At 45.3% G+C, this 61,404-nt stretch overlaps 2 protein-coding genes across 2 annotated transcripts; both read right to left on the bottom strand.

Moving 5' to 3' along the window:
* Positions 1 to 2,864: 2,864 nt before the first annotated feature.
* KCNN4 (potassium calcium-activated channel subfamily N member 4) lies at positions 2,865 to 37,306 on the bottom strand. Its single transcript, XM_063312063.1, has 8 exons — positions 36,966 to 37,306; positions 17,153 to 17,248; positions 13,061 to 13,470; positions 9,060 to 9,195; positions 8,181 to 8,291; positions 4,308 to 4,426; positions 3,612 to 3,675; positions 2,865 to 3,112 (listed from the first exon to the last, which is right to left on the bottom strand). The coding sequence occupies exons 1-8, from the start codon at positions 37,164 to 37,166 to the stop codon at positions 2,954 to 2,956; spliced, it is 1,296 nt and encodes a 431-aa protein (XP_063168133.1). The 5' UTR covers positions 37,167 to 37,306; the 3' UTR covers positions 2,865 to 2,953.
* Positions 37,307 to 54,760: 17,454 nt separating this feature from the next.
* On the bottom strand, positions 54,761 to 61,077 carry LOC134503375 (protein BTG3-like). Its single transcript, XM_063312164.1, has 4 exons — positions 60,840 to 61,077; positions 56,928 to 57,065; positions 56,140 to 56,332; positions 54,761 to 55,665 (listed from the first exon to the last, which is right to left on the bottom strand). The coding sequence occupies exons 1-4, from the start codon at positions 61,022 to 61,024 to the stop codon at positions 55,480 to 55,482; spliced, it is 702 nt and encodes a 233-aa protein (XP_063168234.1). The 5' UTR covers positions 61,025 to 61,077; the 3' UTR covers positions 54,761 to 55,479.
* Positions 61,078 to 61,404: the final 327 nt, after the last annotated feature.

The raw sequence follows: 61,404 nt of genomic DNA, 5'->3' as shown, positions 1-61,404 counted from the left end.
TGAAAGTGTGCTTATTTAACGCATGGATAGCCATTTTACAATGGTAAGTTACGCAGCACAAGAAAATGCAGCCTCTCAGAGCGCCCCTCTAGCTGCAACGCTCTTCCTTCCACGCTTTCTGGAGGAAGCCTGGCTCTTGGGCCAGGATACAAAATCCAGGAGTGAGATGTTCCTGCTTGGAGCAAGATGAGGATGCTTGGTGGCAGCTGCCTGTCTTCAGCGGGGGAATCTCATGCCATTGTGGGTCTCAGCTGAACCCTTTGTTCAGGCATTTTAACCTACTGTTTGAAAACTTTTGGAATGTGTTCAAAATGGCCTTATGCTGGCTTATGTTCACGCCACACTTTATCCTGGTTACTGAATGAGCCCATTTTCTAGTTCAAACAATACCCCTAATGATGACCTAATCAAACAGGCCAAGTTTGCACAACACTGTGATTCACAGAAGTGCCAACCAAGGTTAAAACTAACCAAGCCTGGCGTGTTGTAGAAATGCACTCAACGTGCCAAAGAAGCTTTTTCTCAGCCTGAGATTTTAAGCGAAGTTCAGCATGGAAGCTTAAGGAATTGTTTGTTCACAGAGCATCTGCCCTAACATGTCGCTGAAGATGGCTCTTGCCGTGTTCACATCATTGCTGTGTGCTTCTCCTTGCTGACATTTCTGTTCTGCTTAAGATACACTATACCAACCCAAGTAGCCAGTGTCAAGAAGAAACTCATATATTAGCATCTTTGGGTCACTTGCCTGTAATTGCATTAATAATTTAATGTTTAACAGAACCACTTACCAAGTTTTGGTGTTCCAACTGAGGCTGGGTACCCCTGTTGGAGATGCTTTAATTGAGATTCTTGCACTGAATGTGCAATTGGACTCAAAGCCCTCCTATCAGTTGTATGATTCTAAGTAGCATCAAGAATTTCACACAGATATACCAAAAATAAAAGTTAAACCCTCTCCCTGCCACACACAGGTGTCATCGCCTGTAGGCAGCTGTCCCTCAAGCTGAAAGACCAAGTCCACGGCGTCCAGTCAAGCCTAAACTGAAGAGGGTGGCGTCGTCTTCCACAATCTGAGAAGTTCTGTGCAGCAGGTTACCAACTGCTTCCTGCAGATCTGATTCTTGCCGTGTCTGGAAAGGTTTTTGCCAAAGAACGAAGGCAAAACCTTTGCATTCCACAGCTGTGAGCTTTTTCTTCCGTTCGAGCACGTTTCTGGCCATTTCCTATCCCGTAACTAGTTTTTTTTTTTTTTTCATGCTGGCCACATGACCCGGAAGTGTCCTATGGACAACGCCGGCTCTAAGGCTTAGAAACGGAGATGAGCACCGCCCCCTAGAGTCGGACACGACTGGACTTTACGTCAAGGGAAACCTTTACCTTTTTAACTAGTTTTCACCCCCTCTGCAGTTCAAACTCTTCTTCAGCAAAGAGAAGATACTAGGACGTGGCCTCCATCCAGAAGACCCCCCCCCTGCCAATGCCTACGTCTTTGCAGATACATTCAGAGGCACAATTGTTTTGCAGACCACTGCTTTTAGCCCTTTTCTGACCGGCCGATGTTAAAGGAGGACAAGTTATAAGGCTTGTAGTGGTTCATCTTCGCCACAAGGTGGAGACGTAGTGACATTTCCCCCCCATGTACTGCTTTAGCCTGTGGAATCCGTAGAAAAGCCCATTGGTGTTCTAAAAGTCCACATCTTGAGCCTTGGTGGGCAAATGAGATCCGAATCATCTCGCCACCTGAAATGAAAAGTCAAACCATGGGTGACATGCTAGTTCTGGGCTGGGGGACAACAGCTCCAATAAATGTCACCCTGTGTACCAATTTTATATACCCCGGCCAGTGGTCCTACCAAACTGAACCTAGGTATTATTTTAAAAAATCAAATAAAATCTTTATTACAGTAATAGACCAGCATAGGGAGGATGGGGTACGGCTGGTATTATAAAAAGTTTGCCTACATGCTGTGTGCATGCTTAAAGGAAAAAAGATTTCCAAGATTTGCAAACAATTGTGTGTCCCTGTCCCCTCCCCAAAGCCTAATTAAACAAGAAGACTTCACTTAGTCTTGCAGCTTCCTAGGGGCTGGGAACAGCACGTGACATTTTTTAGGAGGCTTGAGGCAACAAGAATAAGCGTATTGCACAGCTTGCTCTCCTTTTGTGTGGGTGTTTCTGGACTCGGAATAGCATAAAATCTTGTCCATTTTCAGGAATGGTGAACAGAGACTGCTTTGCTGGCCTAAAAATTGCTCAGGACAGACGTGGCCTGAGCGTGTAGATTACCTGAATCATCCCCCTCCGTTAATTTTGGATTTCTGAGGGCAGAACAGAGAGAGGGCTATTCTAGGTCAGCCAGAATTGCAATCCCTTCTAAGATACAGGTAGTCCTCAACTTACGACCATTTGTTTAGTGACCCTTTGAAGTTATGGTGCTGGAAAAAGTTACTTGTGACCAGTCCACGCACTTACGACCATCATAGTGTCCCTGGGGACATGTGATCAAAATTCAGGGGCTTGGCAATCGGCATGTATTTACAGCCGTTGTGGTGTCTTGGGGTCAGGTGATCACCATTTGTGACCTTCCCAGCCGGCTTCTGACAAGCAAAGTCAATGGGGGAAGCCCGATTCACTTAATGATCATGTGATTCGCTTAACAGACACTGATTCACTTAACGGCCATGGCAAAAAAGGTCATAAAATCGGGCGTTACTCAACCGCCTCGCTTAATGACGGAAGTTCCAGTCCCAATTGTTGTAAGTCAAGGACTGTCTGTATAGCATGGTGAAAGGTTTCACTCTTGGTCTTGGTCTTTCCTTGAACCCACATTGAACCTTCTCTGCTTTTATCTCTGCCTTCCGCACATTCACATTCTGCAAACAGAAAAGGCGGTGCAAAGAGACCACCAGCTCTAGTCCCCAGGGGCCCTGCCCTACCTGGCAGCTCTTGAGCATCAATGCACCTGCTGCTCCTCCTGCTGCTTGGACTCTACAAGGGCGGAGAGCAACCTGGTCACCTCGTCCAGCTTCCTGTCAAGGGACTCGATCCGTTTTTCCAACTCCCGGTGAGAGCTGCCAAGGCTGGAGCTGAGGTCACACATGATCATTTTCATCTGGAGGGAGGAAAGTAGGAGAAGACACGAGTCACGCTGCTGGGCCTGGCTCTGGCCTGGCTCTGGATGTCTCTTTCTCCTTGAAGCCAGGAAATAAGAAGTACATGTCTCCTCTAAGCTGAGCTCAACTCCTGGGGACTTTATGGACACATCCATCCAGCTTTCTTTGCAATGGCTTGTTGCTCCCTTTCTAGGATGGGCTTTTAGCTTTTCTTGCTAACCTACAGCTGTGGTGGTCCCCCATCCTGCTTAGCTTTGGACCCCAAACAAGGTCAGCCATCAAATACAACCTACAGCGGAAGAAACTATCCCATTTCAGCTGAAGATGGTGATGGGGAAGTTGCAGTTTTCTGGAGGTTGCCGATTCCCCAGATCCTCCATCCTTGATTGTTCTGGCTGGGGTGGCTGGAAGTTGTAGTTACCGCATGTAGAAGGGCAGGCTCCCTTTAACCTCGGGGCAAAGGCTTCCTCGCTCGCTTGGGCTGCCTAGAAAACCCACCTTGGAAATGTCCACCATGGTGTTATCTCGGATCTTCCGGTGTTTCATCCTCACATGCCGAAACCTGCACCAAGGAAAGAGTTAGCTCCTTGCCTGCAACTGTGTGGGAGAATAAGCATTAAAGCATCTGAAAGGGCCTGCCCCTTTTCCAGAACCCCAATTGCTAGCTGCATCAGCCACCCTTTATCTAGCAAAGAAGCCCAGCGCTGTGGAGACAAGACCACACTTTTAAAACAGTTTAAACTGGGGTGAACAATTTACTTTTTTGCCAGGGTAGGGGGAGCATGAGAGTGATAATGGGCTGCATTTTTTGCCCCACTCTTCTCTGGTAGGATGCAAAGGTGGGTTTTGTTGATGCATTTCTACACAGCTATTCCAAAGTTGCATGCATCACAAAAGACCAAAAAGCAACAACAGCCCCCCAACCCATCCCCAAACAAACAAACAAATGCCATGCCACTGAAAGTGGTCAATATGTTGCCAAAATTTAGTGGTACAATCCCAGGGGCACAAAAATGGAGTATCTAGTGGATTTGAATTCCCAGAACAAAGCAGCCTGCAGAAAATTCAAGAGCTGAGTCCACACATTGGGGAATGCCCAGGTGAAAAAACTGTGTGCTAACCAATAGATTCTACAGCATCCCAAGGTAGGAAAGAAAAATCGAATCCTCATCCTTGTTGGGGTTCCTCACTTACATGTGAATGGCTGCCAGCAGCCGCCGGTGGTGTTTGCGTGTTCTTAGTCCATCCTTCCTCTTGGTGTGCTTGTACAATAGCCAGGCTTCTTGTAGTACATTGGCAGCTGAGCATTTCATCTGGAAGCACACACAAGTTTGGTCAAGAGGAGATGATCTTTGGGACTATTTAACCTCTGTCTCCCAAATCCTGAGAAACGCCAAACTGAACGCCACAGACTGTAGCCTGTCGGATGTGCCAGGAAGCCAGTTTTGCAAGCCACCAATACCTGCAGCTGGAATCGGCTAAGTTTGCAAGACATAAGCTGCGTTACCCTCCATTAGGGTGAGTTAGCTAATCAGGACATCAGGGGTTGGCAATCTGTGGCCCTCAAGATGTTGCTGGACTCTGACTCCCAACACTCCCAACTAGCACAGCCAATGATAAAAGATGCTGGGAGTTATAGCTGAACATCTGGAGTGCCATAGATAGCTTGCTTCTGCCCCACAGCCTTTGGAAACAGCAGCTGTTTGTGGCTGATCTGTTGAGGTGAAGTTCTGCACGTGAAGTGAAATCAGGATGACAGAAGAGGAAGAAGAGGAGGAAGCAAGGGCAGTGGGATAATGGCATGAAACCCATCACGACTTCATGGTAAGACTTTGTCTTTGACGACGCCACCAGTGGCTCCAGAGCTACTAGTCCTAGGCATCCTCAGAAATGCAAAAGAAGAGTCCGTGTGTTCAGATGTTCACAGGCCACGGCCAAAAGATGGTCCCTATCTTCTCTCCTGATCTGCATTTGGGAGAAAATGGCTATGTTTCCTAATCGACTACATGTAGCAGTGATTAGCCTGGTACCAATAATGTCACTCACCCTCCCCAAAGCTGAGCAGGGAGCTTGCCAATACTTCTTCTTCTTCTTTTTTAAATCTTTTTTTTTCCTTCCAGGGTGTGGAGGAATGTGGTTTAATAATTGCAACACGGATGAAGAAAGTGACAAAACAGATCAGCCTTTGATGTGCTGATCAGAACATCGTCAAATGAATGGTGATGGCAAAAGGAAGGCAGAGAAGTTGGGAGGAAAAAAACACAATTTATCACAACTTGCACACATGTTTGAACACACCCTGTGCTACAAGGCAGGGTGCCCAGGAAAAGCAATGTTATTTATTGTTGAGCAAGGGCAGGGAACCATTTTACCATCAAAAAATGTATTCCCCTAGGGGTAATCTGCCAGAGATCACATCCAGTGGTGGGATGTGAAAAGAACGACGACATCTTTTCCCCTTCGCCTTCTCACACGCACATCTCTTTTTGCCAGGCTGTTCCTCCCCTCTACGTGGTTTCTGGATTCATAGCTGATTGTTCTAGTGACCCAACTTAATCACTTGCAAACAACTTCTGAAATGAGGCCAAGGGCCATGAGCTGCCCACCCATATCAGAGGGGTTCTTCACCACTCATCTGCAGATTATGATCTTGGCAAGAACAAGGACAATGGCAAAAGAGAAGGCTCAAGGCCCAGAAGTTCATTCCATGCTGAAGATGCCACTATGGGTGTTCTTCCAGATCCCATATTAAGATTTTAACTGATGGGCGTCCCACACAGCAAACGAACTGGAGCAGAACCTTCAAAAATGTATCCATGGAAGGACAAGTCTTCCCCCAAGGAGCTTGTGTCGGTTTGTCAGCAAGAAAATATGGTGGGTTTGTAACCAAAGATTTTTAATTAACAAGGGTAAAGAACCTCTTGTGTTCAGTGTTCACACACCATGCTCAGCAAGCTCAGTTGCAAATGTAGCACCTGGGTTTGTACAACATACTAAAACTTCTTAAGCTTCGTGGTTCAGTAAACCCGGTTAGTATATTTGTGGCTTAGTATGTTCTGTGAATCCATTTGAGTAGTTTATCATTCAGTCTATAGTCCAAATCCAGAAAAATGGGTTAATTTTGTTACCAGGTTAAGTGTGGTTAAGACTCTGGGGAAAACCATCTGCACAGCTGAGTTATGAACACTGAGTTGAGTTCATCAAGGTAGGCCACGCACACGGCCGTAAGTAGATAATTTTGGTGAAGAAGTGGAATAATCTGGAGAAATATGGATACCCAACCCATCCCAAATTTCAGATTTGGTAACTACCATCCTTGGGAGTGAGTAACAAAACAACAAATTCAACTTCCCTAAATGTCTGCCTTCCCAACATATTAGATCATGGCTCTATTGTGCAAATCCAGAGAAGGGATTAATTCCAGTTTCCGAGTTAAACATGTTGCATGAACTTTTCTGCCATATAAAGATAGGGTAGAATTGTTCAGAGTTGTTCCAGAAGACAGGTCAAGAAACAAAGGGTTTAAATTACAAAGAGATATATCTTGGCTGGACATCAGGAAAAATGTCCTAATGGTAATACTGTTCAACAATAGAATAGTCTGCTTTGGGAGTTTATGGCCTCTCCTTCACTGAAGGGGTTTAAATAGAGGTGGATGTCATCTGTCAGGGACACTGTAGCTGTGGCTTCTTGCGACGGAGAGAGTGTTGGACTAGATGATCTCTAAGGTGCCTATGACCACTCAAGCTGAAGAGACCTGCTAGTCATGTCATGTCAAGTCTAATCTGGTCATAGACCAGCATATGATACAATCAAGAAGAATTATAGTCATTTCAAAAATAAAGTAGCTTATGAGAGATTAAAAAATAACAAAAAACTAGGATTGTTAAAATAAGACTGTCTGCAGTCTTGCATGGAAATCAGAATATAAGATCCCTACAATGGAGGAATGGTTGGTGAAGAAGACAAAACTAGCAGAGATGGCAAAATTAACTTGCTTGCCTAGAGAAAGATCAACTACATTTGCTAGTGACTGGAAACGCCTTATAGACATTTTGCTGGGAAAAAAAAAAGAACCTGTGATTTACGGATTTGACGATTAGAAACGGTAGACTATGGAAAGAAAGAAATTATGATGTAACTTTAGAGAGAGAGGGTGAAATATAAACTCATTTATAACTGCTGTTAAAAAGATCAGAAGCCACATTTTTATAACTTCCTTTTTTTCTTTTTCTTTCTTTTCTACTTCTCTTTTTCTTTCTTCTTCACTTACTTACTATTTTTCTTTATTCTTCTTACTTTCAACTTAAAATTTCTATTGTTTTTATTCATTAAAAAAAAAGGAATCGGAGTATAAGAAATGCCCTATACTGAATCAATCTCTTAAAGTTGTCTGCATTGGGGGGGGGGGGGGCTACACAGCCCTACAGTCTTGCAGTTTCCACCGCCCCTCCCAAAATGGCATTGAACTGCAGCATTTCATCTAACAGAAGGAGGAAAGTAGAAAATATATGGGAAAGAATCCTGCCTAAGTTAACTGGTTTAATTTAAATCAAATGTAATGTTGCCACAGCCTACCCAACGTTTACATCAGCGGTCCTTAAACTCTTTGACCCAATTAACCCTTTTTATGGCCTTGAATAATACCACCACGCCTAGGGAGAAAAAAAAAAAAACCCAGCCTCTTTTTTCACACAAGCGTTTCAGCAGCAGCAGTCCCAAAACTGGACCCTCAATGCATAAACAAGTCATTACAAATTGCTACTTTATTCCCAGGATATGCTGAAATTGTCCGTTGGGGGTAACTGCCCCCAGTTTAAGAACCCTGGTTTAGATTGTGGCCTCTGGTCCATCACTCCAAAGTCACAGAGAGCTCTTTAGCCAGAAAAAAACGTGTATCCCTCATAAATGCAGAGTAGGAAACTTAACAGCCCTATTCCTCCCTTGGCCTTTTCAAAAATGAAACACCAGACAGTAGAATTAGCTCATCTGGTCGTGTTTCCTGTCTGGTCTACCTGGTAAGGCTGACATCCATCTGGAATTCCAACAAGCAAAGGGTTTTCCTACCTCTTTGGCACACTGGATATCCATCATGAAATTATGAACGTGTTTCTCTGCTCTGGTGAATTCCAGTTTATCGGCAGCAACGGCCACAAGGAGAGCTGTGCAACCTACTCCCTGAGAAGAAATACAAAGTAGAGGGTAAGATATTTCTTTTTAATGCATTTAAATATATGTACCCTGAAAGGATGGAGAAATGGCTGTCAGCACAAAGCTAGAGGGACCGATGGTTTGACTTAGTTTAAGACAGTTTAATCTGAGTTTGGAAGGACTGGTGTGGCTATTGTTCCAGCTGGCTAGACTGAAAAGCATCTACAAAAAATTTGGAATTGGAAGATTAAATATAGCATTAGGCTGAGCAGAAATACAGTTCCTCTCCAAAATGCCCAATGTTGACTCTCCAAACACTGTATATTTGGTACCCAGTGATACTAATTTCACCGTGGTGGATCCAGAATTAGCATACTTAGACCAATCTGAAATCAAGAAGAGAAGTTAGTCACCACTAACTTTGGTCTGAGTCTGAATAAAACCGGATTTAAACCTAATCACTGGTACCCAATGCCAGGGAATAATTCCAGTATTATGCTGATAGTTAATATAACCTATTATCTAATCTACAGGTAACTGAAAGATGGTGTAAAGCTGGTATTTAGCACTTCTCCTTTCACAGAACTCCTAAACAGAAACAGTGAGAGCAACAAACAAGTTGTGTAATTGCATCTGAGTTTAAGAGTGTCAAAGCTTAAGGCAACAATTCAGGTACAATATTAACTTTGGTTAAATTGGGGATTTGGGGGCAGGGGGTGATTTTAAATATGCGCTAGCATGTAATTTCAACTTTGCACCATGTCTCTCAACATAAGACGTTGCTGTGTTCCTTACCATAACACCAGTGAACAAACACACGACTTTCCCGCACACTGTTTCGGGCACCACATCACCATAGCCAATGGTGAGAAAAGTAATGGGAATCAACCAGAACGTCCCACCCAGGTATTTGTCCTCTTCCATATACTGCCTGGCGGGTGCAAATAAGAGAGAATCAATATGAAAATACATCCGTGCTGAGGTTTATCTAGGAAGGTATTAAGTTTGCAATATTAGACAATCACTGCTGCTATTTACAATAGCCTTAAAAGCTAAAATTTGATTCATTACTGAATTCATTACTAAATTACAGAGCCAGTTTGGTGTGCGGTTAAGGCACCAGGCTAGAAACCAGGAGACTGAGAGTTCTAGTTGCGCCTTAGGCATGGAAGCCGGCTGGGTGACCTTGGGCCAGTCCCTCTCTCTCAGCCCAAGAGCCAATCAGGCATGGTATGAGAGTTCTAGTCCCGCCTTAGGCATGGAAGCCGGCTGGGTGACCTTGGGCCAGTCCCTCTCTCTCAGCCCAAGAGCCAATCAGGCATGGTATGAGAGTTCTAGTCCCGCCTTAGGCATGGAAGCCGGCTGGGTGACCTTGGGCCAGTCCCTCTCTCTCAGCCCAAGAGCCAATCAGGCGTGGTATGAGAGTTCTAGTCCTGCCTTAGGCATGAAAGCCGGCTGGGTGACCTTGGGCCAGTCCCTCTCTCTCAGCCCAAGAGCCAATCAGGCATGGTATGAGAGTTCTAGTCCCGCCTTAGGCATGGAAGCCGGCTGGGTGACCTTGGGCCAGTCCCTCTCTCTCAGCCCAAGAGCCAATCAGGCATGGTATGAGAGTTCTAGTCCCGCCTTAGGCATGAAAGCCAGCTGGGTGACCTTGGGCCAGTCACTCTCTCTCAGCCCAACTCACCTCGCAGGGTTGTTGTTCTGGGGAAAATAGGAGGAGGAAGGAGTATTAGGTGTGTTCCCTGCCTTGAGATATTTATAAAAATAATAAAGGTGGGATAAAAAAAATCTAAGAAAAAGAGGTATTATATCCCAGCTAACCATTTTGCCATTCCTGGAGCAGCTTAGGACAGTATGAAAATCATAAAACAAAACATGAAAAGGCATAAATCCAAGTATATTGGTAAATGCAGGCTCGTAAAACCACAGCAGCTGAGGTTTTTTGTTTTTTAAAATTGGATCAACATTTTTAAAGAAAATAAAACAGTCTTTCTCTGGTGACCAAACACCTAATAATAATAATAAGCCTAACAGTAGGCAATATTGATGTTTGAATTGCAGGGTGGGGGTTTCTGGGTTCTCTCAGCAGGTGGTGGGCTACCCTTTGTCACTGTTCCTGTTGGCAACTGACAAGTTTTCTTAGTCGAGGTCACATACTGAAAGCAGCAACTTGGCGTTCCATAAATTTATCTCGTGCACACACAGGCTCCTGGCATCATGGACGGTGAAGCCTCTGCGTACACATAGAAGCATTCTGCAACCAGCTATGTACTTATAACTGGTTGCAGAATGACCATATTTTCTTGGGGAAAAAGGACAAACCTAAAAAAGGGGCAAATCTGAAAGAGCGTATAACTTGCTTTACAAAGGAAAATTCAAGAGCAAAACCAAGAAAATAAATGAATAAATAAATCTAAAGGACAGCTTTCTGAAATACAGGACTGTCTGTTATCATGAAGGACGTATGGTCATTATCATATACTTCACTGATGTCACAGTGTGTCTTAGAGAAGGTGTGTGTGTGTTGTGGGGTGCCTTCAAGTCAGTGTTGACTCCTGGTGACTGACTGGACAAGTCCCTGCATGTTCTTTGGCAAGATTTTAGAGGTGGTTGGCACTGCCTCCTTCCTAGGGCTGCTAACTGCTCTTCACATGTTGAGATCTTCATGTGAAGATAGCCTCAAGAGTTCTAGGGGTTATGAGGATCTTTTAGCAAACAGCCCCCTTTTTAGGATGTGTGGACCTTTGCAAATAACCTATAAACACACTCAATAGACATCAAGGGAACGTTCATGAAGGTCCCAGAATTTAGACATTCTCTTGTTCATGGGAAAGTAGACAGTCCTTCAGAAATAAGGTGGGAATCCACTAGGAACTTTAAGCCAAGCCAGTTTGGCAAGAATTCCTTTCCCATCAGGCTCTACAATAAGCAGACCAGCTAGGAAATTAGAACAGGCTGTTGATTTTAGCGTTGATCCACCTTTCAACTGTTTTGAAATCCGAGGGACTTTTTTTTTAATCCGTGTCACCAAAAGTGACAAAATGTTTATTTCCCCACCAGCAGAGTGGCTAACTCAGTTGCTAGCCTCATCAGGTGAACTGACTGTTGGCTGGCTGACAGACAGCAGACGGAACTGTCCTACAAAAACAAGGAACAGCTTTTCTGAAAATAAGGACAAGGACTCTTTCAACTTAGAAGGGGGTAGGATTCCTTTTGGGGAGAGGACACAGCTCAGCAGTTGGGCGCACATGCTTTGCGTGCAGAAGATCCCAAGGCGTGACCTACAGATCCCACGGAGCAGATTGGGGGAAGGTGGAGCCAATCTAATTCTGCAAAATGTGTAAAGTGGCTCTCAAGGACAATCTTACAACCAGGAGGCTTGGGCATTTCAAAATCGAACACACAAGTCCACTAGCTTTTGCGGAGCCAGGGAGATGCAGAAATTAAGGTCTTCCAGTGGGGATACCCAGATTCAAGTCCCCATTCAGTCACACAGCTCACTGGGTATTGGAGCATGATGCTACAAGAAAAAAGCACTGAAGATCGCATCTAAATAGTCATTCTTTTGGATCCTCTGGGGATTGGTGAACAAATACAATAGAGGATGGAACTCTTGATTGATGCACTAGTTCCTCAAGTGTAGTTTGTTCAGAAGGGCAGAGCATGTTTCTAAAATTCTTGAACAACTATTAATATAGAGGAAACGGGAGCTATGGTCTTTCTTTCCTGTCTGGACTTGTTCCTTAAATATGCAGCCTCCCAAGATAAAAACTTGGAAGTTTTGTTGCTTCTTGTTATGGGAGATGTTAGTTTAGATTTCCTTCTATGACTGCAATCCATCCAGAGATTAACCTGGTGGTGCTTGCATTTAAGTGCCACAAGGAACTGAATGCAGCCAAGGCTGGTGTCTAGGAAAGGAGGTGTAGAGGAATATGGAGATGGCCCTTGTAAACATCAGCTTAGCCTCGATAGACAGGAGGGGGTGAGGAAAAGAATTAAGATTGTCCTGCTTTGATTCTCTTCAGCATAAGAAGGGAGAGTCTGTCGGACTTTTGAGATAGCTGAAAGTAGGTCATGCGATACAGAGAATAAGGAAGATGACCTTGGCAGAGACAGGCCAGATCCACTACCCAAGTGATGAGGAGAGCAACATAGCTTAATTCCAAACAAGCAGAAAGCATGCGGAAGTGGCTGGGATAGATACCTCCCTAATTCACATGAGTATAAAAAGGGGGAGAGCCAGTTTGGTGTAGTGGTTAAGGCACCAGGCTAGAAACCAGGAGACCATGAGTTCTAGTCCCACCTTAGGCACAAAGCCAGCTGGGTGACCTTGGGCCAGTCACTCTTCCTCAGCCCTAGGAAGGAGGCAATGGCAAACCACTTCTGAAAAACCTGCCAAGAAAACTGCAGGCACTTGTCCAGGCAGTCTCCCAGAATCGGACATGATTGAATGGATAAATAAAATAAAAAGGGGAGGAGGCACAGCACAATCAGACTTGCAAAATTTTGTTACGGTAGCCTCTCTCAATAAAACTCATCTTAGCCTTCCTGTGGAGTTGATTCTCGGTCTGGTCTACCTAGGGGGAGTGGGAGGTGGGAGGGGGTTAAAATGCGGTGTCTGTTTTTATACCAGGTCAACTTTGAAGGGTGGACAGAAGGGGACTCCCAAAGAAGGACAGGAACTCTATTAAGCCAGGAAGGGCTCCTCTACCAACTCTGGGGAAGGGTGGGCTATTAAAAAAAAACAAAAAAACAGTACTGAGGGTCTATTTACGAACATACAACAGGATCCTCACCGTTCACAAACAGACAGTATCCAGAAGGCAATGAGCCAGAGTCCCATTGTGAAGATGAGCAGCACTCGGCCTGGCTGGCTGTTGACCATCACCCGTAACACAAACGGGTACTGGAAGTGGATCTTGTTGAGGGACCCGATGCTGCGGTAGGAGGCATCTCCCAGCACACTACTCCACAGTAGCACAGCTCGGGGTAGCAGGTAGAGGCGGAGGAACATGACCAGCGAGAGTAACATGTCAACGTCAGAGAGGAAGATGAAGGTCTGTCCTGGCTTGGGATCCAGGCAAAAGAAATCTCCCACTGGGAAAGGGTGGAGGGAGCAGACCAAAAGCTCCAGAGCAATGAGAGCCAGTTTCGGGCTGCTGACTGCAATCCGCCAGTCGGTGAGGGCATTATCCAGCATGAAGAGCTAAGAGGCAAAGGGAACATGAGAGCGTGAATGAGCTGGAGGCAAAGCCAGGGGTTCTCTCCACAAGGTTGTGCCTCCCGCTCAGCTGGGAACATGAGAAGCAAGAGGCTCACTTCTTCATGGAGGGACGGCCGTTAAATGGCCTGAGAACCATCAGGAATGGGCTTGTTCCAGATAGTCACAGGACTCACCATGCTGTGCAACCAGCCGTACAGCACACTGGCACAGACATTCGCCTCCCCCAAGATTGCACCAACAGCAGAGCAGAATACAAAAAGCACCTTTAAACCCAGTCAGTTTATCTGTTCATCTCTCCGAGCCCTTCCTAACAGCTTTTCTCCAGGGCTCACCACTAGAAATGGAGCATAAAAAATGGATCTTGCTGGTGTTGGAAGGCATATTTCTCTAACTTTGAGTACCCCAACCAAATGGAAACCTACTTATTCAAAATGCTCGGTTTCCCAAATTTTGCCATCCGGTCCACCAGCTGTTTCCGCCCACCTACACACTGACAGACGATATTATTAGCGTTATTATTACCAGCCGGAATCAATCCCCTGTGGGATTAAGTCCTATCTACCATTACTAGGCTGGTCCAATGCAGGTTAGTGGATAGATATATTTGTTTGCCTCCCAGTCTATGGCTGAGAGAGTAAGACTGGCCCTGAGTCACCCAGGGAGGTTCTATGGCTGTGGGGGGTCTCCCCACTCCTAGTCCAGCACCTTCACCACCACCCCACAGTGGCTCTTGGGATGAGAGGAAGGGACTGGCCCCAAATCCCCCAGGGAGCTTCTGTGGCTGGGGATGGATATGAACCTATTTCAAGGTATGTGTCAGAGAGGCTTGCGGTAGTCCACAAACTTCTGACAGCTCCCTGCATCTCCGATCAAGCTTCTGTGATTCAAGACAACCGGCAGGTAACCCTTGAGGAATTTCCCCCTCCAGATCAGTAAAAACCCTCCATTGTTAAGAGCATTATGGTACCGCAACATAAGGAATGGAACTGAATGCCAAGTGGTTTCTACGAAGCCCATGCAGATTATGCTGTTGACATATTGCTTTCTGGGAGCGCAAAAGCTTATTTCTAGATTAAAATCAGTTTGTATGCTGCTGATGGCTTGGTCCCCACCCACCACTAGTTTGAATCCCACCCCCCTGATGACTCCTAAGAGAGTAAGGCTGTCAAAGGGACACAAGGTTGCCCATCCAGCCATCTCAACAGATAAGCTCAGCCTTTCTCAATCTTTTTACCCCGGAGGAACCTGAAATATTTTCCAGGCCTCGGGGAACCCCGGCAGATTCAGGCTCAAAGATAGGCCAGAAGTTTTACAACATTATATTCGTTTCATGGGTAGGCCCTGTATGTATGCATGAACAGTGTTCTTAAACTAAGAATAAAGAATGAAACTTACCTCTTTCATGTGAAGTTGCCCGAATTTGAAATAATTTTTTAAATAAAACTTGATCTCCCAGGGAACCCCTCGTGACCTCTCGCGGAACCCGAGGGTACCACGGAACCCGGTGGAGAAACCCTGGTCTAGCTGCTGATGCATGCTTCATTTTAGATTTATACTAGACGCATTTCAGCTGCATCAGTCAACGGGTGCTTGATATTCCTTTGACAGCCCAGCGTTTATTGCAAAACTTTTTTGCTTTTGTTGCACGTTTCTGATGCGTAGTTTTTAATCCTTTTATTGCAGAGAGTTTGGGGAGCTGCTCCGAGTCTTTGTTAATTCAAGTGGCAGAGAAGCCCTAGTAAGCCTACCAGCGAACAAAATACCCCTATCTAAGGGTCTAAAATGCTCTTTTGGAAAATGCCCATCCAGGGAACTGCACCAGGATCACCAATTTAATCCTTCAGCTGTCCCAAGTAACTCCCACCCTCCGCAGCTTGGCAGTCACTGGGTGAAACCCGCTGTGACTCAGCCAGGAAATGGTTCGCTCCAATCAGCAGCAGAGATCAAACAGTCCACAGGAAAGAAAGAAAAATTCTTCTGAGGTATATTTTCCAAGTGTCGCTGGCTCGCCCACCACAAACCAAGACACGCTGAGCTCTACCGAGGTGGAAGATTAAAAGTCTGGGCTGGCCTGCCAGCCTTGAGAGAACAAGTCTCAACTTCAGCCTGATCTGTTCAGCATTCTCCGGCCATGCACAGTAGTTATAAATTAATTTATTAAGAAGAACCCTGCCTGTGGTCAGTGCAGATCCTCCTTCTTACTTTGACTGCTAAAACTAAGGCAGGCTGACAGGAACTGTGTTAATATTACAGTTCTTTAATATTAGTTGTTAACAAAGAGTGTTGGCTGATGCTGATCACTCCCAAAGGGTTTTGAGGTGCCCAAGATGTTGGGAGAACTGCCACTGTCCCCAAAACAGAGGCCACACCATCTATATGTCTTAGGCCACACACAGCACCCCCTCCAAAAAATTGTGGCTGAGTTCTCCAAAGCTATGCAGACGTTGCAACAGAAATGTAATTTTTAACATGAACAGAAAGGGGAAATGATTCAACACAAGGGCCGACTTGTGTTGAATTTATTGTTTATTGGATTTTTAACTTCTTTATTTTTTAATTGCACTGAAATTATATTAAAGGTGGCCGTGTCCAGTTTTTGAAGTGCCGCTCCTGGGTCCCCAGCTGAAGGATGAATACAACCTTAGCTTATAATCAGTTGTTCTTGATGGAGCTCTTTAGCTACTTATAGGTGGGGAAAAGCTTTATACATTTATAAAACCCTGTTTTGGGGGGTTGGGGCAAATCATTCTAGTTGTCCCTCTCCTTGAACAATTCTGGTTGCACCCACTGCGTATTAAAGACGTATTACTTCCAGCTCCCTGCCATTCAGATAAATATTTTCCACTGAGATTTCATTTCTTATAAGAAGTATGCCATCTGCAAAGCATTTCAAAGTTTGCCCATAATAATCTTTTTGTTATGACAGAATTTAAATGAAGACTGTTGCTCCTGGCAGACACAGGCTGAGTGAGCCTGCCCTTCCCCGGGTCAAGGTGTTTTTTTTTCAGGTCTCAGCCTGGAATGGCTCCCAGATTTAGGGCCTACCCACCCCGTGGTGCCCTCTGCCTACCCTTCTTTAAAAGGACTGTTCCTAATTTTGCTTCTTCCATGCCCTAGCAGCTGGTGCATAGCAAAACAGGTTCACACTACAAGCGATCCAGAGACAAAATCGGGAAGGGGGAGATTTGCATCCAGATGTAAAGTTATATAAGCAAACTCTTGAGGAGGCTACTCAACTAGGTTTTCCTGTTGTTCTCCTTGAAACCAACCTGGTCAACTACAATTGCTTTTTGCACACCATGAAGCAACTGCCTTAGTCTCAGCTGCAAGAGTGAAGGTTTCTTCGATCAAGTTTCATAAAAGTCAACAGACGATATTCAGATCCGTAAAAGGAATGACACCATCTAACTAAGGTAGCCGTTGAGTCGCAACACCTTCTTGTACGAACCTCAATGGTTCTCTGCCCCTTATTTTCTTTTGTGCTCTTTCACAGAAACCCCTATAACCCACCCTAGGTCAATAGCTCTCATGCTGGATTCCAAGTGGAGATGAAACTAAGAGGGGAAATGGAAAACCCTTGGACAAAACTCAATTAAAATAGGCTGAAGTCACTAAACCTCCAAACAGATGCCAGCAGTATAGCCCATCCATCCCTTAGAGTTACCTGGATCTCTTTGATGTGAAAGGCCAGGATCAGGATCACTAATGCCACCGTAGAGAGAGTGATGAGGCACTTTGTCATGAAGGCATAAGCAAACCACTGAAAGGAGAACAAGAAAGGAGAGAGGTGTGAAGGAAGCTCCTCAAGGCCATGGAGTTGGGGCCACCATATATATATATATAGTGTGTGTGTGTGTGTTTAACAGCAATAATAAGAACTAATACGAACTAAAACAGAACAGAGAAAACAAAAAAGAAATAACAGAAAAAGCTAAAAGTACAGTAAGAAAAAAAGAAGTAGAAAAAAAGAGAAAGACATAAATATAAAGACAGCAGTGGTAAGTACAATTATATGTTAACCTCTGTATAATATAACCTCTATATTATACATCATGACTCTCTTCTTTCTATAGTCTATCCTGTCTAATCATCAAAGCCATAAATCACAAGTTCATTTTTTTTTCCATTTTGACTCAATGAGTCCATAAGGGGTTTCCAGTCGCCAATAAATGTAGATATTGTCCTTTCTCTAATCAAAGAAGCCAGTTTAACCATCTCAGCAAGATCTGTCAGTTTCACCAACGTTCCTCCATGGTGGATAATGCCAAATCTTTCCATCTTTGTGCGTAATGCATACCCCCATGGCCATTCTGACTTGCATTCCATTCAAACAAAGGACTGTGACGGCCATATTCTCTCTGGCCATTAAATAAGGCCTGCCGAATGTGCAGGGATGTGCATAAAGCACCTTTGGCTAAAGAGGCAACCGCATTTTTCCCCCAGGTTGCGCAACTGCTTGGAAGCCATTCCCCAGCTGTCCCTGCCCATGTGTGGATGCATAGCAATGGAGGGAAGCATTTTCCCCCTTGAAGCATAGTGGTGGCATATCAAGCAGAAACGGGCAGAGGAGCTTCCAAAAACCATTGCAATGGACTGGGAAAGGACTTGGCTGCTTCAACTTTTTTTTTTTAAGCGCTTTGCATAAATTCCTGCAACTTCTGCAGGATCTCATTCAAAGGATTTCCACAGCTGTCCATTATCAGGGACCAACTAAATGCCGCAGTTCTGCAGCACGTGGCCCTGCTGTGACGGTCTTTTTGAAGAGCAGTTTTGGGGAATGCAGATATTTTGAACAGTGATGTCAGGTTGGTGTGCTGAACCCGGCTTTCCCCCAACCTGACACCATGCAAATTGGTGGACTGCAGCTCCCAGAATTCCCAAGTAGGCCAGGAAATGGGGAGAGTTGCCATCCCAACACAAGTGTTGCAAGGAGGTAATGCTTAACTGAAAAATTGCCAGCTGAGAAAGATTTATATAATCCCACTGGTTGCAATTTTCTGCACAGATTTGAAGGCCCTTTTCATGGTGATGTTCTGGAGAAATCAGGATGTTTAAGGGGATTGTATACACCCAGGAGGAGGAGATGACTGTGATTCCTTGGTGCATGCAAAGAATTAAGGTGCACATTGAAAATCCACTTGTAAAGACTATAACTGAATGCACAACTGTAGCCATCTCCCAATGGAATGGATCCCACTGAGCTCACTAGACTTCCCACTAGAATTAGCCCCACACAATATTGTTGTACTCATGTCAATCTTGCTGGAGGGATTAGGTGAATTCACAATGCACAGGCTGATACCTGGCTATCAGCCACGGAAGCTGCCCGGAACTCAAGAAAATGGTACGGCAGTGAGTTCAAGGCCAACAGAAGGAAGTCATTGTTCGTGCATAGTTTAAACAAAAGATTATTAGCAAGGGATTCACTGCAAGGGTCCCACCTTGCCTGCGCTGAAAGATCTGTGTTTGCTTCCCATTTGTTTTTGGATCAGGGACAGCATCTGGCATCCTGCAGCAGCTGCTAGGATCACACCATCTCTGTGGGCCCATTCATGACACTTGTGGCATTCCTCATTTCAAAAAAACAAAACAACACACAGCACCTGGCCTGGTGCCCTGGCTGGAAATAGCCACCTTTAATTTCCCACAGTTCTCCTGGCACGGTCTTGAGCTAGGGACTGTGGGAACTCTAAATGGAATTTAGAGACAGAAGAGAAGCAGCCTGTGCTGGATCAGTCTCTATTATCTATATCTATATCCATCTATATCTCCATATCCATTCTATCCATATCCATATCTGCATGATTTTTATGGAAACTTAAAAAAAAAAAAAGTTAAAAACTAATCCAAACTAATATAAAGTAAGGAAGAAAAAAGAAAAAGGAACAAAGCAAAGAGAAAGCAAAAAGTGCAAGAAATGAAAAAAGTTAAAAGAAAAATAGAAAGAAAAAAGATACAGAGCAGTGGCTTCCAATCTTCTTCACAGCAGTTATAAGTACAGTTATATTTTAACCTCTCTCTCTATAGTTACATCATGTTACTCTTCTTTCTATAATCTATCCTGTCTAATCATCAAAGCCATAAATCACAAATTCATTCTTTTCATTTTTACGCAAAAAGTCCAGAAGGAGTTTCCAGTCACCAATAAATGTAGATATTGTCTTTTCTCCAAAGACATTAATTTATCCATCTCAGCAAGATCTGTCAATTTCACCAACCATAATGGGTAGTGTCAAATCTTTCCATCTCTGTGCATATAATAATCTCGCCGCAGAATAATCATATATTAAAATAATCTTCCATGCTTGCTGGATCAGTCCTAAGAAGGTCCACCAGAGGACACTTTTCTCAGAGGCCCCTTAAACCTTTAGCCAATCTTGCTCCTAAAGTTATTACAGCTCAAACTTGAAAAATCTTCCAGACTCAGGGAAAGGATATTTGAAGGTGTCCTTAAGGGTCCTTGGCTGAACCCTCACATTTGATGGCAAAGGAATTATTTCATCGATTACAACAACATTTTGGCTCTTTGTCTGAAACCAAAGATAAGGACTGGGCAATCAATGTTCTTACTCCTTGGCTGAACTTCCAGCATCCTTTATCAATGGATATATTGACTAGGGCAAATGAGAGCTGAAATTCCAGAACATGTAAAGAACAACCGACTGCTCATCCCTTCTGTCATGAGTAAGGATGGTGAGCAGGGGGCTCCCATCCAGACTGTCAAGCGCATGCGTAGCACTGATGAATTGTTCAGCCATTCAAAGAGACACAGATCGGGACCGCCTTAACCCTTGGGGGTTATATGTCTGGGTTTTCCCACGCTTCTTCAGTTTGTTAGGATTCCCGTTAAGTACTAGCAATAAATATTAGAGACCAGTTCCTTGTCTCAGTGTGTTTCCTGGTTGTTAGGACACCTTCATTAAGAACCGTTCCCCTCCTTTTTGGAACAGAAGCTGAAAATTAGCGGTTTTAAGACCCCATCAGATGAGTGAGGTAGACTGAAGTAGAGAGGAGAGTGAATGAACTTACAGGAAAAAATGGCTTTTACTCTTTGGGCACACCCACATTCTTTGGCCCCACCCATCCGCCCCACCCATATACAGTGCCCAAAAACTTCCATGCAATGTAAATGTAGTGCTTTATCCCTAAAGACTGTGTCCAAGCTGGGTACATTCCTATTTGATGCCAATTGTGTAGCTCAAAATGCAGCAACTGCATTTTAAGGCAGAAAATCAGGAGTGTGGGAGCATCTTTTCTGACCAGCCAAGTTTATTCGAAGGCAGAAGCTTTTGTGAGGTGTCATCAGAGGCATGAGTGGCTAGATTTTATGCAGCTGATCAGGTGAGCCACAGCACATGAAAACTTCTGCCTTTGAAAAAACTTGGTTAGATGGAAAAGGTGCTCCCAGGCTGCTCCTGATTTTTGGCCACCATAAACTAACTTCAGTTTTTCTCCTACAATGTCTACAGCATTTTGTGGGCTTCTCTAATCCAACTCTCTCATTCTCTTAAAGCAGTGTTTCTCAACCTTGGTGGCTTTAAGGTGGGTGGACTTCAACTCCCAGAATCCCCCAGCCAGCAGACTGGCTGGGGGATTCTGGGAATTGAAGCCCACCCACCTTAAAGCCACCAAGGTTGAGAAACACTGCTCTGGATGATCAGCACCGTGATTTCAGTTCAATTTCTCATCCTCGCTCCACCTGCTCTTGTTGTTGAATTTTTATTTATTTATTTATGTAGTTATTTATTTACTATCCCACCTATTATAGAAATAATAAATAACTCAAGGCGGCAAACATACCTAATACTCCTTCCTCCTCCTATTTTCCCCACAACAACAACCCTGTGAGGTGAGTTGGGCTGAGAGAGAGGGACTGGCCCAAGGTCGCCCAGCCGGCTTTCCTGCCTAAGGTGGGACTAGAACTCTCATACCACGCCTGATTGGCTCTTGGGCTGAGAGAGAGGGACTGGCCCAAGGTCGCCCAGCCAGCTTTCATGCCCAAGGTGGGACTAGAACTCTCATACCACACCTGATTGGCTCTTGGGCTGAGAGAGAGGGACTGGCCCAAGGTCCCCCAGCCAGCTTCCATGCCTAAGGCGGGACTAGAACTCTCATACCACGCCTGATTGGCTCTTGGGCTGAGAGAGAGGGACTGGCCCAAGGCCACCCAGCCAGCTTCCATGCCTAAGGCGGGACTAGAACTCTCATACCACGCCCGATTGGCTCTTGGGCTGAGAGAGAGGGACTGGCCCAAGGCCACCCAGCCAGCTTCCATGCCTAAGGCGGGACTAGAACTCTCATACCACGCCTGATTGGCTCTTGGGCTGAGAGAGAGGGACTGGCCCAAGGCCACCCAGCCAGCTTCCATGCCTAAGGCGGGACTAGAACTCTCATACCACGCCTGATTGGCTCTTGGGCTGAGAGAGAGGGACTGGCCCAAGGCCACCCAGCCAGCTTCCATGCCTAAGGCGGGACTAGAACTCTCATACCACGCCCGATTGGCTCTTGGGCTGAGAGAGAGGGACTAGCCCAAGGCCACCCAGCCAGCTTCCATGCCTAAGGCAGGACTAGAACTCTCAATCTCCTGGTTTCTAGCCCAAGTTGCCTTAACCACTAGACCAAACAATTACACCCTGTAACACCCTATTGTTAAAATTACACCAGCGTACCAAGCAAATGGAGATGGATTACACACTCGGTCTCCTAACTACACAAACCATCCTCTAAACCACTGTTTCTCAACTGTGGCAACTTGAAGATGGGTGGACTGCAACATGCTGGCTGGGGGATTCTGGGAGTTGAAGTCCACCCATCTTCAATTTGCCAAGGTTGAAAAACACTGTCTTAAAGGACAAGGCCTCCTTTCCCTCCTTGCTGCACAAGAGGAGTTAAACTTTGGCACCTCAAGTAACCGGTAAGGTGTTTGAGCAAGGCTGTGCCAATAAAGCAAATATATGATTGTGTTTTTTTTGTTGCCACGACATTTACCCAGGTAACTGCCTTGTTACCTGAGCCAGGTGCTCTTTAGAGTTGGCTTCAAGTGAAGTCTGCCCTCAAATCATAATCCTGGGCACAATTCTCTGGAAATAGTGCATAAAGATGTGCTGCAGCAGGGGACTGCCACAGAACTTTCCTTTGCAAAGTTTTACAATCAGTATCTTTATTCCCAGGGAGGGAGGCACCATGCAGGTACACACACTTTCCCTTGAGAATCCCTGCAATTTCCCTTTGAAGGTGATAACGAGTTAGTGAAAAACCACAGGTACGTCCTGGAGGATGACCTTTGCTCTGCCCTCAAGAAGTGGCATTTCTCAAGATTCTGAAAGGAAAATAAAAAGAAAGGAAGCTTGAACCCGGGTATTGAAAGACAGCCAAGGCAGGGGGAAAAGACATCCTGAACAAATATTATTACAACCAGGCAAAGTGCTTGCCGAAGGACATGCTCAAGATAATTAGCTGTGTTACTGGAAATCCCTTTTTGCGTGGAACAGAACAAAATGCAGTTATGACTTGTGGTTGCAGCAAAGGAAATTGGAAGCTTCTTTCTACTTCTTTTTATCCTTTCTTTCTGCGTTTTTTTTCTCTTTCTTTGAGAGGGAGAGAGAGAGAGAATTATGTACATGTACATACACAGCAGGCTTCTTCAAAGGACATCTAAAGGAGACCAACTTGTTTATTAGATCTATTTCCTTCCTTTCTCCGGGAGCTCCCATTTCCTGTTTCCCCACAACATCAACCCTGTTAGGCTGGACTGAGAGACTGGCCCAAAGTCACCCTGGGAGTTTCCACGGCTGAGGAGAGACTTAAACCTGTGATCCCCAAGTCCCATCCCCCCCAGGCCAACAGCTTAACTCCTATACCCCATTGGCCCAACATGGCCATAGAGAGGGGATGCGAAATTGCCGGCTGAGTCCTTTTGAGAAAGAAAGAAAGAAAGAAGGAAGGGAGGGAGGGAGGGAGGGACTATTTTCTCAGTTTGTTCCTGCATGGCTGCTGCTAGGCATTCTGCCTTGGCCAAGACACAGCAGTCCTGCAGGGCAAGGCTGATTTCCACCCCGCCTATTAAAGCAGAGGCGGGGCAACCATTCCCCATTGCAGGCTGCCTTCTCTGGGGCCGTGGGAGTCTGAAGGGACCACTTAATGGGCACAGAAGAAGCAAGCAGAGGGTGCAGCTTTCTCTGTGGCCATCTCTTTTGAATGCCACCTTCTCTGTCCCAATTGACAAGCTGCAGAGGAGCCACATTTAGCAAATATCAGCTCCGAAAAGACAACCACATGCAGCCTTAGGATCACAGTTGGCCATCCTTGCATTTAAAACACAAAGACACTCCCCACAGCCACAGACACACCAGTTTTTGCCAAGCTGTTAGCTTTGAGATGTGCTGGAGAACAATCCCATCATCTCTTTTCAGAATAGCTGTCAGCTGGGAATGCGGGGAGTGGTAACTTGCCACACATAATGGGCCCAAATCTGGGGAAGGCTATTCTCCCATTAAAGAGAAAGGGAGTAATGCTGATTCCCCACAACTTGAGGGTGCAATGGACACTTTGATTTTAGCAGTAACCAACAGGTATTGTCAAACCTTTCCAGAATTCTGAATTAAAAGGTAACCTTTCCATTTTGGCTCCTGCTTCACCCTTCATATCAGTTTCTTTTTTCTAAATTCCACCTCTCCAATCTCTAAACCAGTGTTTCTCAACCTTGGCAACTTTAAGATATGTGGACTTCAACTCCCAGAATTCCCCAGCCAGCATTGCTGGCTGGAGCATTCTGGAAGTTGAAGTCCACATACTGTACCTTAAAGTTGCCAAGGTTGAGAAAAACAGCTCTAAATTCTCATCCATTTGTCCACCAAGTGCTGGGAACCAGCCCCAGGATCCTCTTCACTCCTGTCTTTGCGAGGAGGAGGTGGGGCAGTTCCCACCGCTGAGGATTGTTGCTTTGTGAGCACGTGTCACTGGGCTGTCCAGATTCGTATTTATCCTGACTCCCGTCCCAAACCGGCTTCTCCACCCCCAGGTCTCCAGCCCCAGCCGTGAAGGGAGCAATTGTGCCTAACAAGAGGAACTTCAGCTTGTTCCTTGGAACCAGATTGCATGCCAGAACTGGTTGGAGAAGAAGATGAAGTGGGGTGGGTGTGGGTGGGGAGAGAAGGTGTTTACTGATTAAAAGCTCCTAGCCGTATCAAGCACAGCTCTTCTGTGGTTCCTTAAATAAAAGGAAATTTTATAAATTTTGCTGTTAAATAAAATTTTCCTTCCCTTCTGTGCTAAGAAACCAGGGATAGGGGGGGCGGGAATACTGTAGCTTCCAAAGATAAGGCAGCAAAATCTGGAACACGATAAAATTCCATACATGTGTTCATTCATTAGGAGTGCAAGGCAGAGCATAGAAAAGATGTTCACCCTTCCCATCTTTCCATGCAATGAACAATCTTGCAAGGGATGTGAACTCGGGTCTTCCAGTCCTGGCCTAAGACCTTAACCCAGTGTTTCTCAACCTTGGCAACTTTAAGAGGTGTGGACTTCAACTCCCAGAATTCCCCAGCCAACTTTGCTGGCTGAGGAATTCTGGGAGTTGAAGTCCACACCTCTTAAAGTTGCCAAGGTTGAGAAACACTGCCTTAACCATTATCGTGTATGTGATAGAAGAAGCTATTTTATCTGGAAACACCGTGGGACAGAGACATAATCCCCATCAAAAAGGTCAGTCTGTGACTGTACCTTGACGGCTTGCATGTATGAGCTGATCCAGCAGTAGGCTCACTGGAGCTTAGCCATGCCGCAAAAATGTGTTGCATGTAGGAAGAGCAGGGGGTCAAGAACTTCAACTTCAGTCTGACCTTGTTCCTGACATGCACAGACAGGGTTCAGACATCACATGAAGCCATTATTTAAGGAACCACAGTCATCTCAGCATGCCCACCAGGCCCAAGTGATCAATCGTAAACCACAAAAGCTGGGTTTGGGCAAGGGGCTCAGCCAAACCCAAAGCAGCCTCTGGCTGACGTGAATGCAACCTAAAGACATGTTCTTGTTCCAGAAAGTCCTACCTGCAGATGTGATGCCTGCCTGCCCAGAAAGGAAGGAACTGAGCCAAAGGGGCAATCCCTATTTTTTATTGTGCCACATGCACAAAGCAAGGACACTTAGCCCACAGCCTGGCTGGTGCAGAACCACATGGAAAGGTTGCTTTCTAAGATCTGGATTCTCGGCTGCCTTCAAGGCACGCATGGTGTCGTGGGAGAAAGAAGTGAGCTGACATTCCTATAAAAAACACCTGGACAGAAACACTCGGACAAGCATTCTGCTACCCTTCCATCCCTCGCCAAACACTCACCAGGCGTCACCATGTTTGACTGCTGCTGGCATTGTAAAACCCACGGTCGTTTACATGACCCATTCAACTTCCTCAGAGACAGCTCTGTGCAGCTGACTAACACACCCTTCATCAGAAGCCAGAGCTGGACACGTGGTTACGAGATAAAGGGATATAAAACAGAAAAGGCACAGGAGAGCCTTCAAGGGCGAAGTTGTTGGCATGAGAAGGCAGGTCGAGGGTAGTTAATTCTGATGGGCCAGCCATTTTCGACCCATCCCACGCTCAATCCAGTCCACCAGCTGCAGGGGCCTGGGGTGTGGACTTATCTTGACTGCTTCACTGGGAATGCAAAGTGGGAACCCCAGCAGACCACCATGCATGGTTGGTGGGTTGAATTTGGCTGAGCTGGGTCAACAGCTACATAGGCAGGTTTGAAAATAACACCAGGCCTTCATTCTTTTCTTTACTGACGCAGGAACTGAAGGCGCCCAAGACTTCATAATCCTGAATCAGTTTGGACGGGATGACTTTTCCATCCAATGCAGGGGGAGGTTGTAAAGCTGGAGTCTCTCCTTGTTAAGGAAGGCAGCTCATTCCTCTAAAAATTGTGGATGTGAAAAAACAAAAATCCACAAATGCAGCCCCTTTGTACCAACCGCAGAACTTCTGAGTAATGCTTTCCTCCTCATCTCCGACAGGTTCTCCACTGTGTTCCCAAGCGAGGAGGGGACACTGAAGCAGACCCAGAACAGATTCAAGGTCTGCTGGCAGACTCAAGTTCAGGAAAAAGTCCCCATCCATCAAGGGAAACGACTGTGCCCTTTGGAGATGGAGCGGCAGGCGGTCATGCAGAGGTGAGGAGCCTGCCATCAGGAGCAAGGATGATGGGGAAAGCAGACCTCAGGGCAGATATGGGGCCAAATGCTGAGATGTTGTGCAATCAGCCAACTCCCAAACAAAAGGCTGCTTTCTATCCCACATGGTGCCAAAAACAAGGAAGTGCCTTCAAGATGCTTCCGCAAAGCTTTTGGGGAGCTGAGCAACAGGCATACAATCCAAACCAAGGAGAACATTCAGGCATCAGGCTGGCCTCGCCTCCCTGCAGAAAATCTTCTGGGGCAGGAGCTGTCTTCCTCTCCCTGGCACGCAGCTTCGAGAAACCCGGCTGGGTTTGCATTGGCCATTTCTTGCACGCCAGTCATTGCGAGGGGCTGTCTGCTGCGTGTCTGACTTAGAAGCTGATTTAAGACTAAGATTAATACATGCTGCAGGAATGTCAGATCAGTTAGGAGCACTGTCTCCATCACTCTTAGTACAACTCCTGCAAGATGTGGCCAGGGGGTTGCTCACTGACCAGAAGGAAACACATGCATGCATGCACACACACACACATCCTAGTTCTTGTTGTTGTTGCTTCCTTGATCTTTGGGCCACTTGCCAAATATGTGGTGAGGATTAAAAACCTGAACTGCCCCCCTCAGAAACATTCACGATGTGTTGTTTTGAATGGGAAGCTGGCACACTCAGAATGGAAAGTTACACAGCAGCTGATTTGCAGCCCATGAAGCCGGATAGTGAAGCCCAGGGCTTGCACACTTAGCGCTCTTTTGCTTTCCATTTCACACCCGCTGCACGAGGGAGGATGAAGTGGCTGCCTGAAGCTGGCATCCCATAATAGGCTGCATGCTGCCAAAACAAGCAGGATATCAGGATTGATGAGCATCAAAACGCAGGTACATTAACTATGCTGCACAGGTCCTTCACTTCAAGCCACCTTAGTCTGGGGTGTCTGCCGACACTGGCCACAGCATAACCGGAAAGGTTTAATATTTGTTCCGCTTCTGCTGGAGCCCCCCAGCTGCAGCCCTGGGGCCAAAATGTTTTAAATTAGATCTTGACCATCCTACAGTATTAGTAACAGTAGTAGTAGTTGTCATTATTACTGTTTGAAATCTTGTTATCCTATTGTAGTTGCAGCAGCAGTAATGTTGTATTATTATGACGATAGTTGTTATTATTATTAAGTTACAGATTGCAGATTACAGATTACAGTTACAGAGCCCTGGAGACAACAGCATGTTCAAAAACACGTTCACTTTTGCTTCCTCGCCAAAAACAAAATGCACCATTGGATAAAGACACCCGGTCCGATCTCTGAAGGACAGCAGCTAGTTAATAAATAAATAAGCCGATCCCATGTTAGTTTTATCTAATATTTACCCTGCTGTTGCCAGATCTCATATTTTGAGCGGCTGCAACAACTTCCAATAACTTGCTTGGAACCACCCATGTAAGGTGAATTTTGCTTGGAGTTACTCAATGTATTGGGGTTTTGCCCAATTCCCTTTTAGCCCACATCACAATGCCAGATGGGCCTGCAGGCTGAAAAGGTAGACAGAGTTTGACCCAGCAGTGACACCGGAATTGCAGAAGGACTCTCGGCCCCACGGTGGGCGCCCAAAGGCAACCTTTACTGGCCATCTGCCAAGGTCTTCAACTCCCTCAAGTAGTTCTTGACTTCTGGAGAGTTAGAGGCCCATCCAGAGAGCCAGTGTGATGTAGTGGTTAAGGCACCAGGCTAGAAACTGGGAGACTGTGAGTTCTAGTCCCGCCTCAGGCACAAAGCCAGCTGGGTGACCTTGGGCCAGTCCCTCTCTCTCAGCCCTAGGAAGGAGGCAGTGGCAAACCTAAAATCTTGTCAAGAAAACTTCAGGGCCCTGTCCAGGCAGTCACCAGAACTCAAGACTGACTTGAAGGCACCTGAAAACAACAAAAAAAGGGACATGTCCACACAGGGGTATCCACAGGGTATGGTATAAAAAGTCAAGGTGCTGGCCACAACAGTGCAATTCAAGCTCTGCCTGACTTTTTCTGGCGGATGCCTGTCCATTTTAAGGAGAAGAAGAAAGACCCAGCCTGTTCTCTTTCCAACTGCCAGTCTTCCTTCTGACCTGCATCAACACCACCACCACCCAGGCAGAAGGATCAGAGAGAATGGGGACAGGTTCACACAACATCCTGGACTAGATTAACATGGACTTGAGTTGGTCCTAGTTCAGATTCAAGGGGTTCCGATGCAGCCTATGTTGGACGAACCAGGCTACCCCCAAAAGAATGAAGGCATAGTTGCTTTTGTGAACATACAAAAGCCACCCAGTTACTGGTTTTGTGAGATGGGCAGCTATATAAATTAGAGAAATAAATAAATAACTGTTGGGTCTGGTTAACCCAGGTTCAGAATTTGACATCTTGTCATCATCCAGTCACACAAGAGAATTCCAACACCGTTAAGAGTTTTTCAGAGAATTCAGGGATCAGTTACTATAACCCTAACCCCCAAATGTGAGCATCTAAATGCTGCTGACTACAACTCCGAGAAATCTCAACCAATCTGGCCAGTGGTAAAGAATGCTGGGAGTTGTATTTCTGCAATGTCTGAAGAAAGAGCAAGTAAGTTCCTCTTCACTGTTCTGTACCCTCTTCAGCTAGATCTAACTTGACATCTCAACTGGGAAACTTGAGTTTGCAAATCACACTTGTGAAGCTAACAGGAATTTGGGAAAAGAAGCATTTACACTCCACCCTTCCCTCAATTTGAAGGAAAAAGCTAAGACCTGCTTCAAATCTGCAGCTGCCCACTATCTCCCATTTGCTGTATTTATTTTAAGAGGTATTCACAGTTTCAGGGTTTCCTCATTAGATGCGAGTTCATGCTAAGAAATGAACAAGAATGCATCTAAACTAATAACATAAATTCCACTCCCCAGATTACGAATAAGCATTTACAGTAATGTACACACGTCTATTCATACACAAGAAAAATTTGAGAGAAAGAAAGAGATTGCAAAAAAGATATTCCTACTGATTCTTCCCACTCTATTGCTTCTTTTTCCATTTCTCAGGGTGACTCTACCTTTGAAACATAATAAAAATTTAGCAGGAAATTCTACCCAGGCTACGCTTCTGCTGGATACTCAGTTCTTAAATTAGAAGGGGAAAAAAATTCTCTTTCACATCTCGTTTATGCTCCACTGCCAATCAAACAAAAGGAAGGTTCAGTACTCAATTTTCTGGCCAATTCTGATCCAGGAAAAAAAAATGCAGACCGCCTTGGAAGATTCAGCTTGTACTTTCAATCTTTTCATATAACGTACTTAGCCTAGTTAATTGATAATTTTCTGCATCCATATAACCACAAACCATAAAATTAAATTAATGCATAATACCACTAGGCTAAACAGCCCATTAAGCAAGGTTCAAAACTAATCCATCTTGGTGCATTGTGTGAATGCAACCACTGAGAATGATTTCTTTACCAACACTGTCTTCTGAACGCTTTTTAATAGGCCCACCAACTGGGACTTTTGTCCTGCCTGAGCAGGGTAGTGCTATGCAATGTTCATAAACATTCCAACTTCTGGGAGAGGAAGGTCATTTCTGGGCTGTTTAACCCAGCTACCAGGCCACCTTTTCCGCACTAACAGAGTCCCTAAGCTTGCTCCCGTATACTTCCCACATGCACCAGCAAAACGACAGGTGTGAAAGCAAATCTCCTTTGATGTAAGGGAAAATCACTTCCCGCTTTGAGCAAAAGTGTGGCATTTCCAAATGTTGCCCGTGAAGTTCGTTTGGATTCTTCCGCTGAGCCCGTCCCATAAATAAGATCTGGAACACATTTGAGGGCCCTCTGCCACTTTGGCTAAGCCGAGCCTTTGTGTTCTAAGGCAGCCTACCCCTAGATGTCAGGCATTGCAAGCCAGCCCCCACAGCAAGGTGAGAGAGCATTGCTTTGGTGCACCCTGAGCAGTGCTACAGAGCAGGGTATGATTTGATTCCTTCAGCACCAAACTTCTTAGAGAGGTAGGAGACACAGGCATGATGATCCACACAGCATGCTTGCTGCAAGGCAAAGACACCCCACCTACATTCTGCAGAGGATGCATCCTCAGGGCCGCAACTAGGGTCTGTGTCACCTGGGGCAAACATGGATTCCACGCCCATTTTGGCTCCCCTCCCAGCGCGGTGCCCGGGGCACGCGCCCCGCTTGCCCCCCCTAGTTGCGGCCCTGTGCATCCTTGCAGCAGAGCCTCCGTCTTGCTGCCAGTCCCCTGCTCAGGCAGAGCAAACCCAGACCAAGATGTTCTAGCACGAAAGTTGTGTTTCCCTGGAAAAATGGAAGAAAGCCTCTTGTCCAGCCATCTTAGTGCACCTGGAAGACTATTCAGAGGTTGGCAACCTGCAGGACCATCTCTTCCCATCTGGCTGCTGGACTCTGGGCCTCCATGGCCATTTCTGCATTGGCTCCTTGAGAGAGTAGAACCTCACCCAGCAGCTTTTTTCTTTCTTTAGACCAGTGTTCCTCAACCTTGGCAATATACACTTATATCAGACACTGTAGGACAGTGTTTTCAACCTTAGCAGCTTGCAGATGTGTGGACTTCAACTCCCAGAATTCCCCAACCAGCCATGCTGGCTGGGGAATTCTGGGAGTTGAAGTCCACACATCTGCAAGTTGCCAAGGTTGAGGAACACTGCTTTAGATAGAGGACTATCTACCCTGTGGAAGACCAAATGCAGGTCTTCCCTAAGGTGGATATTCCTGGTAGTAACATCCTAGCAAGGGAGCACTTGTCTCTCAGTGGTTTGAGAGAGTCTTGCCCAAATTGAGGTTCCCGATACTAAGAGGGAGCCAAGGGTATCCACAGAGAGGGTGAGTTCAAAAAAGTCAAGATGATGGCCACCACCATGCAATCGAACCTCCATTCTTTTATGTGTTGCATGCTGGTGGCCGCCACCTTGTCTTTTTTGGCCCCCCTCCTTACTGACATCCCTGGATGGTGCACACAATGCACAATATCCAAACTGTGTCTCATCTTCCTGGCACCTCAGGCAAGACAGATGCTATCAGGCCACCAGAATTGCCCTGGCAAAGAGGGGTCTCCTGGGCTCCTGGTGGTGGTGTGTGATGGAATGTGAGGGTGACCTTGGCAGATGGGGAGGGGGGGGTAGATGCTGCCTAGGGAAGGATCAGATAAAAGAGGAAGGAGCCTGCAACTGAGTAACAGCCAGAGAAAGAAACTTAGGAAGCCCCCCCCCCAATTACTCAGGAGGTAAATAGGGAGGGTGGGAGATTTGTACTTTCAGACTTGCAAAATTCTGTTAATGTAGCCTTTCAATAAAGTAGAATTAGCTCACCTGGTTGTGATTCCTCTTTGGTTTACCTGGAAGGGCTGACATCAATCTTGCAAGTCTGAAAGTACAAATCTCCCACCCTCCCTATTTCCCGCCAGAGTAATTGGGGAGGGCCTTCCTAACTTTCTTTCTCTGGCCGTTACTCTGTTGCGGGCTTCTTTGTCTTTTATCTGATCATTCCCTAGGCAGCATCTCTGTGCCCCCCACCAGTCTTCCAAGGCTGCCCTCACATTCCATCACATGGTGGCATTGGAGTTAGTTGCAGGGACTCCGCACATGGGCAGAGGCAACCACCATGCTTCAAGGTAGAGCAGCACCAAGTCCACCCACCCCTATTCCAGCCAATAGGATGCTTGCCATATCCAGGGACCTGTCCAATCCTCCTCATGGCAGTCAACCATTAATTAATGATTTCTACCACTTCTCCTGGATGCACCTAAGAAAGGGGTGGGGCTTCAATCATGCAGTTGTGGCTACCATCTTGACTTTTGTTACCTCCCCCCGGAAGCCTCTGCTGCCCAGGCAGCCATTTGCAAAAGGATCTACTTTCCTCCTGTCCCAAGAAGGAAAATGCATTAACTGTCAGCCTTACCAGGTAGACCAGACAGGAAACACGACCAGATAAGCTAATTCTACTTTATTGTAAGCTACATCAACAGAATCTTGCAAGTCTGAAAGTACAATTCCCCCGCCGTCTCCTTTACAGCCCAAGAAACTAGGGAGGGTCCCTTCTGAGCCTCTTGCCCCACCCACTATTCAGCCGTGGGCTGTGCTGTCTCTTATCTGACCGTTCCCTAGGCAGCGTCTCTTCGCCCCGTCTCCCAAGGTCCTTCCCACATTCCATTATGTTAACGGACCTGTATGAGTGGGGAAGGCAATGGCAAACCACCCTGCTCTATAGTCTGCCAAGAAAACATCGCGAAAGCGGCGTCCCCCCAAAGGGCCAGATATGAGTTGGTGCTTGCAAAGGGGACCTTTCACCTTTCACACGTGACACGTGGATGAGTCTCTGACCTTGCAAACCCATCTGGGGAAGGCAGGCCAGCCTGCAGCAATTAGCCATGATAGTGAAATGGAACAAGCCTCGCTTTCCGAACCATTTGAGCATAGCAGCTAACAGGCTGAGCTGCAAGACCAGAAAGTACCCAGTTCCCGTCTTGCTCTGCAGTGGCCTTAGGAAAGTTGCTTGCTGTCTTCAACCCTAGTCTCTTGGAACTGAAATATGGGAAGAAGAAATATATGCCATGCTCTGGAGAATGCTTTTTTCCCCAATAAAATCCATACATGGGTACACCCCAAAACAACCAATCCATCAATCGCCTTGCAAGTGTTCCATGCTGTGTAAATTAATCTGAGAAAATAACATGGCCCCAACAAAGGAGAAATTACACTCTGGATCTGGGTTTCTCAACCTTGGCGGCTTTTAAGATGTGTGGACTTCAACTCCCAGAATTCCCCAGCCAGCAATGCTTATACCCCAAAATACCCTAAAAATATGAATTAGTCTGGAATCCCATCAAGGAGATTTATAGAAACTTCACAGTTCTTCAAGCCTCGGACTTAGTAGACACACCTATCATGCCAAGTCACAGTTGGCTTAAATATGGCCAAGTGCATATACTGTAACTGGCAGGGTCCAGGCATGTTCTTAAGCTGAGTTCATGCATTAGGCTAAGCCAAACTCCTTCTCTGGCTTCAGTAATGCCTTCTAATCAGTACAGCCACCACGCTGGGAACTGCAAAAATCAAGGAAAGCCTTCAGTGTGGAGGAACCACCAAAGTTTTTTGCTCTCAAGATGAACGCAAGAGTTTGAGATCTTGCTGGAAAAGAGAAATAAAATAGAATGTGACTCAGATGATGGGTGTTGTGCAATGCTAGGGGAACAATTTAGAAATCCCACACCCAAATAGCTAATGCACAACAGGCTAGAGAAAGATAACTCTTCTTTGTATTAGATGTGAGATAGATAGGCAGGCAGGCAGGCAGATGTTCACACATGTGTGCGTGCACACACACACACACACACACACACACACGTAACCCAGCTAACTCCACATTCTCTTACCTGCTTCTAATTTTTCCGGTGTGCCAAAGGGGCACCATCTGAATCCAGGCTCTGATAGCCCCACCCACCTTGTTCCCAACCTGTTTTTTTTATGAGCAAAGGGGGAAATTATCCAATAAACATCTGGAGAATAAGCGGACCAACTAGATCTAATTTCATTCAGTTTACATATGAATTAAATTGATTTTCACCTCTGTCCTAACCTCATCCACTACTTTTTGAGAGTGTCCCCTCCCTGACACACCCCTCAAAAGTCTGCTGTAACTCTTGGCTTGAAAAAGTTGCCCACCTTTAATCTCTCCCGCTGTGAAACACCATTCCTGGTTTATCTTTCAGAGGAAAATGAGTTTGCTTTCTGGGGCTGCGCACGGGGACATCTGGATTGCACATGCACAAAAACGCACACACATTTCATACCAAAGTGAAGCGAATTGATTCTTCTCCCATCGTTTCCCATTTCCAGATAGACGAATGTTTATTTGTCCTTTCATTTGTTAGTTCAAACAAACTCAAAGCGACATACATTGAATTCGTCCAATCTTCTGCACAACAACCCTGTAGGGTAGGTTGGGCTGAGAGAAAGGGAATGGCCCAAGGTCACCTACGATCTTCCATGGCTGAGGGTGGATTTGAGCCTAGATCTCCCCATTCCTAATTCACCTTAACCATGCACAAACTGACCAAATTAACAAACTGCACATCTTTTAAGCATTATAGCCGGGATCATCCAGAGTTTAATCATAACAGATAAATGTTTAAAAGGAAATGATGGTTTCTATCCATTTAATCAGAAATCCCTAAAATACTTTAATTCTGCCAACTTTAGGTTTACAAAATAGTATGCACGCTTCACATTTTAAAAAGTTCCTCGTTGGCCGGATTGGTTACAAACCCAGAAACTTTAAGGAGGGAAGAAAAATGGGACTATTTTTTGCCATGTCTACACCAGTGTTTGATGTTGCTTGTTAGAGTCTGCAAATAATACAAAATGGGTCCCATCAGGTAGAGAAGAAACATTCGAAATGACACCGCTACCAAGGGCCCACTCCAGTTTGCTGGGAAGATAAAATAAGCAAATAAATCAGGAGCTTCAGTGGAAGAATGCCGTATTTCAGCAAGGCAGAAATGTTGGGAGAGTAAATTACCCCCGAACACAAATCAGTCCTTTCTGCAGCACACGGTGATAACGGGACTCAGGCATCGGAAGTGTGAAAATCTGAGTGTGCAAAACTGTCCTTAAGGCAGGGGTGATGCTATTAACTGACATATAATAATGGGCTGGCTGTACAATAGCTACCCTATTATTTCAGAGCCGGATGCTCATTCTTAACACAGAAGAGCCTAAGGTGTGGAGAAGTGTCCTTTGCATGTTTCCTTGAAGTGAACAACCATTTCAGGCTACACCAGAAGCACTTCTTTTTGTATAAGCATCTGGGGCTGCACAGACCTCTCTCTCATCTGGTCTTGCAGCAGGTGGAGAACTCTGCCGGCAGCAGCTGTCCTCAGGACAATTTCAGAAAAGCTGCACCAGGCCAGAGCAGCAAATCCATTTCAGCCTCGATTCAGTCTCGACAGCAAAGCCTTTATGCAATTTTGCGGCATTGATGTGCCCAGGTTGTTCTAACTGCCCCTTTATATAATTGCCCAAAATACCCCCTGCTTTCTCTGAAAACAGCAGTCCAGCTTTTGATTCTATCAAGCAGCAATCTACCAGCAGCCACATCTACCTTTTGCACCTCCTGTTTTTTTTAAAGCCACGTAAAAGCTTATGGCCATCACATTTGGTGGCAATGAGTTCCATGGGATAATGAACTGGGCTTGTTATATGGCACGTTCATCCACAGTTGGTTTTAGCAGATGGGGGGGCACATGCGTTCATTGTTTGAAGGCTCTCATTTTGTCACAACGTTGGAGAACGGAAAAGAAAATATCCAAAGGTGCCTTCCCTTCTAGCCATGTGCTGTAGTAACTTTGCTTTAGGAAACTGTAAATGGTCTCACATTTCCTTCCACATTGCAGCTATAACATTTCTTTGGAGGGCTGGGTGCAAATATAGGGAGGACAAGTGCAAGAGAAAGGTTATATTTTTATTTTTGTTCTGCCCTTGCTTTCTGGAGCTCAGATCACTTCCTCTCCTCTGCCTAACTTATTCTCACCACGCTCCTGCGACGTGAAGCGCTTAAAGTCACCGCACAATTTCATGTAAAGAGAACTAAAATCCAACTCTCCTCATGCCCAACTCCAGCTTGGTAACCACACAATTGCAGGGACTTTCTGCTAGTTCTTTACAGACTCTGCTTAAATAAGATATTGAGCAGACAGACGGTGCTCTCACTAATGAAGACACAGGACAGTTTCGGGACTTCACAGAACTCTTCAGGCAGGCAGTACATCCTTAGAATCATTGAGTGATTTGGCTTACATCTTGCTTTCCTTTAGGACCATAAAGGTGACATAAGGCTGTCTTCTATTTTTCTCCACAAGAACCTTGTGAGGCAGTTTGGACTGAGACAGTTCAGTTGGCCCAAGGTCCCCCCAAGGAAGCTTCCAAGGCTGAGTGGTCCAACATCTTCACCACTACCCCACAGAGGATGATCCAAACGTTCAGAGAGGTATACAGAAAAGGCAGTAAGTCAACATCTGTCTGCCTATTTTATGCAACCTGAATCAGCAGCTGATCTGATGTTAGAGAACACTCCTTGCTAATTTCCCAAAATCTGGCCCTGTCAACCTTCCATAAAGCCAAACTTTAAAAACTTAATTCCCTGGAAGGTGGTTTGGGATGAAAGCAGATGCAAGAACAGGCAAAGCTGTTTTCCAGCTCAAGAAGCCTCAAGATGGGGAGGGGGACAAATGGGTAAGCATGAGAGGCCGGGAGCTGGCAGTGCGGGACTTACCGTGCAGTGGCCGAACCAAGCCAGCTCCGTGTGCAGCACCATCAAGAACATGCCCAGCACGGCCATGAGCAATGCCCACCCCGCCAGATTCCGCTCTTTCCCCAGCAGGAGTTTTCGCCCCCGAAGGCGGCGCAGGTTCTCGCCAGGCTCCCTGGGGATGGGCAGGACCATGGTCTCAGCTGGGTCCTCCTTGGTCTGCATCTCTTGGGCACTGCTGGGGGCAGGCGAGCGCTTGGCCCTCGGGGTTTGGAGGCAGGGGCTGAAGACCCCCTGGGCAGCCCCCCATCCCTGCCGCTTGAGCAACCAGCAGGCAGCCAGGATGAGGGTGGGAAGGAGGGAGGAAGAGAGATGGGAGTGAGGGAGTGAGGAGAAGGAGAGGGAGGGAGGGAGGGAGGGAGGGAGGGAGGGAGAGAGAAAGAAAGAAAGAAAGAAAGAAAGAAAGAAAGAAAGAAAGAAGGAAGGAAGGAAGGAAGGAAGGAAGGAAGGAAGGAAGGAAGAAAGAAAGAAAGAAAGAAAGAAAGAAAGAAAGAAAGAAAGAAAGAAAGAAAGAAAGAAAGAAAGAAAGAAAGAGAAAATGAATCAGGGAAGGGTGAAATTGGTAAGAGAGAAAAAGTGCCAGCAGCTACGGGAAGCTCTAAAGCAACGGGACAAGAAAGTAGCCAAAAAGGAGACCGGGCGGGCGGGCGGCGGGGGGCGGAAGACGGACGCAGACCGCGCTCCCGCGAACGGGCTGAAGCAGAGGCGCTCGCGGGGTCCCAGGCGCGACTGCTGCCCAGCCAGCCCGGCAGAGGAACTCGCGGCCCGCTGGCGCGGCGGGCTGGGGCACTTCGTCAGCGGGCGGGGCGAGGCGGGGCGGGGGCTGCCCAAGGAGGGCCGGGCGAAGTGTGAAAAGGCAGCCGGGGCCGGAGCGCGGAGAGTGCCTGGGCGGCGTGTCAGAGCACTTACTTGGCCTCTGTAGGGGCAGGAAGAGGGGCCGTGAACAAGGGGGGGGCAAGGAATTACTTCCCCCCTCCCCAGACCTTCCCCCCCGCCGGGGTTTAGACCCGGCTGCGAAGCTGAACTAGAAACACGCCCCGCGCCGAGCCTAAGAGCGGGCTGAAAGCCGAAGAGGCGACCCGCAATTGCGCGTCCGCACTAACGCTTAACCCGCCCCTAAACCTCCCGGCTGCGTGCGCGCAGCAGGCGAAGCTCCCTCTTTGGTCTTCGGAGGCTGTGTGTGTTGTACCGCTGGGAGAATTCAGTAACCACACTGTCACTTCTGAAGACAGGCAATCTGCTTATGCTCAGAGGCATGATCTCCGCAAGGACCGTTGCTCTTCAGGCCTGCAGGTCTTGTGTGTTTTAATTGCTGTTCCGAGCCACAAATGCAGGGGGGGGGGGTCCCCGGGATGTGGTCAACAAGGTCAAAATGGCTGTGGCAACAGTGTGATCAAAGCCCTGTCCTTTCTTGTGTGCGTGGCACCATTTTGACTGTTTTGACCATACTTCAGGGACACCCCTGCTCAAATGCAATCCCTATTTTCCACCCAGCCTAGAGATTTAACTCTTGATATCCGAACATGCCCAAGCTTTGCCTGGATTTCAGACCTATGAAGCAGCAAGAGAAGAGACAGTGCCTCTGAGCATCTGTAGAGTGCTTTCTCTTGGGTAGTGAGTAGCTGCTGGGGGTAGAACATGAGGCAATATTTCCTGCTTTTCCAATGGAGAGGCACATTTAAAAAAAAAAAGAATTTGAGGTTTACATGTCACTTTTGCACCTTGGAAAACTATGCTATTCGTAGTGGCTGACTGCAGCCCTACGCAGATTTATCTGCAATTTCTAAATAGACCCATTTCTAAGTAGATTTCAGTATGAATCCTCCTTGCCCAGCCATAGAGAAGCTTCCTGCTCTGTCTGATTTAAAAAGAACAACAACAGGACAGAATGGCAGACTTTTGCTCCTTTTTCACCTGCTGCTCCTGATAAAATGTAATATCCCAAAAGCTTTTGCCTGCCAAAGAGAGACCCAGATTACAGTCCAGGGACATAAATGGGCAGAGGTAACCGTCAACCATCGATGGATAGCCGTACCCCTAATCCTAACCCATTTGGGGTTCCCAGGGCGTCCATGTCTCTGGCCTGAATCCAAGACTTCTGCTTTGCTGCAAGAAGACAAAAGGGTCGCCCCCCAAAGTGAAGATCACGGCCAGGGAGAGTGATAGGATGCAGGGTGGGAAACCGAAGTCAGTCTTTTTATCTTTTCTTTTTGCACTTTTGTCTTCTCTTTTTCTCTCTCTCTCCATTTCTTCTTTCTTTACTTTATATTAGTACTTGTTAGTTTTTATCTTCTTTTTAAAACTTTCAGTAGATTTTATATACACACGCACACATACATAAAGGAAACAGGAGCCAAACTCACTATGGGAAACCATTTTATGCCTCCTTCTTGGGAACAGCCAGGATTTTAGCAGGGGGAGCCTTCTCTGTTGCTTTTTCCAGGCTGGAGTTGTGGGGGGGGGGGCTGCACCTGTTGAGTTATTTATTTCTGTATGTTTTGGCAACCTTGCAAAGTGGTTGGACTAGTTGTTCTTTCTCCTTCCCTCGTTCCACCTGATAATTAAAAACTGGAGCTTAGCCAAAGGTGATATTGAAATCTTTCAATGGGTAAGACGTTCTTCCTTTGGGGCATTTATTTCCACTGTCTGCTGGTCTGGATACCTTCCTCTCTTTCTTTCCTTCTGTTTTAATGGGATTCCTCATGCTTGTGAGTCTCAATAATCAGAAGGAAGTGGCCTGAAGCAGGAACAGGCCCCAAGGTAAAGTCAGACAGGAACATTAGAATAGCAAGGGTGGCTGCAGGGTGTGGTCAAAAAAGCCAAGATGGCAGCCACAATAGTGAAATCGAAGTTCCATCCCTTTTACCTCACACATTAAAAAAGGGTGGGGCTCGTAACAGCAAAAGCAGAAGAGATTTTTGTTTCTTTGTTTTTAAAAAGGAAGCATTAATGATAGTGAAATTGTAATGATCAGCAACTCAGAACATCTACAAAGTGCATTTCTCCAGCATTTTTCATCCTCCTTTTTTTTTTTTGATGAGTGCTTAAGAGTGGATCTGTTTTTGAATATGGAAGAGTAGGGACTATAGGAGAGTATTTCTGGCTGCACCTGTTGGATTTCTGCCCCACCGCTGGGACAGAGAAGTGCGGCCTTCCCTTCTCTGTGTGTGTTCAACCAGAGGCTGGAGAGCCACCTGTCAGGGATGTTTTAATTTGGATCACTTTAATTTGTACAGAGCAGGGTGTTGGACTTGATGGTCTCAAGAGGACCTTCCAATTTAAGTATGCTTTAAGGAACACTAGCAGAGGGAAGATAGGAGCACTGGAGCCAAGAGGCAAAGGAAATATGCTTCTCCCTGCAGACAGAAGTCCAAACCGTGAAACATTGCTTTAGCTCAAGGGAGAAAGACGTCTGCATTCTGCTGAAGCTCTATTAGCCCATTAAAAAAAATGTGTGGAGCTTTGATTGCATTGTTGCAGGTGACATCTTGACTTTTTTGACCACGCCCTGAGGACACCCTTCTCCATTAGTCTCTAGAGGAAAGGGAGTGGAAGGGCTGGCATTCAGAAGTCTAGCCTGAAGGGAACAGGGCATTGCCATCAGCATCTGCCCACAAATGAGTCAACGGACTCCGTTTAGTTGTGAGCTGTTTATTAATAATAGTAATTCATTCAAGACTTGGGAAGTGTGTCCAAGGCGTTTGCTAGACGTATTAATCATCTCTGTGATGACAGCTCTCCAAAGTGAATCATTGTTATTATTCCCCTTTGAAAGAAGTGGAACTGAGGCCCAAAGAGACAGAGACGGCAAATTGAGCGACATCTCTTTTGCAGTTCAACACACTTCTCAACTACTGCTGGTTCGGGATTTCTCCATGCCTGTTGTCCTCACGTGGAGCCTGAGAGGAGTAGAAAGGTGTGAATTTTCAGAGAAGATAGATGGGAGAGAGATGGTAGATGGTAGATGATGGATGATGGATGATGGATGATAGATGATAGATATCATCCATCATCTACCATCTACCATCTCTCTCCCATCTATCTTCTCTGAAAATTCACACCTTTCTACTCCTCTCAGGCTCCACGTGATAGATATTGGGGGGGGGGGGGGTCCATACTAACTTACTTAGTAAAGTCCTTACTAACCTAGGTCCTGATTTGAGGAGACCACCAACAGGAAAGCTCAGGATTGTAGGCTAGTCTAGAAAGTAAGAAAAACATCCCAAAATAAGACAATGTAAACCACTTTAGTAAACTACATGGTGCTGTCCACCCAGTCTCCAAGAGTTCAAGTTGATACAAGGGCATCTAGTGGGGTCCAGTCTGGTTAGTACTTGGAAGCCAAAAAGACGTATTGTCCACGTAGTCTCTGGGAGTGAAGCTCAAGGGACAACTGGCCTTCTTGCTTACGGATCATATGGTTGTAGAAGGCTGGGGTGACAATACGGAACTCGCTAGGCTAATGGTCTGATGGGCATAACAGCTTTCTGTGCATGTAGTTCTGCTAAATATATATCTAGAAAAGCCACAGGTTGCTTCCAAGACAGCTCTGCAGTGAGATCATCACTACACAAATGGCTTCTTCATGACAATGGCTAAGTTCATACAACATACAACATGCAAAACCAAAACCAAAACCAATCCCTTGCTGGCTTAGCACAGTGTGGGAACCCAGTCATAATAACTGCTGTTCCTCCAGTTTGGAGAGCAATGAATCATTGCTGTGAAAATGAAATCTGCCCTTGAAGGAAGAATTGGAATAATAGCAATACAGTAAGATGTATTAAGTCCTAAGTCTGCTTAGAATCGCTCAAAGGTGTTGTGGCTATGACACTGGACTGATGGCAGATAGAATGGGGATAAACCTTAACATTGCTTACCTGGTTGTTTTAATGCAGTAAGGATGGGCATTTAGATATTCCATCCCAGGTGCCAACGTATTATCTGTCAAACCAATTTCCTGTGCAGGATACACCCTCCTCATACAGTGCCCTCTGGGGTCTGTTTCTGACATACAACTAAGAAACTTCAACTATATACACATTCCTCCCCCACTAAAATAGTGAAAAACATGAATAAGTTAAATACTTCTTCCTATGTGTCACCACCTACATATGCAGGAGTGGAGAAATAAGCTTTCTTCCCTTGTTCAGTACATGTTCAGAGACCAATCCGGTTTGATTGCTACTTGATTGTGAAATTTAAGGCTTTTTCTGGAGAAACTGGAGACTTTGAGGGGATTCTGCATCGCGTAGCGGGTTGGATTGATCAGTGTTTCTCAACCTTGGCAACTTTAAGATGTGTGGACTTCAACTCCCAGAATTCCCTAGCCAGCCATGCTGGCTGGGGAATTCTGGGAATTGAAGTCCACACATCTTAAAGTTGCCAAGGTTGAGAAACATTGGATTAGATGTATGGATTTGAAAATAGTACAGATTTGAAAATTAATGCACCAAAGATGAGGACAGCCGTGTTTGACAGGGAAAATGAACAAGTACAGGAGGGAGGGAGGGAGGGAGGGAATAGATAGATAGATAGATAGATAGATATGATGAAAACTAGAATAAGTAGATGAATACTTTAGTAAAAGTTTACTAAACATGGGGAAATGGATATAGAATTTTTATGATGGCAGAAAGGTAGTGGTTAGCACAGAGTTTTTCAACCTTAACAATTTTAAGATGCGTGGACTTCAACTCTCAGAATTCCCCAGCCAGCATGCAAGGTTGCCAAGGTTGAAAAACACTGGTTTAGATTATCTGAAAGATTTCTTCCAGCCTTTATATTCTATAATTCTATGGTATTATAATAATTATCATCAGCACCACCATCATCATTTTAAAAGAGTTAGAATGCAGTTTTCTACTTGCCTAGCTACTTTCACAATGAAACTTGACTGTCCACTCACTGATCATTGCATGATTATTTCATTTGTTCTGTTTAAGAGATCAACATTTAACATATCTATGGAAGAATGCAGTGGATATAAATGTTGATCATTAGTATTACGGTCAGGATTTCACAGGGTTTCTGATATTCTGCAGTGACAAAGCAGCATCCAGGCTTTATAGCCAAGATTACTGAGCCACCGCATTACGAACTTAAGACACTGTTACCCATTCTTTTGCTCCACCCAAACCAACCCGGTTCAGGGCGTTGGCTTGGATCTGACTCAGTGGGTTTAATGCCATACCAGTGAGTCAGCAATGGAATATCCTGGAGGATCGGGGTACTTCCCTCCAACCCACCCCTTGGAGGTATCCCAGAGAGATCGGGGACCTGTACCCATGGTCATCTCCTGCTGACGTTCAATGAACTTAAGTGGTTTAAAAATGACAGGGAAGAGAAAATCAAGACAGATGCAGTGGTGTGGGATATTGGATGCAACATGCTGGGATTTCCACTAGATTCAGCAGTTGCTTATGTGGCTCCACCCTAGAAGGAAACTATATTTTGGCCTGTAAAGATTGGCAACATACAACATCAAAGGACAATGGAATCAATATTCTTGTAGCTGTGGGACTAACATTGCTTTCTGGATGACTTAACTTTTAGTGTCTCTCACATTTATAAGCCCTCTCTGCCCACCCACACTTGCACTTTGCAGTTGCTCTTTGAAGAGGCATCCTTGGTTGGATCACCATCTCGGTGATGGTTCTAACTTGGATAGAAGTTGGGTTCTAAAGTACATTTCAGTTAATGTCTGTGGGAGTGGAACACCCCCATCTGCCCTCAGTAGGAGCTGGGCAAGAACTCTTCCCCAACCAATGATCATGCTCAAAGGTCCTCAAGACAACATACAATTCTCAACTTCTGAACACCAACCAGCTCTTTCAATATCACCTTGGCATGATATAATAAACGTTCAATACCGAAATTAAAAATCAGAGCCCCCAGAAGAAGTAGAAACGTCATAGACTATAAACCCGCCATAAACCAGCACAAAAGAAATACTAGAGCATCAATCCAACATTCTCTGGGTCCCTTGGAAAGCAGTGAGTTGAGTGCAGCGTGCTTATCTCAGCTAGCTATGAAATACTGAGCATCAGTTGCATAAGAACACCCCAAAATTCCTTTCAGCTGTGAATAACAGTGCAGCAGCCATTGGCAGGGAGAGAGGCTATGATTCAGAGAAGGCCATGAAATGACACAGGCGCTACTATTTTGGTGAAGGGTGGGAGGCCATAGGAAGTCAGAGTCTTTTTCCTCAGTGTGGAAAGACTGAGCCTTTACGTCTAAGGAGCAAGAGTGTTCCTGAAAAAGAAGCACAGTTGCAATAAGAAACTTCTGGTTAGGAGAAATTCGGCTTTGATTCATCTACACCAGCATTTCTCATGACACAAAAGCCAGGAAGTGTTGTAGTTTTGATGGGACCCAGTAGAGTTCGGGGATGTGCTTTCATGGAAGACAGCAACTAGTTCAGGAGAATTCAGAAAATCAAGAGGAAACTGGGTCTGAGAACCAGCCTGGAAAAAATGAGATCTAGTCTAGCAGACAAATCTGGGCATTGCTGAAGACCATCTGTTGATCGATGTATGATTATTGTTCATTTAAAAACTGATCCTAGGTACATTCCATACAGTATAATTTGACGTCTGATTTTTGATGGTAAGCTGAAGGCATATGTTTTTAGGGAGACTCTGATATTTTCTTTCTGTCAATTGTGCAAAATAATGCATGGTTGGAGGGTCTTCCTTCCTTCCTTCCTTTGTTTATTTATTTATTTATTTTGTCATTGCAACACCGGCCTTAAATTCTGCTTTGTCTCAACCTCGGCAACTTGAAGACGTGTGGACTTCAACTCCCATGCTGGCTGGGGAATTCTGGGAGTTGCAGTCCACACATCTTCAAGTTGCCGAGGTTGAGAAACACTGCTTTAGACTTATAACAATAAGCTTGTAAGATAATTTGGACTAGTGCCTTTCTAAAGTCACTGAAGAGGTTCAGCTTTGAACTGGAAATTATTAGAAGTCACTGCAGCCCTCACCTGGCAACCCACGAGCTTCTCCATTCAGCACCAGCTAGTTTTCAAAGGCAGCCCCATGTAAAAAGCATACAAATAGTCTAACTTGGAGGTGGTGAGGGTGTGAACTATCATCACCTAGGCCTCCTGCTTCAGGTAGGGACGCAACTGGTCCATCAGCGACCACAGCTGGTTGAAGGACCCTAACTACCATCTCCACCTGCAAATTCAACGATAGCTGTGGGTCTAGGAGGGCAGCCAAATCATGGCCCTTCTCCTTCAGAGGGAGTGCAACTCCACTCAGAATTAAAACTGGAGCTGATAGACACGTTCCTAGACCATATTGTTAGAGCTCAACTTCAGCTTGTCCTGTCCCATCCAGATCCCCACAGCTTCCAAACACCATGCTGAGACTTCAGTTATGTCCTTCCCTGGTCTAAGGCAGCAGTGTATACCTGGGTATATCAGGCTATGGATGACATCTCACCCCACCGATGGAAAATCATTCCTAGAAGTCTTAAATAAATCCTAAACAAGAGGGAAGAAAGGAGCAATTCCTCTAGAACCTCATAAGGGAACCACTATTAGACCAACATTGCTTATGCCAGTAACACTCACTGCTATCTTCCACCTAGGAAGAAAAGAACCACCATAAGACAGCCCCTCAAATCCCCAACCCTCACAGATGGTCCAAAAGGACACCATCATCAATAGTATTGACCTCCACTGAGAACAAGGAGAACGAGGAGGGGTATCCCTTCTTTATCCAGGTCCTGACAAAGGTCATTCACCACAGCAACCAATGTCATTTCTATCCCAGGCCTGGGCCTGAACCTTAACATAAAGGCAACCACCTTCTCAACAAGCTTCCCTAAAAGGGGACATCTGGAGATAGTGCAATAGTTATCCAGCAAAGGCGAATCCGGGGAAGGCTTCTTCAGAAGTGGCCACATCAATACCTCCTTGAAAGTATCTGGAACAACCCCTCCCCTAAAGAGGTGTTAACCACTTCCTGGTTCCTAAAACTCAAAACTTCCAGCCATCTAAAAGAGCCAAGAAGGGGCATGAAACTAAGCCGTAAGTGGCACAGCTCATACTAGATACCACAAACCAAAATGGATCCTTGATTAGAGATTTATTCCAATCTAACCTTCATTCAGCTTTGGGCCATTCTATCTCAGGGAACTATGCCTTGCAGATAAATCAGTTCAGATGCCAATAGTATAATACCTCCCTCAAATACTATTGGATCAACAGTCTAAAGCCATAGTCAGACCAAGTGATGATATAAAATGGGGAAATAACAAGGAAGATACTGTACATCTGATGAAATATACACAAATATAGAAGAACAGAATTCAGATATGATAGAGAAATATTGGCCATTTACAAGAAATAGGAAGCCTCATGAAGAATATGCCTTGAGCAATTCACAGATCTTCTGAAGGAAGATCAAGGCATATTCTTCATGAGGCTTCCTATTTCTTGTAAATGGCCAATATTTCTCTATTTTGTGTCTAAGGACTTTTGGGATAAATCAGAAAGCTGGTGCTTGCACTCTAGACTTCGTTTTTTCCCCATAGGATTCTCAACTGTCCACCACCTCCTCCTCCTCTGAAAATAAAAGTCTACATTCTCTTTCTCTTCAAACATCTTCTGTAGAAATCTTGTGATTTGGAAGTACTTCCTATTATTGCCTTTCTGTAAATAATACAAAAGCTGGAAACTGATGGGGTGGGCAGCCTGAATTATTGAAGAACGTTTAGAACATAAAGATAAGAATCTGGATCTGTTATTTACATATTTATTTGTTATTGTTCAATCCCTTCCAACTTTTCATGACCCAATGGACATCATTTCTCGCTCCTGCTTGAATCATTAAATGGTGGTTAAGTACCCCACCTCTTTCTCTGTCAGCCTTGTTTTTTATTACCTTCAAGTCTTCCAAGTGCCAGGGTTGTCTCTGATGACTTCATGTTATTTGTCCAAACATATTAAGCTCCGTTATTAGTTCTTCCAGTGAACAGCCTTCATCTAGTTTTTGTTCTTGTGGTCCAAGATATTTTTAACCAATTTCTCCAGCTCCACTATTCAAAAGCATCGACTGTTCTTCATTCATCCTTTTGATGGCCCATCGTTCACAGCCCCATCCTACAAGTGGGAAAACCAGCCCCTTGGTTATATATACTTTTGTTTTCGGTGTGAGGTTTCTGCATTTTATTGTTCTGTCTAGCTCTGTCAAAGGCTTTCTCCCAAATTGCAAGCATTGCTTTATGCCATGGCTACAGTCCCCATTCCTGGAAATTTCTGAATTTGAGAAGATAGAATCTTTTATGTATTCAGCTTGTACTCCATATAAATAGAGCAATTAAAAATAGTTAATTTTTTACAAGGACCTACGTCTTGCCCATTATCCCTGTTGCATTTTAATTTCTTTGTCTTGGAATGTAGAAAGAAGCTGACTTCTTGGTGAGCAGTCAAAGGATGAGAGACTCTTAACATAAATGCCCATGAAGAACCACCACCATCCTGTCCCAGGGTTGCCTTTAATTTTGCAAGTGGCCTGCTGTTAAGTACAGAAATGATACAAAGACCTGGAAAACAAGCTGGTTATCCATGTCCCAATGGGAGCCTTCTCCAAGACTGATCTCAAACCTGCCAACATTTGCAAAGCGCAAACCAAACCCAAAGAAAAACAAGATTGTGGTCAGCCTCACAAATAATTCTTCGAAAAATTACTAACCTACAAATACATGTTAAGTTATATTTGGCCCCAAAGGAAACAAAAAGTTAAAAAGAGCTAATGTCTGTCCCGATTTTTGGTCTGTTGCCTAAAACCTGGTTTTCCCTTGCCCCACAAGTGTAACTGAACATACACCAGCTTAATTTTGGCTCCACTTGCTCTACACTGTTCCAGCGAAACAAAACCAGTGTTTGGATCCATGCACATTTGAAGCATATTTGCACCTTTGTGCTTGCTATTGGCTAAAAAGCATCCAGACTTTTAATAGAACAAGTGCCAGATATACATCTTTGACTGTACATTTTGCAAATTTTGTGCTTCACCTGCAGAATTTGACTTCCAACGTGCACTGAGATCAGATCAGAATTTTCATGCTTTGCTTTATGATCATGATCTGCAAATGAAACTGAGACCTTGAGGAATTGTTCCGTGGTTTGCCTTGTAGAGCAGTTGAGTACTGGGCTCAGACCAATCTCTACGCTAAGTCCTCTTTAATTGAATAAACCACAATTGGCAGGATTCACACAACCAATTAGCAAAAACCATGCTTACAATCACAGCTACCGCATTCATATGGCACTAGCCATCAACAGCCACAGTGGGGCTTCACAGAACATGGGAACTTCATCCAAGATCTAAAGAAGTTAGAACTTCTTCCATGTGAAGAAGAAAAAAATAAGTTTAGGTAGAAGTCCTAAATCTGATTTCAAAAGCCACTTGCAAGGACCATGTGCCCTTCTGTTGGAAAGAAACTCCTGCACTCCTAAGCAGATTCCCTTGAACCCTCAATAGTTAAAAAAGAGAAAAAACCTATTCTCAAGCTATGTATCTGTAGCTTCTAGACTTACAAAAGAGGTAATTTGAAACAGTGTTTCTCATCCTCAGCAACACTTAATTAAAAAACCAATAAATATATTAAAAAACATTTGTTATTAAAAACTATAAAAATCCAAAAAGCTTCTGGATTTTTTTTTAATCTGTTCGGTCATCTCTGATTCTCGGAGACTGCCTGGATGTGCAGATTTCTTGGCAAGGTTTTTCCAAAGTGGTTTGCCATTGCCTCCTTCCTAGGGCTGAGAGAGAGTGACTGGCCCAAGGCCACCCAGCTGGTATGGGGTCAAGGCGGGACTAGAACTCACAGGCTTCTGGTTTCCAGCCTGGTACCTTAAGCACTATACCAAACTGGCTCTCATTAAAAGCTGTAAAAATCCAAACAGCTTCTGGATAAAACCCATTAATTTTGCCATATGCTGTTGACAAGCAGGAGCTGGGCTTGCTCTGGCTGGCAGGACCTGCGTCCTGGGAAGAGCCATGACAGATGGTTCAAATAATAGTGTCATTGTTGCCCAACCAAAAGATGAGCCAGATATTTATGTTCCTTGTTAATAGAACAACAGAGAGAAAAGTCATCTCATTGGTAGCAAAGACAACAGTTCCAAGGACCCCTCAAAAGCCCATCGCATGATTAAAACCCATTGTCCAAATTCCACACACAGCAGAATGAATTGTGGTGTAATACTTGTGTTACTAAACTAAATAAATGTAGTTTAGAGCCAGCCTGGTCTAGTGGTTAGGGCACCAGGCTAGAAACTGGGAGACTGTGAGTTCTAGTCTCACCTTAGGCATGAATGCCAGCTGGGTACTTTGGGCCAGTCACCCTCTCTCAGTCCAGTCCACTTCACAGGGTTGTTGTTGTGGGGAAAACAGGATGAGGAAGGAGTATTCGTTACGTTCCCTGCCTTGAGTTATTTATAAAAATAATAAAGGTGGGGTAAAAAAAAATCTAAAAAAATAAAAAAAATCATTTCACTGTTGCCCTTTGAAGTTCTCTGGTTTGAGAATAGCCACTTTGGGAACAGGGTGTCCTCCTTCCTAACCACAGAAAGACTGGTCTTGAGTCAATGCCATTTTGGATGTTCATCTTTTTATGTGGCAGGTTTGATCTGATTTTTAAGTTCTTTTTCACAGGAAATGACCCCTTGGTCCTACCTCAAACAGATTTGGAAAATTGCAAGCTGCCTTGTACTGGCTTAGTTCCTCTGCTTCATCAAGCCATGATTTGTTTTAATCATAGTTTAAATAAGCCACCATTGGTGAGTTTCACAAAACACTGGACCATAAACTTCCATTTACAAGCCACAGTGGCTGGATTCCCATAGCACACTAACCCCAAACAAACCCAACCACAATATTGTTGATCACAATGTGTGAATCTACCTGGCTGGATTCTAGATGAGAGCTTTTCTGACTCTGCCTGGGGAAAATCGCCCTGTGCATTGCAACCGTATAGAAGGATGAGCAGAAGAATGAACGCTTGGCATTTGGACTGACAATAATACCTCCTACAGTCTTCTGGGCATTGATCTGGTTTGCAATATAATAAAAAATCTGGGACAGTTTCTATGGTTGAATCCTATTTCCTCAGTCTGCTATTAGATCTGTAGCAGGGATGAGGAAAAGTGCTTCTGAAATTTGTGAAGCGAAGAACAATTTCAAGATGGAGGGGGTTTAGAGCAAAGAACAGGGATAGCCAGGCCGCAACCAGGGTCTGTGTCACTCGGGGCAAACATGGATTCTGCACCCATTTTGGTGCCCGCCCAGTGCTCATTTGGTGCCCCCCCCAGCACGGCACCCTGGACACATGCCCTGCTTGCCCCCCCGCCCCGAGTTGCTGCCCTGTGGGCAGTAGTTGGTAACCTCTTCCAGTGCCATTGCTCCGCTCAATATTTAAGCTGCGTGTGTCCTAACAGTGAGTATCACACTGAGACAAGTAGTTCTCTAGTGTTTATTACTGCTACATAAACAGAATCCTAACAAACTGAATAAGCGTGGGAAAAACCCAGACAGATCAACCCCAAAAGCTAAGGCGGGCCTGATCTGTGTCTCTTTGAATGGCTGCTTAATTCCTCAGTACTACGCATGCGTTTTCCACCCTGGATGGGAGCCCCTTCCTGCTCGCCATCATTACTCATGACAGCTTGCCTCTGGCTGCTGTAAAATGGGACTCATGAATGATAGTTAGAAGAGCTCTCCACAAAACTCACCAATCTAATCTTTTTTTTGGCCTTAAACCCTTAAAAGAGCAGGATCAGCTCTTTTCGCTCTATAAATTACACCTGAGTGTGCAAACTATCCTCTAAGGATGACCTTCCCGACACCATCATTCCAAATTCGGCAAAACAGAAGTGCATGCAGTAATTTGATGAGCTCCAACAGGTACATCTCAGGTCTATGATTAAAATGCGATCGCTCCCTTAATCTGGTTTAACCTAAGGGAGGAAGTGCACAAGGGCTTTTTATCCATTCTCACCCTGCTCTTTTGTACTAATGTCGAAAGGGAACATCATACCTTGAGTTTTCTAGAACTGCCTTGCTCTGCTAAATGCCACAGTATTTATTCTTAGGGGGGAAAAACTCGATAAGCATCAGATCAGGACAATCGAAGAGCAAAGATTAATCCTGAAACATTAATCCAGGATTCCCTGCTGCAAGGTGAGCTCCCTAGCTGTGGTAGTGCTAACAGAAAAAAAAAACAAAGTTTAAAAGTTTTTGGGAGGCTTGGTCTAGCTCCAGCAATCGGCCAAACGCTTCCCCCATGCTGAGGAGCTAAAGAATACTTTCAGATTTCAGTCGGTGGGAAGAAACAGAAAAGACAATAGAAAGTTAATCCTTTACAGACGAAAGGGAAAGTCATGTTCTGGTTGTTTCATGTTGAGATAGATCCTGGTATTTTTGAAGTTCCCCCTTAGGGCCCTTGACAACACAGTGGAACAGACTGGGGATGCTCCACGTTGGGCATAAGTATTTTCCCCAGAGCCACCTTGGAAGCTCCCCCTTTTTTGGAAGAGGAAGAATGTTCTTGTCTATTTGAGTTTGTATTCCCTCTTATGCATAAATTAAGATGCTTTGGAATTTTTAAAAAAATATTATTGCTATTAATTCAGAACTGGGACCCATATCTGCAAAGTTGGAATCCAACACCTTAACCCAGGGTTTCTCAACCTTAGCAATTTTAAGATGTGCGGACTTCAACTCCCAGAATTCCCCAGCCAGCATGCTGGCTGGGGAATTCTGGGAGTTGAAGTCCGCACATCTTAAATTTGCTAAGGTTGAGAAACACTGCCTTAACCACTATACTGCACTGTTTCTTAAATATATGACTGCTAAGAAGCCAAAAGAGAGAGCCAGTTTGGTGTAGTGGTGAAAGCACCAGGCTAACAACTGGGAGGCCGTGAGTTCTAGTCCCATCTTAGGCACAGAGCCAGCTGGGTGACCTTGGCCAGCCACTCTCTTTCAGCCCCAGGAAGCAGGCAACGGTAAACCACTTCTGAAAAACCTTGCCAAGAAAATTGCAGCGACTTGTCCAGGCAGTCATCAGAAGTCAAAAACTGACTCAAAGGCTACAGCTGATACAGCTTTCCCCATCCATTCACTCCTACAACAAACTGGACAAGAGGATGGGCTGGACAAGATTGAGGTCTGGCATAGGTGTCCAAAGGTTCTGCAGGAGCCGGATGTCCCTTATAAGATGAACCCAAGCAACCAGTTCTATGTCATCTAAAGATGGAGAAGTTGTACTTGCAATAGGTGCAGCTTGCAAGGGAAATGTCTATGTGCCATGCACCTTGTTGAGGAAAAAGAAAAGCTTCATTTGAAGAAAACTGACCAGAGATTTTGTTCCCAGCATTCAAAAGGAAACTGTGGAGTGCTTGGTGCTCTCTGGGCCTTGTTGTTTTCTTGCAGATGTTTCATTGCCAGGCTAGGCAACATCTTCAGTGCGAAGAGGGAGTGGGCCTTGCTCTCTGTTTATATACTGTGGCTTGCCCTGCTTGTGTTGGTGGGGGTGTTGTTCTCTCCTTGGGGGTTCCTTGATTGGGCTGTTGATTGAGTTAATAGTTCCTCGATTAGGGTGTATTGTGCTGTTTGATGGTTCATCTGGTATTAATCCTAGTGTTGATTTTTGCATATCTGGGTGTTGATTGCTGGCGAGGAGTGTTCTGGTCTTTTGGCTTTTCTATTGTCTCTTTTGAATGGTATGTAAATGTTGTTTACCTCTGTGTGTCTGTTGATGGCTGCTTTGTCTGAGTGCCAAGCTTCCAGGAATTCTCTGGACTTGGTTTAGGATGCTCAGAGTTTCCCAGTTGAAAGCATGGTGGAGTCTGTCTGTGTGTTGTGAGATTAAGGAGTTTTCATCGTGTCTTCTGACTGCTAGTTGGTGTTAGTGGATGTCCTCTGCTAGGCTTCTGCCTGTCTGTCCTACCTAGCGGCTGTTACAGCCCTTACACTGTATGTTGTAGATAACACCTGTTTTTTCTACTTGAGCTATTGGGTCTTTTGGGTTACTTAGGATGTTTTGCAGAGTTTTAGTTGGTTTGTGTGCTGCAGTGACGCCGTGTGGTTGTAACAGTCTGTGGGTAGTTTCCGAGGTGTTTCTGATGTAAGGATAACTTTGCCATACATCTCAGAAAGTACCCACAGACTGTTACAACCGCACGGCATCACCGTAGCACATAAACCAACTAAAACTCTTCAAAACATCCTAAGTAACCCAAAAGACCTAGTAGGCCAAGAGGTGGATTGTGGAAGTGGAGATGGAGAAAGCTGGAGAAATTAATGCTGAATTGGATGGACCTGCAGTCAGCCTTAAGATTTCAACTTGCCCTTTGTTAGAAGCAAGCAGCCTCCCCTGGTGGCTTTTGATGGAACTGCAGTTACTATACTCTACTAGCGTCCCTATTTGGAACACATTGAGACGACGTTTCGTTACAATCCTGCTGTTTATTTTCTTTAGCTCAGTATATATGCAATATATACTTGATGCAACAGCTGAAACTTTTTCTCCTCTACTTTCAAAGCTCTCCTCTTTTTCTCCTCTTCTTTCAATTTTTAACACCTACACCAGAAGCAGAAATCCAACGCAACAGCTTTTTCTAACGTGGAAGCAAATACAAGTTGAGGTGCAAATCTAGGGGTTCACAGCTCAGTCTCCAAATTCAGCACCCCAGACATTTTCTAAGATCCATAAATGTTCTTGTTCTGCTCACCCTTCCTTGTCTGATTTTCCCAAATTATCTTGCCCCCCCCATGTCCTCATTTTTAAGGCAGACACCTCTTTGCTAGATAAATAATCTTTTTATCCCTGACCTTCAGAATCAGAACTTGGTTGAAAGGGGAGCCCCATTTTCATTTTATCAGATCACCTAAATCAATATCACAAAACTGGCAGCCCCAATCTATTGTTTATTATTTTTAATACTTCATTTTAAAAGTTTTATAGAAAAAGGTGTTTTAAAAAAGCAAAATACATTGTATCAATGGTGCATAAAAACAAGCTGCAGGCAATATATTAATTATACAATAGCATTCCTTCTATAAATTAAAAATTGTCCCTGATAGTTATTTACAAGATACATATTAATTATCATTAATAATAGCACTTTGCCCATCAATAAGTCCTTCCAGACAAGCTCCAAATATTTAAAAATAATAATAATTAAACTGTTCCTCACTCATCCCCCTTTATAACAGCATCCCTTGAGGTAGGTAAGTATTATTTCTGCAGCTGTGTATATAACTTGCCCAGAAGGTATAAAATTGGCCACCTTTAAAATCTCAGCGTGCCCCATTTTGCCCTTTATTTTCTAGCCCTTAAGTTGCAAAAAATAGTACTTGGAAATGTTGAAATAAGAGTTCAAAAGCTGATGGCAAGGATGGCTGAGCAACATATAACAAGAATGCACAATATTAAAGCTTTTCAGTCCCATCATTAACAGAAACTGGAGTTGCACGGGGATTCTCACACTTGGCAGGATCATGACTCCCTAAAATGATGAATTTATGTTCGCTAACCACTGTGAATAAAACAAATGATTTCATTGGTGTCAGGGTTGGTCCTTAAAGTAATTATTAATCATTCCTTCTCGTTAATCATTACTTTTACATTATCGTCTCAGCTTTCACTCAGCAATTGCTTGCTGGGGGTTCCACAGGCCAAGGGAAGAAGACAGACTACAATGGTTTGGCAGAGCTCAACTTTACCTGTGCAAAGCCAATCAAGCTTAAAAAAAATAGTTTTGACCCCCCTTGCAAGGAGGCTGCTTGTGAGCACCCCCCGCCCCCAGGTTCATGATCTGCAGTTTGAGAAGCCCTGAGTTAGCATATGGAAGGGGGCAATGAATGAAACAAACAACTGATCCCCCTCCCTGCTGATAGCAGCAAAAAGTTAGTTATCCTTTTTAAAATCACAGGACACACCCACACAATTTAGTAATTATTAGCCAGGTTTTGCAGAAGCAGTAAATACCTTAAGCAAAGTTGGCTGGGCACAGGAGCCTGTTGACCTGGTTTTTCTTTCCCCGCTTGTTCTTTCAGTTTCCAGACCAAAATCTTTTCCCACCCGAGTTCCCCTTGGCATTCTGCTTCCAACTCCTAGATCCCACTCCCCTGCCACAGTGCAACACAGGACGACCCCAGGTCTCTAGTTTTATCCCTACACTGAAGTGCTAAATAATAGACAATGATAATGCTATAGTTGTTTGGCACCATAGAAACAAGGCAGTGCCACCCCTATCCTTTGGCCTAGGGGTGAGGTGAATATGCTAACTCTGGGCAATTCCCCACCCAAGGAGAAATTCCAAGTGTTAGCAATCACCTGAAAGAGAATACAACAGCTGTCTTCTTCTGAGAACAAATGGTCCCATTGTCAGTGTAAACAAGGCCAAAGTCCAGGTAGAGCCTGGAGTGCCAAGGGTTCCACTCAGCCTTCCTCAGCTTCAGGCTTTGGAGGCCCGTTTGGTGAGGCGTTTCAGGAGATTCGGGTTGGGTTTCCTGGGCACGGGTGATTTTGAGGGGACGTCAACATAGTAGAACGTGAGAGGCTGGTAGGCTGGGATGTAGCTGACCACATTTTGAGGGCATGGGACCCACAGAGGAGCTGGAACGTAGAAATACTGGGCAGCCTGGAAGAAGGAAAAGAGAAGGGGGTTAAAAGATGGAGAATGCAAGACCCAGAGCTAGACCTGGAAGTTCACAGGTGCACAACCCATAAAGTCTTTAACCAAGAATCGGTGATCCCAACCCAGCCCCCAGGACAACCTGAATCAAATCAAGCCAGGCATAATAATTATCAAGGTAATGTCCTTCAAGTCGAGCTGAGCTCAGCTCCCAGTGTTTGCATCCATGCAGTTTTTCTTGGAGACAATATGGAAGTGGTTTGCCATTAACTTCCACCAAAGGCTATTTCTTCGACTTCCCGGCCCTGGAATTTCCTAATGATCTCCTATCAAAGTACTAACCAGGTCCAACCTGGCTTCACTTTCGGCTAGCTAGATAAACATGGGATAAACCAGGCTCAGATCCCTGTTCCAACTAGACCAATCTCCTCCTTTTTATCTCCAACTCCAACTCCAGGCATTGTCCTTGCAGTCTCTCACCTGTTTGGGACTGTCTTTCCCAGCCCGAGTTTTGCCCAGATCGGTTGTCTTACGAAGCTTGGCCAGGCCTTCATCCTCTGAGTTCTCTGAGAGGGATTCTGAGTGATAGTCTGATGTCTCTGGCTCAGGCGTTGATTTCCCGCTGGCGTTCTCCTCTTCCTTCACCTTGAAATACCGGTTGTTCTCACCAAGCCTGGAGGAGGAACAGAAGGGATGGAAAAGTTCAGCACGCAAAGGGGCTCCATGAGGATTCTCAACAGCTGAAATCCAGCAGGCGCTCTCATTTTTGGGGTTGGCTGGCTGGTTTGTTAAGCAAGAGATCCAAGTCAGTACAGGTAGTCCTCACTTAATGACCATTCATTTAGTGACAGTTCAGACTTATGACGGTGCTGAAAAAAACTGACTTACAACCAGTGCTCACTTACAACCATCACAGCATCCCTGCGCTCACGCAATCACAACTTGGGCGCTTGGCAACCAATTCGCATTTATGACCGTTGCAGCATCCCGTGGTCATGTGATCGCCATTTTTGATCTTCCCAACCAGCTTCTGGCAAGCAAACTCAATGGGGAATCATGTGGTTCGCTTAATGACCATGGTTCACTTAATGACAGCCATAAAGGTTGTAAAATGGGTCAGATTCACTTAATGACCACTTCGCTTAGCAACCAAAATTCTGGTCTTTGTTGTAGTCATTAAGCAAGGACTACATGTAACCCCTTTCCTGATGCCTTCAGATGACCATGTGGTATATTTGAAACAGAATGGTTGAGCCCAACATACTCACCTGCAGCAAACTTCACCAGGATCAATCCAGATGGAAATTTCCTGGGGCAGCGCTAATTCCGAATAATCCAGACCGCAGGCCGTGCATGCCTTCAGGAGCGAATCATCAACGTGGTGCTTCCTATTGATCCGGATGCATCTGGGAAGAAGGAAAACAAAAAAAAAATTGTTGCAATAAAGAGCAAGTTGGATTCTTGATACGGCCGATGACTGAAAGGGAAGAACTGTATCCCAAAACAAAACAACAAAAGAACAAAAACACATCTTGTTTGCATTGTTCACTTGTGTTCAGTTCATTTTTTAAGAATTCAGCCTTCCACCAAAGTGGGTGGTGGGAATAAGTGGTTCCCTCCAACATCTGGTGCCAGCAACCATCATATCCCAGATGCCATGATGCACATGGTGCCACTTACTGCTCTCACCTGCCCACCCGCCCAAATGCCCATGCCCGTAAGGAGACTTAGTCAAAGCACCTTATCTAAGGATGAGGGCATGTCTTCTGGCTGAACAGGCATTTGAATGGAGCTAAAAGTACAAAGAGCTGTCTTGGGCCAGACCAACTGCCTAGTCAGTTCAGCATCTAAATCAGTGTTTTTCAACCAGGGCAACTGTCAGATGTGTGGACTTCAACCCCCAGAATTCCCCAGCCAGCAATGCTGGCTGGGGAATTCTGGGGGTTGAAGTCCACACATCTGACAGTTGCCCTGGTTGAAAAACACTGATCTAAATTCTCACTATGGCCAAGCAGATGCCTATAAAAACCCCACATGTAAGACATGAGACCAGAAGCACTCCACCGTTCATATTCCCCATCAGCCAGAATTCACCCATATCGGGCCACCTAACCATCATAATTAGTATGCACAAGACCCTTTTCCTCTAATTATTCATCCCTCTCCAACAGCCCAAACTGGAGGCCACCGCAGTAGCTAAACTGACTGCTTTGATTAGAGAAAAGACATTGATTAAGTTTAAGGCTGACTGGAAACCCCTTGTGGAATTTTTGCATGAAACATAAAAACTGAACGTATGACATGTGGGTTTGACGTTTAGAAAAACATCAGGCAATAGAAAAAATGAAAGCTATGCTGTAACCCTAAAGTAAGAGCTGTAAAGTAAAATCGGACGTCGTTTCTTTATCTTTCTTTTTTCTTCCTTCCCTTTCCGCAAATTCTTTCTAAGAACCCGGCCCAAAGTGCCTAGCTGAGGTTTCGGAGAGGTGTCATCCAATGAAGCTGGGAGCTGCTGATTCGCACATTCACTTTGGAATCAAGGCTGCTCCATCCGGCAGAATTCCTTTGAGGGCTCAAGGGCAGCATTGGCACAACAAAATAATACTGATGAAAGCAGTTAGTAAAAGTCAGGCGGGGCACAGCAAACAAAAATTGTGGTGTGACCTGTGTGCTGACAATCGCCTGGGTAGCCAAACTAGTATGCAAACTGTGCCTATCAGTTATACAAATAGCCTTGAGATGTACAATACAGTTATTTCACAGCTCGCTCTGCAAACAAATGACTTCATAAAAAAGGCACTCGTTTCTTGCTTCACAGGCTACTTAAATGGCTGGGGTGGGGGCAGAGAAGTGGGATTGTGCTGCAGAAAAGGAAGTACATAGACCTGGAGCATTAATTGCTGATCTCCACCAATTTCCCCCCCCCCCTATTTAAATGGGAACTTTAAAATACCCAAGTCCCTAGCACTCATGATTCAATATTTAATATTGAAGAGGCAGATTTAATATTTTGTGCAGTGCATCTGCTATATACGAAGTACATAAGCTCCTTTGCCTCTCTTTTTAAGACAATATGAAGCAGGATGGCCTGAAAGATGCACGTAGTAGCTCATCCTTTCTAAAGATTTGTGGCTGATTCTTAAGACTATCTCTCAACCAGAAGCAGGCTGAAATCGCACCACCCAAGTTCAGCCATGTTGTCACTATCTTTCCTAAATGGTGGGGAGACCCAAATGGGGGGCATCCAGGTTCAGTCAACAATGCTGACCCCAAACTAAACATGCTGGATTAGAGCTCCATGTGATGTGTGAACCCCGGTCCTGCAGAAGAGCCATCAATGGCTTTTGTCTCCTCTTCTCCAAACCAAACCAGGAGAAGAAGCAGTCCAGTAGATGGACATGCTGTTCATACCTTCTCAACATGAATTCAGTTCCCCTGTAAATCCAGATAGAGTTAGAAAGAGAATCAAAGGAATCAAGGAGGCCATGCCTTAACACATCTACTAATAAATGTGGCTAAACTAAACACATATCCAGTTTCTACGGTTTTGTAACTAGCCCCTTTCCCTTTACAGTAACCCCCATTAGTGAGACTTTGAGCAACCCAATTTTCTTGGTGACTGACAGTAGCTGACTTTTGCAGGGAAAACTGCCTTGAATCTTAGACTTTCCCTTACAGCCTTGACAGAAGAAAGTTCTGACGTAAATATTATTAAAAACCTAAGCTGCTAGTGGGAGCTTAGAGGCTGCTTTTGGCTTTTTTTTTTAAAAAAAGTCCCGAAGACAGCTGCTTGGCAACCCTTCCGATAAAGGGAAGTTTCAACATCTTCCTTCACAGCTAGGGTAAACATAACAAGAAGAAGAAGAAAAAAATCAGCAACCACTTCCTCCATTTCAGCACACCACAATCTTGTTGCCCGACAAAGGCTGTGAAATCACATTCCATCTTGGCTAAGCGTGTGAACCAAGAAACCCCAGCGAAGCACCAAAATCACTCGGTTGTTTGCAGCGGGCCTCATTCTCCCAGTGCCCCAACACAAGTGTAATAATACCAGGTTTCCAATCTCACATCATGGTTTGCAGCAATTTGGGAGAAAATGGGTGCACGGGATTATATTGAAGTACGTAATGTACCATGTGACACCTCTGGGAAGGCTGATATTGTCAGATCAAAGATAAGATTGGCATTTTTTTTGTTATTTGGGTTTGTTTGCTTTTTTTTAAGGCCCTTCCATGCTGTGCGTTTTTAAATTTCCTGACTTCGTTCTGCAAATCGCAGAAAATTATCTTCTTGTTTCTTTGCAAGGCTTCTACCATGAGCAAAAATAGTATTTCTTCTGAAGGATAAACATAAGCCTATAACCTTGACAGTCCTGTTAAAAACGCGGCTGGTTGTTTTGGTACTTTCTAAAAAAAAGATTTAGGTCGCTTTGGCTTCAGATGTGTGGGCCGACTGTTGCAGCGCATGGTTTTGCTTCTGAGGTTTCTGTAAAAGTACCGCTGGGGAGTAGACGAGAGTTTAAAATAACCCAGACTGAATGGGAAGCGTTACAGTACCAGGATTTGCAAGCTGCTTGCAAAGATGACAGCGGAATGACTAGCTTGCCTCAGAACTTGTGCAGATAGCTTGGCTGGCCCTGGAGGTTCTCCTTCTAAGAGCAGCATTTGAACATGTTACATTGTAGAGCAGCATTTTTCAACCTGGGCAACTTTAAGATGGGTGGACTTCAACTCCCAGAATTCCCTAGCCAGCCATGCTGGCTGGGGAATTCTGGGAGTTGAAGTCCACCCATCTTAAAGTTGCTCAGGTTGAAAAACATTGCTTTAGGCTATCCTAAGCACAGGATCTCAGCCACAGCTCTCCAAGCATAGCAGTTGAATGATCAGGAAGGGCCGAGGCATTAGACCCATCATGAAGCTGTGGTGCAAATGAGGTGAATTATAAAATCTGTGTCACTTACACCCCCATGTCACGACATACATGATGCCCCACGTTCTCTCTTGCCCACCTGTGAGCAAGGAAGGGGCTCAACAGGAAGCCCGCTTCCCACAGCTAAAAAAACTATTCCTAAGCTTCAGAACACACGTTGACTGCCACCGCGAAGAGAGAAGGCAGAAACTTTTGCTGCCAGATCTCCATCTCCGATTTCCCTTCCCCAGCAAAACGCTCCCCTGGCTTACCGATAGGCCTGTCCTTTTGGGGGGTTATCTGGGTACCAGTGGCCACTGAAACGCTCGCAGAGGATCGTGGCCAGGCACTCGCCGAAGCGCTCCACCTGCTCCTTCTCCAGTTTCTCATGTCGGTTCACCAGCCGAGCGATGAACCGGGCTCCTACGTCAACCTCCTCTTTCATCCTGGGTTTCATCCTTCCGCCGGGCGTCCTGAGGGGGGAACAGCAATCCCATTCAGAGCCCAGAGCTCCACCGAAGGAGGGGAGGGGAGGGGAGCCCCTTGGGGAACGGGGTTGCCCTCTGGGTCAGGCTCAACCAGAGACAGCAACCCGGTTCTGCTCGTCGTCAGCCCGTCCTTTGTTCTGAGGTTGCCACACAAATGCAGAGAAAGGTGAATCGGAGTTGTGAGTGAGCAATGACTCACCGCGGAAGGGGAAGGGAGATTGCAAGGCTCTTACATCAGGAGGCTGCAAGGCTGCAGCAACTGGGTCACCCCAAGGCCCTTGCCCACGTATACACATCAGCTTTCCCCAAAGGAACACAGCCTGCCTGGCCACCACAGGGTCACTCAGAG

Source organism: Candoia aspera, chromosome 10 (genome assembly GCF_035149785.1).
Source record: "Candoia aspera isolate rCanAsp1 chromosome 10, rCanAsp1.hap2, whole genome shotgun sequence".
In the NCBI taxonomy this organism is placed as follows: domain Eukaryota; kingdom Metazoa; phylum Chordata; class Lepidosauria; order Squamata; family Boidae; genus Candoia; species Candoia aspera.
This window is presented reverse-complemented; position numbering and strand designations above follow the sequence as displayed.

Coding starts and splice junctions, on each gene's coding strand:
- KCNN4 (XM_063312063.1), bottom strand. CDS start 37,166: ATGCAGACCAAGGAGGACCCAGCTGAGACCATGGTCCTGCCCATCCCC. Junction 4,427..8,180: donor ATATCCAGTGTGCCAAAGAG/GTAGGAAAACCC, acceptor GTGTGCTTCCAG/ATGAAATGCTCAGCTGCCAA. Junction 3,113..3,611: donor CCATGGTGGACATTTCCAAG/GTGGGTTTTCTA, acceptor TCCTCCCTCCAG/ATGAAAATGATCATGTGTGA.
- LOC134503375 (XM_063312164.1), bottom strand. CDS start 61,024: ATGAAACCCAGGATGAAAGAGGAGGTTGACGTAGGAGCCCGGTTCATC. Junction 57,066..60,839: donor CCAAAAGGACAGGCCTATCG/GTAAGCCAGGGG, acceptor CCTTCTTCCCAG/ATGCATCCGGATCAATAGGA. Junction 56,333..56,927: donor CCTGGTGAAGTTTGCTGCAG/GTGAGTATGTTG, acceptor TTCCTCCTCCAG/GCTTGGTGAGAACAACCGGT.